Raw genomic sequence first — 71,119 nt, forward strand, 5'->3', positions numbered from 1 at the left:
CCCTCGTACCATTCATCAGTAAATCATCACCCTGATAGTCACTTTGTTTTTCAAAGCAGCCCATAGGAATCTTCAGTTGCTTACTACAATGAAGTGGAAATTTTACTGTTCAGAGATGAAATTTGAAAAGTAACTTAGATGCCTCATTTTATGACTTGTGTCTGTCAATTGATCCCAATTTTTTAAGTTTTACTCCTATTAAGTAGTCAAAGAAGAAGAAGACAGAAATAAAGAAAAGGAACATGCTGAGAAAATTAGGTTTCAAACATCTGCATAGCGTATTCTCTGAGCAAAAGCACCTTTAGCGTATTCAAAGTTAACAAAAAAATCGTTTCAATGTATAACTAAATAACGTTTTTGAAGAAAAGGAAAAAAAACTCATGTCCAAACTGGCCTTTGGACTTTTATGTTTTGACTTTTGAGAGATGAGGTGGACCAAAGGTGTTAGTTTCTAGGAAACATGACGGATCATCTATGTTCAGCATTATCATTAAGGATCAAAATACACCTACCACTACACTTACCGGACTATTCTGAAATTTTTTCTCCAAATTCTTCTAACAGATGGAGAAAGAGCTGTTGTTGAAGGGGATAGCGAAGATAGAATCAGTTACCTACCAAGAAACGTCCTAGATCGTATTCTTGAGCTCATACCACTTCAAGATGCAGCAAGAACTAGTATTTTGTCCAAAAACTGGAGATATATTTGGGCCACACTTCCAAATTTGGTGCTGGATTACCGCTTATGTCGTACGTTAATATTAGAGTCCGAATCCAACTTCAAAGAAGCAGTAGATGATATTCTGTTACTGCATATGGGGGACATAATGAAGTTTGTTCTTGACACTAGTGGAGCACGTTTGTCTTCATATGCAGTTATTGATAGATGGGTGCTTTATGTAACCAGAAATGGTGTCAAGAAACTAACTCTTCAAGTTTCAAATTTCGATACCTATACACTGCCTTCTTCTATTTTTAATTGTTCAACACTGACAAAGTTGACACTCTTCAAATGTGTCTTCAAACCACCAAATTCCTTTCTTGGTTTTCAGAATCTTATCACCCTTTATCTGCAGTGGACAACCTTTTTGCCAACCACAACCACATCATTTTGTGTTATTAAGGCCCCCCGTCTTGCAAAATTGACCTTGAACTCGTGTCATGGTACTCAGTACCTAAACATTGTTTCGCCAGGGTTGAAGTCCTTGTATGTTCGAGACAATCACTACTATCTCTTCCTAAATTGTTTCATCAATTGCAAGAATTTGAGAGTGTTTGAACTTGAACTTGACGACATGGTTAATAATCCAAAACATGATGAAAAATCAACTCCGGAGAAGCTTCTTGTTAACTTGCCTGCACTTGAGGTACTCCATTTGGATTCTTTCTTTGTTGAGGTAAGATATTGACTCCTTGTTTCACTTGAATATCTTATAGTGATGGTAATTTCATATGATTCTAATTATTGTATTTGCTCTAAAGCTTTTGAGTGCACAAGTTCCGAATGGGCTTTCTTTTACACTCAACTGCTTGTGGCATCTATCATTAGGCGTAGACTTCGGCAAAATGGGTCAGATATTTTACGCTCTACAGTTGATTAAGAGTTCCCCCAACTTGAGTAAACTTGACATTTGGGTAAGAAAAATATATTTGGTCATACACTAGATAAATAGATGTATTGATGATCTGATTCATTTTTGCTCTCGATATATGCAAACTTTGAAAAGGTAAAATAACTTGGTATTTCTTTATACCATTAGGTTGATTTTACAAGCAACAATGCCGAAGCAGTTTCGAAAAATCTGAACACACTAGCCTGCTTGGAACGACCTCTCGACAAGCTCAAGTATGTGGACATAAATGGTTTTGAGAGTTCAGAAGCTGAAATGCTTTTTGTAAAGTTATTGCTTTCTCGCACTCCATCTCTGCTAACTATGTGCATTGATCAGTATACAGACATAGACATTGATATTGCCTTAGAATTGAAGCGTTTTCACAGAGCCTCTCCCAGGGCAAAGCTATTCTATTGATGCATTATCTTTACTCAATGAGATTTGATGAATTGGCAAATTTTGTAAAAAGTGACGTTCTCTAATTAATATGTTCTTCACTTGATGTTTTGGAAGCTCAGTCTGCGTCGATGTGTTTGATATGATTAGCAGTCTTTTGCTATATTTGTCTGTATTCTGCTACTGATTAAAGTTGCACTGGCTATTGAAAAATAGTTTAGTTGATGGTTTAGCAGAAAGTGTTAAAATCTTGTTCACGGCATTGTATATATTATCAGTTAATACAGATTGTTGTGCTATACAACGTACCTGCTACGGCTGATAGTGGTCTACTATTCTTGAGTTTTTTAACAGAGAATATATTTTGCCAAAAGTGTGGTCTGTAGGCTCTTTTTTTTTTTTTCTGTTTTATTTCGTCTTTATCCTCAAAACAATTTAGAGTCAATCTTTCAATTAAAGGGAATGAACCACTTCAGTTTTTGCTTTTTTAATTTTGATACATTTAGAGGACGAGGAAAGATAGAGGGGAACAAGAGATGAGATTATTGGAGTTGAATTTCACGCATACTGTGTGAGAGATTATTAACTTGATCTAGTATCACGATCTTTATTTTTTAAATGCTTTTTAATGGATACATTAGAGGACGAGGAAAGATGAAGGAAATATTTATGGAAAAGAAAGTTGACATTGAGAAATAGTCACCAGCAAGCTAGAAACATCTATTGTCTAGTAACATGTAGAGGTGTCAAATTGACGGGTTGGTTATATTTGAACGAGTTAAAATAGATAGAATTAATAGATAAGTCGGGCTATAACCTGTCCAATATTTGCTTGGATCATATTTGGACGTGTCAATATATCTTAGCATAATAATATGTTATAAGCATCCAACTCAAAATTATATTTTTATTTGGTTGCTTGTTCTTTTATAATTTGTTAAATTACCATGTATCTTCAGTGTTAAGAGGTCAGTTACCATACATCCAGCATGCTCAGAGAGGAAAGAAGAGTGTGATCGGACAGGTATATCTCCAATTAATTGGAGACTTTCCTAAAGTGGCATAGAGGAGATTAATGTACCAGAATGCAGCAAGACCAAAAGCCAAATTTACTTTGTGGCTACAGGTTCAGGAAAGATCACTAACGTGGATAGAATCTTGAAATAGGGGATGCAATTAGATTCGAGTTGTGTGTTATGTAACCTGGTGCCAGAGACTAGAGACCATTTATTTGCTGTGTTCACTGACTAGAAGCATATGGTACAGATTAATCATGGATAGATACTCACCAGTGGACAGGGGCGGATCTACAGTAGCGGGTGTGGGTTCTCGAGAACCCACACCTGTCACTGTAGATCCTGTAATTATATGGGAAAATACAAGAAGAGTATAACAATTTTCAGATGAGGACCCACAACTAAATGAGTGGCTGGTTCGATGGCAAGGAAGGGACCCCTGAAAGTCCAGCAGACACAGGATCGAAACCTCCTGGCATCTCTTCTTTAAAATTCAATTCTGCTTTTCAAGCAGAATGCACTATTTGAAAATCCAGCGACCAAAGTGGCAAGAAGTGTAGCATGACCAAGTGGCAAGAAGTGTAGCATGCATCTGTAATATTTGAGCTCCAATCTCTACCAAGACAATATCTACTTATAATTTGAATAGAAGAAAAGAAATTATATAAAGTTAGAAGAGTTAGATCTGTAGATTTATTTGCCCATTTTTGATCCTCTGATTTCGTATAGGCAGGAAAAAAAAATACAGTCTCCTACAAATGTGTCTTGGCACACAGTTACATGTTAGATGGCTTTAAATTCAATAGTTTTACTAAAGGAGAAAACATTCTATTCTACCATCTAGGGATAAGCACACAGGACGTCAACATGCCTGCTTGGCATTTTAGGGGCATTTCAGTCGAAATGGAGCAACGTGATTGGTTAAAAATATATCTTACTGTAGTTGGAATATAGATGTTTGTTTGAGTTGATCAAATTGCCCCTTGCTTATCTCAACATACATCACCACATAATCCAAAAGCTTATCAGGATAACTAGATGGCGTATACCCGTGTTGCGCACGGACCCAACACTTTAGATTATAGTGTATTCAAAGTGTTTGGGTAGTGATCATATATATATATATATATATATATATATATATATATAAGTTTGCACTATTTTTATGAATATATATATTATGTTTAAAACATGATTAATATAACATTGTAGTTTGTGCTCCGTATCCAAAACTTTATTATATTAGTGTTTGTTACGAATTTAAAATTTGCAAAAATTTATTAATACTTTTTAAAAGAGAAAACTTGTTTAGAAGGAAACTATTTTCCTCTCTTTGAGATAAAACAATAGCAATATTTAAGCATCAGCTGATACTTTGAATTTTAATTCGATTAATTTAGAGGTGTAAAATATTCTATTGTTAATGTATGTAGATTGGACCTAACCAATACTTTTTTTTTTTTATCAAATATTGATTTGGATAATTGTAATTCAAATAATTAAATTAATTTTACATGTTTAAAACGAAATAAAATAGAAATTTGATTTTCTATTTGAACGAAGAACTATTATTTTTTAATTTTTGGTGAATATTCTTGGTTTAGCTCGTTTGACTGTTGTCTTTTGCACGATTTTTTTAAGGAAACGTCAATTAGAATTAGAATTTGACTAATTTACCTTATTTATTATTTGATCTCCATTTAATATTATGTTTTCTTTTACAACATTAATCTCTTTTCACATTTATTAGAGTAAGAATAAAAATGAAAAAGTAATTAAATTCTATCTTATTTTAAAATATAAATATTCTAAGTATATTTATTTTAGTAAACATAACAAATAAGTGACATGGCGGAATAGCAAATACAACAGTTAAATATCTAAATTAGATCTTAGGCTAATATAAGAAAAGAAAGGAAATTATATGGTTTGGCTACTTAACCTTTTGAAGAAAAACAATAATATTGGGTCCATATTTTTTGCCGTACAATAATTTTATTTGCTCCCACTAATGGGTTGATACACATGTGACAATGAATCCACCATTATTGACTTAATGAGGATACTTTGAAAATTACATGAATATTGTTTGATTTTTTAATATGGGGTGTACGTTTTTTTTTTTTGACATTGCTTGTTTTTTTAATATGGGGTCCGTTTTTTTTTTGATATTGCTTGATTTTTTAATATGGGATCCATCTTTTTTTTTTTTGCATGAGTTTGGAGGTGGTGGGGTTCACTTTTTTTCCTTTTAATTTTTTGTCTTGCTTTTTTTTTTTTAAGTAAGGGGTCCACTTTTTTTTTTTTTTTTTTTTTTTTTAAATTGAATTGTGACTGACGACGAAACTCTATAAAATTAGTAACTTCAGTATTTTATAGATTTTCGAGCTTTAAAGATACTTCCTCCGTCCCATAATAAGTGTTACCTTAGCTAAAAACACGCATTTTTCTTTATTGTTGCATGCCTGACAACTCTATGTAAATAACTTGTCTTTTTAGTGGCAAAAAAAGTTTTTGTACTTAACTATTCAATCCATTTTTTGGATTGATGGATTGACCCTTGTGGTCCGGTCCTTCTCCGGACCCCGCGCATATCAGGAGCTTAGTGCACCGGGTTGCCCTTTTTTTTTTTTTTTTTTTAAGGGGAGCCTTGGCGTAACTGGTAAAGTTGCTGCCATGTGACCAGGAGGTCACGGGTTCTGGCCGTGAAAACAGCCTCTTGCAGAAATGCAAGGTAAGGCTGCGTACGATAAACCCTTGTAGTCCGGCCCTTCCCCGGACCCCGCGCATAGCGGGAGTTTAGTGCACCGGGCTGGCCTTTTATTCAATCCATTTTTTATTAAAGCAAAGAATTAAAATATCCAAGTCAGTTAGCCTTCATCAGTATTTCATTTCACTTCCGTTATAAAAAAAATCCTTGGGATTAATTTCGTATAATGTAGCTTTAATGACTACTGGTAGGGATGTACATGGATCGGGTTGGTTTGGATTTTTTAAACACCAAACCAAACCAATTGCGTCGGGTTTTTAAATTTATACACCAAACCAAACCAATAAGATTCGGGGTTTTCAACCTCGGCTTTTCTCGGGTTATTCAATTTTCTTGGGTTTTTCAGATTTTTTCTTTCGGAATAGTCTTGATACAAAATATATAACTTTTACTTCAAATATTTTTTTAGTCCTAGTATGATACAACTATATAATTAAGGTGTTGCTTAAGAAAATATCACAAAATGTGAGAAGAGTAATGACATTGTATTAAAATATTAAAAAAAAAAACTAATAAAATCAGTTAAAATAAATATTGCTAATTAACAATCCATAAAGAAAATGACCATAATCTAAACATACTAAGTCATAGTAAAATAAGTACGGCTAATAAGTATTAATTATATGACAAAGAAAAAAACTTAAGTTATGTATTTTCACTCTCTAAATCAATTATGCAAAACTAACGAATAGACATCCAACATTATTGTCATTCCTACTGGCAAATTGAATTTCTTTTATTAGCATTAGTGTTGAGTTGGTTTTGATTTGGACTTTATTTGAGTTACTAACATCCATAGGATATAAAACTTATTGACATTCAAAATTCTAAGTTCAAGCTTGAATAATATGATAATAAATATAAAAAAAAACTACGAAAAAATTTAAAATATATTTATAAATTACATTACAAATAAATATTTTTATGTATAAAATATTTTAAAAATTGAATACATGTAATGTCGGGATAGTTTGGTTCGGTTTGACTTTTTTTTAGTTAAAACCAAACCAATTATGGTCAGGTTTTTTTTTTGTCAACACCAAACCAAGTCAAACCAAATCACTAGTCGGGTTTTTTTCTCGGCTTGACTTGGTTTATCGATTTGGTGCGGTTTGTCTGTTTACTTTGTACACCCGTAACTACTGGGTATATTCTTACACATACCGTAAATCATTTGTCTTCGGGTAATGTTTGATTTACTTTAACCACAATAGATGTAGATAAAAGATTGGAAACTACATAAAAATACAAATTTTATTTGTTCTCTTTATATATCCAAATAAAGAGTAATCTATTTATTTTGTTTCCTTATTTACTCAAGTAATCTTATAAGGGGGAGCCAACAATACAAAATAAATAAATAAAAATCTCCTACAACACTACAATAATGTATGATAATTAAGAATAATAGTATATTAAAAATTTCATTAAATAATCATCATACATCTCTCATTCAAAAACACCGTCTAAATGGACAAAAAAAAAAAAAAAAAAACAACCAACGAACTATTTTATGTTTAGTATGGGTATGTTTGTTTATGAGTTAAGTATCACACTAATTTGATAATAACATATTCTATGTTTCATATTTTTTCAAAAATTAAGATAATCCATTTGTTTACATAGAGTACAACATTGGGCCCGTGTACACTAGTATAAACTACAAACAGCACAACGGGCAATTCACATAATTGCCCTTCTTTTGGGTGGTCTTTAAATTTTGTCCCTCATATTTGAAATTTTTAAATTTTGTCCTTCGGCTAAAATTCATGTGTTCCAGGTTCGAACTCCACTCAGTCAAAAATTTTAAAAAAATTCGCAAGGCAGAGTTTAAATTTCGCTATACCCCCATCGGCATACACTTGTTAAGGAATTACCAAAGTTATGTCGGACCCGACATACCTTATGGGCAGACTTGACATAAGTATGTCGGGTCCGGCATAACTTTGGTAATTCCTTCACAAGTTTATGCCGGGTCCGGCATACTTATGGGCAAACTTTTAGTTAAACCTTAACTAAAAGTCTTTTCCTAGTTATGCCTTATGGGGCATACTTTTAGTTATGGCATAACTAAAAGTATGCCCCATAAGGCATAACTTTTCCTTAAGACATTGACTTTGTCTTATAAGACAAATTTTTAGTTATCCCTTAAGGAAAAGTTCCGCCTTATGGGGCATACTTTTAGTTATGCCTTATGGGGCATACTTTTAGTTGTGCCTTAACTAAAAGTCTGTTCCATAAGGCATAACTAGGAAAAGACTTTTAGTTAAGGCTTTAACTAAAAGTTTGCCCAGTAAAAGTTTGCTCATAAGTATGCCGGACCCGACATAAACTTGTTAAGGATTTGCCAAAGTTATGCCGGACCCGGCATACTTATGCCCAGTCTGCCCATAAGACATGAGTATGCCGGGTCCAGCATAACTTTGGTAATTCCTTAATAAGTGTATGACAGGTCCGGCATACACGCGACCCAAACCTCGCCTTGCAATTTTTTTTTTAATTTATGCTTGAGTGGGGGTTTGAACCTAGAACCTCATGATTTCTGCGTGAACGCTCAGGGTTGCAACGCGAAGGGCAAAAATTAAAGACCAACAATATAAGGGGCATAATTTAAAGACCACAAATATGAGGGGCAAAATTTAAAGACCCCCCAAAAGAAGGGCAATTCGCGCAAAAAAATGTTGCACAACTCACTAGTAACAATTAGGGTCTGTTTGGAAAGCCACCTGGTAATTGGAATTGGTGTAATTACTAGGGTAGTAATTACATAGCCTAGTAATTACACAATATTATAATTACAACGACATGTTGTTTGTCATAATGTAATTACAAGCGTGCTGTTTGGTTGCACAAGTGTAATTACACAGTTTGTTTAATTAAAAAATAAAATTTAAAATTAATACTCCCCCTGTTTCAATTTATGTGAGTCTTTTACTATTTGGGGAGTCTACGAGGTGTTTCTTTGATCACATTTTTTAAAAATTATTTGAATTATAAATTATCATGACTTATAGTACTTTTTATGTAGTTTCTAAATATATAAATTTTATTTTTACAAACTTGAAAAATCTATGTCAAAATTCAGGGTCAAAGTTATGAAGTTTGACCCGCATAGTCCGAAAACGTTCACATAAATTGAAACGGATAGAGTATTAAAAAATATGTGCCTTTACAATGATATTAAATTAGTTATTTAATAACACATTGTTTCTTGAAAATATATTAATTAATAATCATATATTTGTAACTAATATTGTAAAACATGATTGATATAAAATTTTCAAAATTAATAATATTTTAATTTTAATTAATTATAAAACTTAAAAGCAGTCTTTTTTGTGAGAACATCATGGATGGGATGTTTGACAAAAAATATTATAAATATAATGGCATAACATTATTCAAATGTTTGACAAAAAAATCTATCAACTGTAAGTGAAAAATAAACAACATGTAATGTGAAATAACAAGTCAATAGTGCTAAAGCAAATAAATTAAAATAGAAAATATAGCCTAAATTCAAAATCCAAAAGAAAAAGTTTAACATTATACTCTTATTTCAGATTCCAACATTACATAAGTTCCAACGTCACTTAAGTAAATATAATTCAAAAGAAAGGAAAAATAAAGTCTATAACCTCATTCATAACAAAATTTTACTTTAATAACGTCATTCATTATATGTCAAGTTTGTTAATGACTAATTCTTTCTAATATTAAGAGGTGTAGTTTCAAAATTAGGATAATAGCACAGTTATGCTAAATTAATAAAATAAAAAAATAAAAATAAAAATACGAGTAATTACATGAAACCACAAAAGTAAAGGTTGGGATTGAGAAGAAAGGAAATAAGAGATAAATAATTATAAAAAGAAAAAATATATTTTAAAAAATAAAAATAATTAAAAGTAAACATAAAAAATAATTTAAAATAATAGAAATAAAAAATAAATTAAAAAAGAAAATAAATTAAAATAAACAAAAAAGAAAGAAACTAAAAATTAACATTGGAATTACAGGGTGTAACTACACCCAATTCTCAGTCACCCCTTGAGAATTAGAGAATATAATTACACTCAATTCCCACCTAACTGTGTAATTATTAGTCAAACAAACAAACCAAACTGTGTAATTACCCCCAATTCCAATTACCTGGGTGACTTTCCAAACTGGCCCTTAATTTTTAGGAATTTCACTCAAATCGGAAATAATATATCTTGTTATTATTTGACGACGTCAAACCTAATTTCTTAAGCCAAAAATAAAGAACATTAAACCCAACACATTTGAACAAAAAAAAAAAAATCCCAACTTGAAGTATGTATGTCTGGAGTTTGCTTACACAAGTAATATACCTAACTTCAAATAAATTTTATAACTTCTTGCAACTTCAATCCCCTATGCCCGTCGTTGATTCTAAAATTGCTTAACAACTTACGAAAGTTTATAAACTTCTACTATTACTATACTATTTAAATGAGTCCCAAAATGGCTATTTGTGCACTTGACCCGATTCAAGGCCCAGCCCACACTAACCTCTTAAAGCTCGAATACTCCTCAGTTTTGCAACAAAAAATCACTCTTAACTTTCCTAATTAAACATGACTCAAGGTATGCAATATGCTCTTCATTTTTGTTCTGTATTTTGACTTGGTTGTTATCATTTCTTAGGTGCATGTCTTATTGTTGGAATCTTAAGGATGTAAAATGTAGTTAAGAGTCTATGCTTCATTTTTTCACTCTACCTCTTTACTATGATGAACTGGAAATTTTACTGTTCCGATATGAACTTTGATTCCTAATTTTATGACTTGTTTCTGTCAAATGATCTCAATTTTACTTTTATTAAAGTAAAGGAACACACTGAGAAGATTAGGGTTTGAAACATCTGCATAGTGTCGTTCTTTTTGTGTACAGTAGGGTGTGGCCTAGTGATCGATGAAGTGGGGGGAGAATTATGAGGTTAAAAAAATGCTACTTGATTTCTTACTTATGTGTTTAAGCTTTGGTGGGTAGAGTTACTGGATACCTGTGTTGGTGGGAGGTACTGTGTATCCTGTGGAATAGTTGATGTGCATGTAGGATGGCTCGGGCACCACTATTTTGATTTGTTTCTCCAAATTCTTCTGACAGATGGAGAAAGAGTTGCTGTTGAAGGGGATAGAGAAGATAGAATCAGTGATTTACCAAGAAATGTTATAGATCGTATCCTTGAGCTCTTACCGGTTCAAGACGCAGCACGAACTAGTATTTTGTCCAGAAAGTGGCGATATATTTGGGCCATGCTTCCAAGTTTAGTGCTGGATGTCTACCTCTATTTGGGGTTGAGAAGAAAGTCCCGGTCCAACTTCAAAGAAGCAGTAGACGATATTCTGTTAATGCATATGGGGAACATTGTGAAGTTTGTTCTTGACGCTTATGTTCTTGACGATAGTGAAGCATGTTTCTCTTCATATGACAAATCTGCAGTTATAGATAGATGGGTGCTTTATGTAACTAGAAATGGTGTCAAGGAGCTAGCTCTATGCATGTCAGATGATAATACCTACAGACTGCCTCCTTCTATATTTAATTGTTTAACCTTGACACAATTAATGCTCTCCTACTGTGTCTTCAAACCGCCTAATTCTTTGGTTGGCTTTCAGAATCTTATCACCCTTGCTCTGTCTAAGATAACCTTTGTGCCAACCACATCGTTTTGTGTTATCAAGGCCCCCCGTCTTGCCAGTTTGACCTTGATCGGGTGTCATGGTACTCAATACCTAAACATTGTTTCACCAGGGCTGGAGTCCTTGGACATTTATGACAGTTTCTACTATATCTTGCTAAATTGTTTCATGAATTGCAAGAATTTGAGAGTGGTCAGAGTTGGAATTGACGGAGTGGTTAGTTATCCAGAACATAATGAAAAATCAACTTTGGAGAAGCTTCTTGTCAGCGTGCCTGCACTTGAGGTACTCTGTTTGGATTCTTTTAATGTTAAGGTAAGATATTGATTACTTGTTTCACTTAAATATCTTGTAGTGATGGTAATATCATATGATTTTAATTATTGTATTTGTTCTAAAGCTTTTGAGTAAAGACATTGTTCCAAATGGGCTTCCTTTTACGCTCAACTGCTTGTGGCATCTAGTTTTAACTGTAGACTTTGACAAATTGGGTCCGATTTGTTGCGCTCTACAGTTGATTAAGAATTCCCCCAATTTGAGTAAGCTTGAGATTTGGGTAAGTAATGGAAAATTATGTTGTCTTCATCTGGTTCACGTTTGCACTTCATATTTGTGAACATCAGAATCATAAATGACTTGTTATTTCTTTATACCCTTATTAGGTCCATGTTATCAGCGACGAAGTCGAAGCAGTTTTGAAGTATCTGGACACACCATCCTGCTTGGAACGAACACTCGACAAGCTCGAGTATGTGGCCATCAGTGATTTTAAGAGTTCAAAAGTTGAACTATCTTTTGTAAAGCTATTGCTTTCTCGCACTCCGTCTCTGCGAAGGATGTGTATTGTTCAGCGGACAGACATAGACATTGATATTGCCTTAGAATTGATGCGTTTTCCCAGAGCTTCTCCCAGGGCAGAGCTATTTTATTCTCAACATAAGTTTCTGGCTCTTGATATGGATGTATGATTTGAGGGTAGAAAGGGAGATTAATGTTTATCTGTTGTCAATTAGTTTTGTTTAAAAAGGGATGCATTGGCATAGTTTATTAGAGTTTGGCGTTCCCTTAATTAATAGTATGTTCTTCACTAGATATTTTGAAAGCTAAGTCTCCGTCGATGTGTTTGATATGATTAGCAGTCTTTTGCCACACACTGTTTCCAGGTCATACGGAGCTGTTCTAGTTGACACCTCTCTAACAACTTAAATTGTTTAACCCTTTTTTTTAATTTATTTTTTTAGCTCAAGATCGATTTGGGATGTTAGCCTAAGATGAGTTGAAATGAATAGCATGGTCAATATGGATTCATCTAGCTGACTTCAATTTGTCTAGAATTGAGACGTAATTATTATTGTAGTAAAGAACGATTTGAGAGACGGAGTGAACTTTCTTCATTTTCAAGGCAACACTTTTGATGCTCCCAAATGTTTCATGTGTTTTATTTCAGGGATTCAAGATTTGTGTTTGGACGTGCAAATCTTTTACACTTTTTGTTTTCAACATTTTTTTTTTCCGGTTATGCTTGATGTACACTTCCAACCAAGCACACTCACCTCTGGTTCAATGTTTCATTGCGTTTTGCGTGTCTATTTTTTGGTCTAAATACAAGGAGTACTTATATGGAGCGATCTACAATCAATTTCGCAAAGGAGCTTATCTAGCGCCACATTTTAAGAAAAAAAAAAGTAATTAATTTGGTTAAAACGACACCTATTTTGGATCAATTTGATCTAATTAAAAGTTAAAGCGACACCGATTTTTAAAACGACACTGATTTTGAACTAGAGGAAGTAAATTATTGTGTAGTGACACTTAAGCAAAGTTTATTAATCTTAATAGTATTATAATTTCTCAATCAACCTACTCAATTTTCAATCATTATTATTTCTAATTTTATTAAAATAATATACAAATCAAATTATCCATTTTAATATGAGTCCGATTATATACTTTTTCTTTCACTGAATTATAAAAGACGCTATTTGTTTCAAAAATACTTTCAATTGTTTATATTTGAAACAACAACAGCAGCAACAGCAGCATCAACAACTTACTATTGTGTTACTAGTAAACAACAAAAGATTTTTGAACTGTATGTTCTTTAGCATGATGAAGTATGGTTTTGGAATCTCCATTCCTGCCAGCATCTTTTCTAATTGAGTATTATCTTTTCTTATCAGTTCCAACATTTCCATTTCTTCTTACTCTTTTCCTGTCTCTCTTTTCCTCTTTTTTCTGGTTGTTTTCACTCACTAGTGAAGGTGTAGTCATTTGGGTTTGTGTTGTCTCCACTTGGTCGATGAAATTAGGGCTCATCGGAGCTTGTGGGTCCCAGTGAGGAAAGAATGAGGGTGATTGTGCTGCATGAGATAGTTGCACGTTCACATGCATCTGGGTCGTGAGCGTTCCTCCTGTCATTTGAGCTTGTGTCCAAGCCATGAGCCAGAGAAGTTGGCCATACTTTGTCAGACCCCTGTTCATTCCGGTTGTTACTACCCTTGCTAAAAACTCTGGATCGTTAATGATAAGATTCAGTTATTGCCCTGTCACTCCCACTGTTAACGCAAGGTCCTAGTCCTGCAATACTACTTCTAGCCATGACACCGGTATCCGCTCCATTAGTGGTGGTTCGGTGACCAGAGTTATTGGTTGTAGTGGTGGGGTATTTTGTTGGGTGGGGTTGTTTGTGGTGTGCATGTTCAAATTTGTGCTCTCCACTGATGGTACCAAGGCTATCTGGATTTGTTTGGATCATAAATAGGGTCTTGGAGCCTTTTAATATTTCCAAGCTCCAATTCTTTAGTGCCCCCGCCTTCTTCTTGTTCCATTAAATAAACTGTAGCTGACATATTTTTGACTAGAGAATGACTGCTAGGAAAGGTGTTGTTTGGAGTGGATTTGGGTATTTGCAACGTATTATCATGGGGGAGGGGGTATTTTGGGTAATTCTTGGGTGGATTTAATGTCCTGGTTTTTAAATGATTGGGAATAAATGGAGGAATTCTTGTTTGCTAGGGTGTTAAACTGGATATTGGTATTTTTTGGTTTGTACACGGGGTCCACATTGGGGGTTGTGATTTTTTTTGATTTGTTTTTTTGGTGTTATATGTGGATCGGGTCAGAATCATATCTTGGGCTATTGTTTGGATAGCCCAGGTACGGACTAGATAGCATTGCAGGCCCCTTACTCCTTCCTTCGCATACGATGTCGTTTGGCTATTTTCCTTTTCCTTCCACGACGTTGTTTGGCTGTTTCCCTTTTCCTTCCACGGTGTCGTTTTGGCTTTCAATTCTCAAGGACCTAAAGGAGTTAGCAACGACCACGTGGCCTGGAGTTCTACTATTTTTTCGCCGTTGCCAGCGTTCTTAGAAGGAGATATACTGAATTTAGCAGAATGAGTTTGCAAGGACGTACCTTTGTCGTTGGCTGAGTGTCTATCCGCCTTTGTGCTTGGTGATTGACTTCTCTCCGCCGGTGTCGTATTCTTCTTTTTTGGAAATACCACCGTGGTCCACATGTTCTTTGTTTTAGGCGCCGTACTGGTGGTTTCCGAGCTTGGCTTAAGTGAAGGGTTTGTTTGGGGGACACGATTAAGGCACTTTTCCTTCATATGACCAAGTCTACCACACCCTTTGCAAAGGATTCCTTCACCCTCGTAGACAATTGTTTGAATTTGTTCACCAATGGTGGTAGAGGATTTCATCGGTGAGTTAATCGGAACTTGTACGCAAATTCGCGCATAACGACCTCTGAGGGTAGATGATGTGCAAGTATCTACCTTTAGGAGTTTCCCCTATTTTTACCCACTTTTTCTAGTATTCCAGTATCGTAAAATTCTGTGGGAAGCTGGGGTAGTCTGATCCAAATAGCTGTTGATTCGATGATAGCTTCGTTGGGCTACGAAGTTTGGTTCCAACTTTGGACTGTGAGGAAGTGGCTGGCTATGAACCATGGGCCTTCAAGGAGGATTTTCCAACAGGAATTGGTGTGGTGTTCCAACTTTGCAAAGGATTCCTTCACCCTCGTAGACAATTGTTTGAATTTGTTCACCAATGGTGGTACAGGATTTCATCGGTGAGTTAATCGGAACTTGTACGCAAATTCGCGCATAACGACCTCTGAGGGTAGATGATGTGCAAGTATCTACCTTTAGGAGTTTCCCCAATTTTTACCCACTTTTTCTAGTATTCCGGTATCGTAAAATTCCGTGGGAAGTTGGGGTAGTGTGATCCAAATAGCTGTTGATTCGATGATAGCTTCGTTGGGGTACGAAGTTTGGTTCCAACTTTGGACTGTGAGGAAGTGGCTGGCTATGAACCGTGGGCCTTCAAGGAGGATTTTCAACCATTATTATTTCTAATTTTATTAAAATAATATACAAATCAAATTATCCATTTTAATATGAGTCCGATTATATACTTTTTCTTTCACTGAATTATAAAAGACGCTATTTGTTTCAAAAATACTTTCAATTGTTTATATTTGAAACAACAACAGCAGCAACAGCAGCAGCAACAACAACTTACTATTGTGTTACTAGTAAACAACAAAAGATTTTTGAACTGTATGTTCTTTAGCATGATGAAGTATGGTTTTGGAATCTCCATTCCTGCCAGCATCTTTTCTAATTGAGTATTATCTTTTCTTATCAGTTCCAACATTTCCATTTCTTCTTACTCTTTTCCTGTCTCTCTTTTCCTCTTTTTCTGGTTGTTTTCTCTCACTAGTGAAGGTGTAGCCATTTGGGTTTGTGTTGTCTCCACTTGGTCGATGAAATTAGGGCTCATCGGAGCTTGTGGGTCCCAGTGAGGAAAGAATGAGGGTGATTGTGCTGCATGAGATAGTTGCACGTTCACATGCATCTGGGTCGTGAGCGTTCCTCCTGTCATTGGAGCTTGTGTCCAAGCCATGAGCCAGAGAAGTTGGCCATACTTTGTCAGACCCCTGGTCATTCCGGTTGTTACTACCCTTGCTAAGAACTCCGGATCGTTAATGATAAGATTTAGTTATTGCCCTCTCACTCCCACTGTTAACGCAAGGTCCTAGTCCTGCAATACTATTTCTAGCCATGACACCGGTATCCGCTCCATTAGTGGTGGTTCAGTGACCAGAGTTATTAGTTGTAATGGTGGGGTATTGTTGGCTGGGGTTGTTTGTGGTGTGCATGTTCGAATTAGTGCTCTCCACTGATGGTACCAAGGCTATCTGGATTTGTTTGGATCATAAATGGGGTCTTGGAGCCTTTTAATATTTCCAAGCTCCAATTCTTTAGTGCCCCCGCCTTCTTCTTGTACCATCAAATCTCCCATTAATGTTACAGTGCTTGAGGTAACTGTAGCTGACATATTTTTTACTAGAGAATGATTGCTAGGAAAGGTGTTGTTTGAAGTGGATTTGGGTATTTGCAATGTATTATCATAGGGGAGGGGTTATTTTGGGTAATTCTTGGGTGGATTTAATGTCCTGGTTTTTAAATGATTGGGAATAAATGGAGGAATTCTTGTTTGCTAGGGTGTTAAACTGGATATTGGTATTTTTTGGTTTGTACATGGGGTCCACATTGGGGGGTGTGACTTTTTTTTTTTTTTGATTTTTTTTTTTGGTGTTATATGTAGATCGGGTCAGAATCATATCTTGGGCTGTTGTTTGGATAGCCCAGGTACGGACTAGATAGCATTGTAGGCCCCTTACTCATTCATTCGCATACGGTGTTGTTTGGCTATTTCCTTTTCCTTCCACGGCGTTGTTTGGCTGTTTCCCTTTTCCTTCCACGATGTCGTTTTGGCTTTCGATTCTCAAGGACCTAAAGGAGTTAGCAACGACCACGTGGCCTGGAGCTCTACTATTTTTTCGCCGTTGCCAGCGTTTTTAGAAGGAGATATACGGAATTTAGCAGAATGAGTTTGCAAAGACGTACCTTTGTCGTTGCCTGAGTGCTTATCCACCTTTGTGCTTGGTGTTTGACTTCTCTCCGCCGTTGTCGTATTCTTCTTTTTTGGGAATACCACCGTGGTCCACTTGTTCTTTGTTTTAGTTGTCGTACTGGTGGTTTCCGAGCTTGGCTTAAGTGAAGGGTTTGTTTGGGGGACACGATTAAGGCACTTTTCCTTCATATGACCTAATCTACCACACCCTTTGCAAAGGATTCCTTCACCCTCGTAGACAATTGTTTGAATTTGTTCACCAATGGTGGTAGAGGATTTCATCGGTGAGTTAATCGGAACTTGTACGCAAATTTGCGCATAACGACCTCTGAGGGTAGATGATGTGCAAGTATCTACCTTTAGGAGTTTCCCCAATTTTTACCCACTTTTTCTAGTATTACGGTATCGTAAAATTTCGTGTGAAGCTGGGTAGTCTGATCCAAATAGCTGTTGATTCAATGATAGCCTCATTGGGGTACGAAGTTTGGTTCCAACTTTGGACTGTGAGGAAGTGGCTGGCTATGAACCATGGGTCTTCAAGGAGGATTTTCTTCATATCAGTTTCTTCTTCAAATTTTACTATGAAAAAGTCCATTCCTAGGTCAATTAAGATCAAATTTTCTGTTGGTGGCCACATTTCTAGGAGCTTTGCCAACAGGAATTAGTGTGGTGTTCTTTTGCCAAACAGTTTGATTATTAGGGCCTGTTTGGAAAGCTACCTGGTAATTGGAATTGGTGTAATTACTAGAGCCTAGCAATTACACAGTAGTGTAATTATAACGACCTGTTTGTTTATCATAACGTAATTACAGTGCAATTACAAGCATGTTGTTTGGTTGCACAAGTGTAATTACACAGTCAGTTTAATTTAAAAATAAAATTTAATTATAAAAAATTTAAAATTAATATTTGAAAAATATTGCCTTTATAAATGATATTAAAATAGTTATTTAATAGCACATTGTTTCTTGAAAATGTATTAATTAATAATCATATATTTGTAACTAATATTGTAACAAAAATAATTGATATATTTTTCAAATTAATATTTAATTTTAATTAATTATAAAATTTAAAAGAAGACTTTTTTTGTGAGAATGTCATAGATTGGATGTTTGACGAAAAAATAATATTAATAAATATAATGCCATAACATTATTCAAATGTTTGACACAAAAAATCCATCAAATGTAAGTGAAAAATAAACAACATGCAATGTGAAAGCAAATAACTTAAAATTGAAAATATAACCTAAATTCAAAATCCCAAAGAAAAAGTTCAACATAATACTCTTATATCAAATTCCAACATTACATAAGTAAGTTCCAACGTAACTTAAGTAAATAATTTAAAAGAAAGGAAAAATATAAATCTATAACCCCATTCACAATGAAATTCTACTTTAATAACGTCACCCGTTATATGTCAAGTTTGTTAATAACTCATTCTTTCCAATATTAAGAGGTGTAGTTTCAAATATTAGAATAATAACACGGTTATCCTAAATGAATAAAATAAAAAAATACGAGCAATTACATGGAATCACAAAAAGTAAAGATTGGGAATGAAAAGAAAGAAAATGAAAAATAAATAATATAAAAAGAAAAATACATTTTAAAAAATAAAAATAATAAAAAAGTAAAAATAAAAAAGAAATAGAAATAAAAAAATATTAAAAATCAAAAAAATTAAAATAATAGAAATAAAATAAATTAAAAATAAAAATAAAGTAAAGTAAAAAAATAAACAAACTAAAAAGTAACCCTGTAATTACAGGGTGTAATTACACCCAATTCTCAACTCCCCTTGAGAATTGGAGAGTGTAATTACACCCTGTCAATTACATCCAATTCTCACCTTACTGTGTAATTACTTGGTCAAACAAACAGGTCAAACTGTGTAATTAAACCCAATTCCAATTACCTGGGTGGCTTTCCAAACAGGCCCTTAGTGAAAACGCCATGGATGGTATAGCTTGGATTTTTCTTCCGCAGTGAGAAAAATTCCTTATTGTTCATCTGTGGCTGCTGTTACCATGGTTTCCTAGCTTTGGGGAGGGGGGGGGGGGGGGGTTGTATGATTGTGAGGTTTTTTTATTTTCCTCTATTACAATCCCACTGTAGCTCAGTTTAGTACGTTGAACTTCCTCCATGATTTCATCTTTTTCAGGTGGGTCTGGTGGTTTGGAGGGTGGAGCCGCGTTGGGGTGGTCCGATGAGGCCATATGATGGTTAGTGGAGTAGAGAGGAAATCATTATTTCCTCTCTCTAAAACAACTTACTAGAGTTACTACTTATGTATAACTCGAGTATACATATGTCCGTGTTATTCATTATTATAGAGAGTTTATTGCATAAATGATCACTCAACTATTAAAAGTACGTAAATAAAGTTATTTTTCTTTATTAGAAAATTACTTAATTTTGACGGATTTCACTTAAAAGGTCACTCAAATCGGAAATAATATATCTTGTTATTATTTGATGACGTGACACCTAATTTCTTAGGCCAAAAATGAAAAACATTAAACCCAACACATTTAACCAAAAAAAGAAAAAAAAACACCTATCCGATCCAATACCCAACTTGAAGTATGTATGTCTGAAGTTTGCTTACACAAGTAATATACCTAACTTCAAATAAATTTTATAACTTCGAACATGAATTTTTGCAACTTCAATCCACTATGCCCATGTTGATTCTAAAATGCTTAAACTTACAAAAGTTTATTAACTTCTACTATTATTACTTACTACTCCCTCCATTCCAATTTATATGATATAATTTGATTAGGCACGGAGTTTAAGAAAAAAAGAAAGACTTTTGAATTTTGTGGTCTAAAATAAACTAAAGGCATTTGTGTGGTGATAAATCATCTCGTTAAGCATAAAAGGTAAAGTTTAAAATTAAATTATTGTCAAATAAGAAAACATATTATTTTTTTCAGATTAAAAAGAAAAGTGTATCGTATAAATTGGAGAGACACAATATAATTTAGGATTTAAATGAGTTCCAAAATGGCTATTTGTGCACTTGACCCGATTCAAGGCCCAGCCCACACTTCCTCTTAAAGCTCGAAGACGCCTCAGTTTTGCAGCAAAAAATCACTTTAACTTTCCTAAGCAAACATGACTCAAGGTATGCAATATGCTCTTCATTTTTGTTGCTGTACTTTGACTTGGTTGTTATCATTTCTTAGTGCATGTATGCTTGTTGTAATCTTGAAGTTTTAGTAACTTAGATTCCTTATTTTATGACTTGTTTCTGTCAAATGATCAAAAGAAGCTCAATTTTACTTTTATTAAAGTAAAGGAACACACTGAGAAGATTAGGGTTTCAAACCTCTGCATAATGTCGTTCTTTTTGTGCACAGTAGGGTGTGGCCTAGTGATCGATGAAGTGGGGGGAGAGTTATGAGGTTAAAAAAATGCTACTTGATTTCTTACTTATGTGTTTAAGCTTTGGTGGGTAGAGTTACTGGATACCTGTGTTGGTGGGAGGTACTGTGTATCCTGTGGAATAGTTGATGTGCATGTAGGATGGCTCGGGCACCACTATTTTGATTTGTTTCTCCAAATTCTTCTGACAGATGGAGAAAGAGTTGCTGTTGAAGGGGATAGAGAAGATAGAATCAGTGATTTACCAAGAAATGTTATAGATCGTATCCTTGAGCTCTTACCGGTTGAAGACGCAGCACGAACTAGTATTTTGTCCAGAAAGTGGCGATATATTTGGGCCATGCTTCCAAGTTTAGTGCTGGGTTACCGCTTCTGTAAAAGTTTTAAATGGGAGGAGTCCCCATTCAACTTCAAAGAAGCAGTAGACAATATTCTGTTAATGCATATGGGGGACATTGTGAAGTTTGTTCTTGACACTAGAGCGCTTCGTTTGTCTTTATCTGCAGCTATTGATAGATGGATGTTTTATGTCACCAGAAATGGTGTCAAGGAGCTAACCCTCCGTGTTTCATCTTATCATACCTATACACTACCTTCATCTATTTTTAATTGTTCATCACTGACAAAGTTGACACTCTTCAAATGTGTCTTCAAACCACCGAATTCCTTTCTTGGTTTTCAGAATCTTATCACCCTTTGTCTGCAGGGGGCAACCTTTGTGCCAACCACATCGTTTTGTGTCATCAAGGCTCCCCGTCTTGCCAGTTTGACCTTGGACTCGTGTAATGGTACTCAATACCTAAACATAGTTTCACCAGGGCTGGAGTCCTTGTACGTTAGTAACAGTCAGTGGCAGTGCTATCCCTTGCTAAATTGTTTGATAAATTGCAAGAGTTTGACAGTGTTAAAACTTGAATGTCACGACGTGGTTAACAATCCAAAACCTAATGAGAAAACAACTTTGGAGAAGCTTCTTGTTAGCTTGCCTGCACTTGAGGTACTCGATTTGGATTCTTTTTTTGTTGAGGTAAGATACTGACTACTTGCTTCACTTGAATGTCTTATAGTGATGGTATATGAACCTAATTATTGTATTTGCTCCAAAGCTTTTGAGTGCAGACGTTGTCCCGAATGGGCTTCCTGTTACGCTCAACTGCTTGTGGCATCTATTGTTAAATCTAGACCTCGGCAAAATGGGTCTGACTTCTTACGTTCTACAGTTGATTAAGAATTCGCCCAATTTGAGTAAACTTGAGATTCGGGTAAGTAACGGAAAATTATGTGGTCTTGCACTTGATATGTGTATGATCTGGTTCACTTTTGCACTTCACATTTGTGACAATGAGAATCTGAAATGATCTGGTATCTCTTTATACCATTTTTTAGGTTGATGGTACCAGCGACGATGCCGAAACCGTTATGAAGTATCTGGACATGCCATCCTGCTTGGAACGACCACTCAACAACCTTGAGCATGTGGCCATCAATTTTTTTAAGAGTTCAAAAGCAGAACTGCTTTTTGTAAAGCTATTGCTTTCTTCCACTCCATATCTGCTAAGTATGTGCATTCGTCAGTGGGCAGACATAGACGTTGATATTGCCTTAGAATTGATGCGTTTTCGCAGAGCTTCTCCCAGGGCAGAGTTATTCTATTCTCAACAAAAGACTTAATGTTCTGCCAAAATTGTTTTCAAAAAAAAAAAAAAAAAAGAATCGATGTTAACTCAATATATGTGATTTCAGTGTAGGTGGGCAGATTAATGTTTATCTGTTGTTGATTAGTTTTGTTAAACAAGGGATGAATTGGCAAATTTTGTTAATATTTGGCGTTCCCTTATTTGTTACTTATATTTTTCACTAGATGTTTTTGAATTTCAGTCTGCGTCGATGTGTTTGATATGATTAGCAGTCTTTTGATATATTGCTCTGTATTCTACTTCTGATTGAGAAATAGCATTATCTAATGCTTTAGCAGAAAAGAGTTGTTTTGTTCACAGCATTGCATATATTTGCCATTTAAGATTCTTGTCACTGTTATACAGATTGTTGTGATGTACAACATACCTGCTAGTAGTCTAATCTTCTCTTTGTACCATGTCGACCCTATTTATTTAGCACTTCCCCTGTATCAAAGGTTAGTTTGATCAAATTTTCCACCTAAATCAGACTAGAATTTATTTTCTCTAATCTGGGCCAAGTAATTGTCGAAACAATATACAGTTTGCTGCTACTACGGGGCTGTGGAAGAGGTAGCTGACACCTCTCTAACAGCTTAAACTGATTAACTGTGTTTTTACTTTGGCTAGAACATCGATTTGGGATATTGGCTTGAGACGAGTTTAAGTGGAGTAACATGGTCAGTATTCATCTAGCCGACCTCAATTTATTTGGGACTGAGGTATGGTTATTATTATTGTGAACTTTCTTCATTTTCAAGAAAGATGGTCTTCGCGTGCATTTCCTTCAAGAAAACACCTTTGATGCCCCAAATGTTTCATGTGTTTATTTTAGGGATTTCAACTTTTGTAAGATACTCGATTCATTTACCTAGATAGGCCAAACGAGTATTACTCAGTATGCTTGTATTCTTGCCCTAAAAGCAGATTGGTACAAATTCTGTAGACTACACATGTTGAAGCTGATAGCCTCTATCCAAATTCTGGATTTGTATTTCTTTTCATGGTTATTCCCTTCTTGCATCCTCAATGTAGTGATTAAAATACTTAAGAAGGCATTGCTTATGACTTTACAAATGCATCTTCAAGTGCATGTTTAAATTTAGGCAAAATATGTTGCTATGATCATTCAAAAAGCAGCATTTTTTTGGAGGATCAGATGGAGTGCGACAACTTCTTTTAAGGATCCGAGCTACATAGCCTATTGATAATTAAATAAAACTAAATGAATAAATGGAATAATCACCAAGAAAATCCGAACACAAGCTAGAAAAGAAGAACAATCGTCAAATTGACAAAACCTCTAATGCTTGCATTAGAGTAGGCTGTCTACATCAAATCTTCTTGGGGTGCGGCCCTTCTCCGGACTCCGCTAACGCGAGATGCTTTGTGCACCGGACTGGGGAGGGTAGAGTGTATGCGGATCTTACTCCTACCTTGGAAGGTAGAGAGGTTGTTTCTGAAAGACCTTCGGCTTAAGAAAAAGTAGGCAAAAGGTCAGATAAGAATTAACGAAAGTAAAGAATCCATAGCACAATATTATAAATAAGCATCGTGAAGAAAAGTAACAATAACTGCAGGAAGATAAGAATTGACGAAAGTAAAGAAGTCATAGCATAATACTATAAATAAGCATTGTGAAGAAAAGTAACAATAACTACAGCAAGCTAATACGATAAACGAAATACAAGAGATAGCAATAGTGGCAGAGACTCGAAGGGCAGGAAACTAAACATAATACTACGCCTACTAGTATGAAAGGATACATGAGACAATACTCTATTACCTACTAACCTTCTACCTTAATTCGGTTCCTCCACAATCTCCTATCTAAGATTATGTCCTTGGTGGGCTGCAACTGCTCCATGTCCTGTCTAATCACTTCTCCCTAATACTTCTTCAGCCTACCTCTACTTCTCGTGAAACAATCCATAGCCAACCTCTCACACCTCCGCACTGGGGCCTGCGTGCATCTCTTCTGTACATGTCTGAACCATCTCAGTCTCGCTTCTCGCATCTTGTCCTCCACCGAAGCCACTCTCACCTTTTCCTGGATAACTTTATTTCTGATCTCATCGGTCCTAATATGCCACACATCCATCGCAGCATCCTCATTTTCGTAACCTTCATCTTTTGAACGTAAGCTTTCTTGACCGCCCAACATTCCGCCTAATACAACATAGTAGGTCTAACTATCACTCTGTAGAACTTATCTTTAAGTTTTGGTGGCACTTTCTTATCATACAAAACTCTGAAGGCGAGCTTCCATTTAATCCATCCTGCCTCAACACGATATGTGACATCATCGTCAATCTCTCAATTTCCTTGCATAATGGATCTAAGATATCTAAAACTTCCTCGCTTTGGGATGCCCTGTGCCTCAAGCCTCACTTCCACGCCCGCCTCACGTTCTACATCACTGAACTTGCACTCCAAGTATTCCGTCTTGATTCTGCTCAACCTAAACCCTTTGGACTCCAGAATCTATCTCTAAACCTCCAACTTAGAATTAACTATGTTGCGAGTCTCTTCGATCAAAACAATGTCGTCCGCAAATAAGAGTAACATTTAATTTGATTTGATTTAAAACTAACAATTTACAAGATCCAATGAAACCGACAATTATATATACGTAATTCATAATTTTATATGTTTCACCAAATGGTTCAAGTGGCACAATTTTGAGAATCCTTTTTTTTTTTCCGCTAGCTGCTTTTAAAACTTTGAAGTTCCTAGCTATGAACGTCTAGAGGTACTCTTATAGTATAATTGAGTTTCGCCTTCTTTTATGGCTTTTGAAGAACTATACATATTTTGCCTTAATTGTTGCTTTTAAGTAGTTTGATTTTACAATTTATGGTGTATTAAGTTAGGTTTTGTCCTGAATTTTCTGTCTTATTTGAATTCTACTATAATTGTGTTTTACTTCAAAAAAAATTCTTGGTAGAAAAGGACTCTAAATTATCTATCCTTTTTTTGAGGAGAAATTTTGGACTTCTATAAATAGAAGATATTTTCTTCTCATTCAATACACACAATAGCATCCATAATGTAGTCGCTTAGAGAGTTTTGTTGAGATGAAGATTTTTCTCCCAATAAATTTTATGTTTTCCTATTAGTTTTTCATATGTAAAGCAATTGATCAAACTATATTAGAATATTATGTCTCTTTTAGTATGTTTTTCTTTTATCGTTTCATTTATCGTCGTTCAAGATTTACAATTGTTAGCTTCCGCATGACGCCCTGTTATTTCGATCCCAACATATTAGGTTTTGTTTGGAAAAAAAAATAGTATTTGAAGTTTGAAGTTAAATAATTGTGTTTTAAAGTTGAAGCCATTGTTGTCTTGAAGAAATGCATTTTTTTTGCGCGGATTGTCCTTTTGGGGTGATCTTTAAATTTTGTCCCTCATAATTGTGATCTTTAAATTTTGGCTCTCATATTTGTGGTCTTTAAGTTTTGCCCTTCGCTTGGAAAGGTGGGCGAACACCTGAGGTTCTGGGTTCGAACCCCCGCTCAAGCATAAAATAAAAAAATAATTTCGCAAGGCAAGGTTAGGGGGCGTGTATATCGGATCCGACATACACTCCTTAAGGAAAAACTAAAGTTATGCCAGATTTGGCATAACTAAAAGTCTGTCCCATAAGGAAAAACTTTTCTTTAAGGCATAGTTTAGTTATGCCTTATAGGCAGACTTTTAGTTAAGACATAACCAAAAGTATGTCCCATAAGACAAAATTTTTCCTTAAGGCATAGACTTCGTCTTATAAGACAAACTTTTAGTTATGCCTTAAGGAAACGTTCCGCCTTATGAGACATACTTTTAGTTATGTCTTATGGGCACACTTTTAGTTAAGGCATAACTAAAAGTATGCACCATAAGACGAAACTTTTCCTTAAGGCATAGCTAAAAGTTTACCTTGAAAAGTAAAATAAAATAAAATATATGCTCAAGGCAAAGTCTGTCAGAGGGGGCAGAGCGAAATTCAAACTCTGCCTTCCGAATTTGTTTTAATTTTTGACTGAGCGGGGGTTTGAACCCAGAACCCATGAATTTTAGCCGAAGGGCAAAACTTAAAGACCAGCAATTTGAGGAGCAAAATTTAAAGACCATCCCAAAAGAAGGCGAATTGCCCGAAGAATTGCGTACGAACAAAAGGTTTCTATTGGGTTCGGTTTAACTCAAATGAGTCTTCTTATTTATGGATTAATAAATTAGTGCCACTTATTTAATTAAATTCACACGTGTGCCATCTCATAATTCTATTAAAAAGAAGGGCATATTTAACCCGAAAATTAACGTTAAGGGCAATTGAAGTTTAAAAGGTGGAAGGAGGGATATTTTTAACCCAAAAAATAACATTAAGGGCAATTGTGGTCCTATAGGTGAATTGAGCGAAAATATAAGACATTTTCAATACGTTAAGGACATTTTGACCCTTTTTCGAAGAAGAATTAGCTATAAGCAAGGAGGAAACCAGTCTTAAAGTAACGGGTCCAGCAAACCTTAAATTTATCTTACAATTTTAATTAATATTTATAAATAATTTATTTAAAATCTAGTAAGCAAAAAATATTGTGGTATTCCGTCTCTTACTATAAGTAAATATTTTTACAATATGAGATTTGTAATCATGAAAATATGATAAGTTATCTACTAAAATAAGTAAAAATGATTCGATGGTGTAAGAATTCCTTACACTAACCATGTTGTACATATGTTAAACTCTAATTTAAAATATAATATCCCCTCAATTTATGCGGCACTGTTTGACTGCGGTACTTAAGAATTAAATGATTATTTTTTAAACATATGGTTTAGGACAAGTTTTCTAGACATTTGTATTGCTTTAAATCATCTCAAAAATAAAATAAAAAATTTAAATTGAAATATTTCTGAATAAGAAGTGTATTTTTTTAGGACAAACTAAAAAAAAAGTGTTTTCACGTAAATTTAATGGAGAAAATATTTACTTTTTAAACTAAATAAAAAGGTTTATTTTATTATTTTACCAGTTAACTTGTTACTCTTATTTAGTACTCCCTCCATCCCATAATAAGTGTTACTTTAGCCAAAAATATATATATTAAGAAATTAATAAATATAATGTGAAATTTATTAAATTATCCCTATATAATAAAAATAAATTACTTTCACCTTTTGGTTAGAACATGCACAAGAAGTAATCTTTTTGACATTAAGAATTCAACAACAACAAATTACTATGTGACTTTTTTAATCATTATTTAGATATTACTTTATTATCTAAGCGTAGAATTGGAAAAAACTAATCTATTTATGTCTTAATTTTTTAAGATGAAACTTATTACGGGACAAAAAAATTTGGTTAACATCACACTTGAGGGAGTAACACTCAAGCCCACTTCTTTTCACTGAGAGCTAAAGAGCCTATTTTTAGCTCAAAAAATCAAATTCCACACATTGCAGAAAGAGATAGAAATAAATCAAGAACAGAAAGTCGCTTTGTTGATCAACATGACTCAAAGTATGTATTTCTCTCTTTTCCCTTATATTTTTCTTCATTTTCGATTATAAATTTTAAGCCCTAAGAAATAATTCATTCCCAATTTTGTTTCTGTCTTGGTTGTTATAATTTTTACTTTTTAGTGGATCTATGGTTGGAATTGTAAGATAATATGTAGCAAGATTCTTTTTAAGGTTATTTCCAGCATTTGAAGATACTTTAGGATGTAAGTGTAAATACCATTTTTTATTTTGAGTAGAAGCACCTTTTGTATGTTCATTTTACGTTTTTACTGTATATTCCGTTAGTTTTTGATTGAACATAAATAATTGTGATATTTGGAAGGAAAAAAAAGTAGAAAAAGGGTATTTGGAAGCTGAAATTGTATTTGGACATGCATTTAACTTGAAAAAAGTAGAAGTTTTGTGAGTGAAAAAAATTCACTTGAAAAACTTGTCACAAACTTTAAACTCAGCTTCCAAAATAATTTCAAAAAAATCAGTACTATATATAACCAAACCAATGCTGTTTTGAATTCTTTTTTTCGAAAAAAAGGAAAAAAGTTCATGTCCAAACGGGCCCCAGGTGTTTGAAGCGAACCAAAAATATTCACTTTCTTAAGTTAAGCAGTATGCATTAAGGATCAAAAAGTGGATGTTATGCTATTGATCGTGTTTTAACCCACCAAATCTCAACTGTGGAAGGCAAGGAGCTCAAACCCTGGCCCCACCAGCAGATGCAGCGCTAGGTAGGCTTCAGGGTTCCTCGACGAAAAATTACATTGTATATATATTAGATGTTGAACCCCTCAACTTCGTCTTCTATTTACTTATTCATATTTTTGAACCCCTAGGTGTATATCCTGGCTCTGCCACTGCCACCAGCCATCATTATACTTAAGGGATTATTCTGATTTTTTAAATCTAATTTCTTTTAACAGATGGAAAAAGAGTTGTTGTTGAAGGGGATAGAGAAGATAGAATCAGTGATTTACCAAGAAATGTTATAGATCATATCCTTGAGCTCTTGCCGGTTCAAGACGCAACAAGAACTAGCATTTTGTCCCGAAACTAGAGATATATTTGGGCCGTAATTCCACATTTGGTTTTGAATCACGACTTCTGTTGTGAGTTAACAGAGTCCCAATCCAACTTCAAAGAAGCAGTAGATGGTATTCTTTTACTGCATATGGGAGACATAATGAAGTTTGTTCTTGACGCTAGTGGAGCATGTTTGTCTTCATATGCAGTTATTGATAGATGGGTGCTTTATGTAACTAGAAATGGTGTGAAGGAGCTAATTCTCCACATTTCAGATTATGATACTTATAAACTGCCTTCTTCTATCTTTATTTGTTCAACCTTGACACATTTGAACCTCTCTGACTCTGTCTTCGAACCAGCCATATCTTTTCTTGGCTTTCAGAATCTTATCACCCTAAGTCTGTCATTTTCAACCTTTATACCAACCACATTGTCATGTTTGTCTTCATATGCAGTTATTGATAGATGGGTGCTTTATGTAACTAGAAATGGTGTGAAGGAGCTAATTCTCCACATTTCAGATTATGATACTTATAAACTGCCTTCTTCTATCTTTATTTGTTCAACCTTGACACATTTGAACCTCTCTGACTCTGTCTTCGAACCAGCCATATCTTTTCTTGGCTTTCAGAATCTTATCACCCTAAGTCTGTCATTTTCAACCTTTATGCCAACCACATTGTTTTGTGTCATCAAGCCCCCCCCCCCCCCCCCCCCCGCCCCCCGTCTTGCCGGTTTGACCTTGGACTCGTGTTATGGTACTCAATACCTAAACATTATTTCACCAGGGCTGGAGTCCTTGTACGTTAGTAACAGTCACTGCTATCCCTTGCTTAATTGTTTCATAAATTGCAAGAGTTTGAGAGTGTTAAAACTTGAATTTGATGACGAGGTTAATAATCCAAAACCTAATGAAAAATCAAACTTTGGAGAAGCTTCTTGTTAGCTTGCCTGAACTTGAGTTACTCGATTTGGATTCTTACTTTGTTGAGGTAAGATAATGACTACTTGCTTCACTTGAATTTCTTATAGTGATGGTAATTTAATGTGATTCTAATTATTGTATTTGCTCCAAAGCTTTTGAGTGTAGACGTTGTTCCGTATGGGCTTCCTGTTACGCTCAACTGCTTGTGGCATCTATTGTTAGATGTAGACTTCTTGGAAATGGGTCCGATTTCTTCCGCTCTACAATTGATTAAGAATTCACCCAATTTGAGTAAACTTGAGATTTCGATAAGTAATGGAAAATTATGTGGTCTTGCACTTGATATGTGTATGATCTGGTTCACTTTTGCACCTAATATTCGTGAACATGAGAATCTAAAATGACAGTAGTATTTCTTTATACCATTATTAGGTCTGTGCTACCGGCGACGATGCAGAAGCAGTTTGGAATTATCTAGACACGCCATCCTGCTTGGAACGACCACTTGACAAGCTCAAGCAAGTGACCATCAAGTTTTTTTGGAGTTCAAAAGCTGAACTGCTTTTTGTAAAGCTATTGCTTTCTCGCACTCCACCTCTGCTAAGTATGCACATTGATCAGTGTAAAGACATAGGTACTGATATTGCCTTAGAATTGAACTGTTTTCCCAGAGCTTCTCCCAGGGCAGAGCTATTCTATTCTCAACACTAGGATTTGGATGTTAACTCAGTTGATCTGTGACTCTGGGAAGATTGATGTTTATCTGTTGTCAATTAGTTTTGTTAAACAAGGGATGATTTGGTAAATTTTGTTAAAATTTGGCGTTCCCTTAATTAGTATGTTCTTCACTAGATGTGTCGGTGTGTTGGATATGATTAACAGTCTTTTGCTATATTGCTCTGTATTCTACTTCTTGATTAAAGCTGCTCTGGCTATTGAGAAATAGTTCATTTGATGGTTTAGCAGAAAGTGTTATTTTGTTCACAGCAATGTATATATTGCTTAAGAATCTTGTGACTGTTATTCAGTTTTTTTTTTTTTTGGTAACACTGCAAATATTACCATTGACTAACAAAAAAAAAAACAGAATTACAACATAAAGAGCACCTAAAATCACTCCCACTTTGTAGTGACCTTAAGCCTCCAGCAGAACCAGCAAACTAATTACACAAGTATTCTATACGTAATTCCTCTACATCTATGTAGTTTCTTATACAAGGTAAAGTTAATCTGTCAACTATTTCCTTCTTTATCTGTGTTACCACTCCGTCTGTATGTACATGTGAGCCTTCAAAAAATTTCCCATTCCGAGCCATCCAAGTATGGTAAATCATGGCCCCCCAAACTGCAGCAACAACTTCCTTCTGCATTTGCTTCCAATGCTTCCTTTTTATACTGGCAAAAACTTGCTTAACAGTGCCATGCTGAAGTTGAATGCCAACCTTTGTAACAAAGCCTCCCTAATAGTCTTGAACCAAACACTCTGCAAACAAGTGTTGTGAAGTCTCCAAAGTAGCAGAATTAAACAAATAGCAGTTTAAATCATCCACTGGAATGTGCAACTTTAGCAATGTTTCTTTTGTGAGCAATCTTCCTTTAACAGCCAATCACATAATAATCCTATGTTTAGGTTGTGCAACACTGCTTCAAATCAGTTCAGCAGCATCCATCTCCTTAAAGCCCCAACAATTGCCAAACAATTCCTAGTAATAGAGTACTTCCCTCCAGGTGTTAAAAGTATATCTCCCTTGTGCATACCATGCTCTCATGCCATCTTTTAGAGAATTGAGCTTTTTCCAATACCAGCTACAATCCTGTGGTGGCTTATTCAGATTGTTGTGGTCTAGTTTCCTTGAGTTTTTTAACAGAGAAGGCTAGGGGGTTGTGAGAAACATATGACACCAGATTGTTGTGTTCCTTTTGTTAATGTGTTCAATAATATACAAATCCAGTTGCCAATGCTGTAAAGGGTTCTTGAGCCAATAGCCACATTGGTTTGGGCTACTATGTGGCCCAACATTTAGCCTTGTCACTATTTAGAGTTTATCGTAATTTTTAAAAGTTGTGCAAATATAATCTTGAGGATAGATAAAATATTAGTCTATCTTCTAATGTTACAAAATTTTAGACTGTGATATGACGTTTTCTCAAAAAATTTTGAGTTTGCTTAAAGGGTCTTTAGACCGTGATCTAAAAGATTCATCAATTGTAACTTGTAAGAGAAAGAGGTCATTCAGTAAGTAATTGTTCCAAAAAGGGATAACCGGTGAAAATTTTCGAGTAATTCCTAGCTTCCCTCCCATGTCCCAAAGGCAGATCTGACTCATAAACTTTCTTTCACCTCTTGAGTGGAACTTCATTTAAAACTGAACGCATTAATTTTCATTTTCATGCAGAGGTTGCAGGATCCAAAATAGTTTCTAGTGATTTACATGTTTTTTTTTTCCCTTTCTAATGTAAACCAAGTTTGAAGTTTTATCCACATAGTGTAAAACCGATGCCACTTTTGCGTATGTTCACTGAATTTTATCTAATTATTATTCCTAGATTATTCCGACAAAATTGTAGAATTGAGTAGCTCACCCTTGTCTGATCGTGGCCCTTTGTCCCGGCAATTATAGCTTGTGTGTCGCCTAATGGAGGAACTGCATCGGAAAAAGTGAGATTCAATTGTAAGATATTTAATGAAACCATTATTGGAATTGGATAATCTCAAATATCAAGAATTTATTTTTATATATTATATGATTGATCCAATCTACAAGGATTGTGATTCGTGATTATTAATTATTTGATTATCTTTCTCAATTCAAATTAAAATTAACATTAGTAGTGAACTTTTGTTACTTTAATGTGACGAAATAATTGCATGACTTTATTATTATAGTAGATAAAGTGCAATAACCTTACATGTATATAACTCAACACAAAGAGAAGATTGATAACTTGCTCGAGTAAGATTTTTTTTTTAATAGTCGTATGATCAAAAAAATTCTTGGAGACCAACAACACCGTTTAAAAAGCACCTAAACGATTTTAAGCTAGTCATCAAATTGCGACAAACACAATGAGAACTTAATAAACAAGTTGAAGCTATTTTACGTATTCTAATTTATAAATAAAGATTACTTTGTTGCCAAAGCATATTCTGAAGATCAATCATTGGTAACACAGCCTCATATATACATTAACAATGATAATAAAAACCTCGAAGTTTGCAGCTAACATTAGGTTGATTGATTTCAAAGAACTGAATTTAAAAAGAAAATACAATTAAGGAACTAATTTAAAACTATATGTTAAATCTATATATAATATAAAGCTAGGAATAGACAATCCTATGTGGCACCTCTATATGGCCAAGGATTCTATTTATCTTTTTTCTCATTTTTTTTATTTTTTATATCATTTTAAATTATTCTATTTTAATTTACAAAGTCATCTACATAACTCACACCCCCTCATCTTCATAACTTCTACCTTTAATTAGTATTAGTAATTAATTTCATAATTCACAATTTAATGTACAAGTTATGACACCTAATTAAAATCACACCAACATGGTATTCATTCCAATAAATGGAGAGTATTGTGAATGGACGAGGAGATCAAAAGCACAAAATTGTATAACTGAGGAGGAGATCAAAAGCACAAAATAAAGAAAATGTTGATGCAGAAGGAATTGTTCCCATCTCAGGTACAATATTTATTTTAGCAAGTGAGTGAGTGTCTTGGTACTTTTATTATATGAATATTTTTTTAGAATGTTTTTTTTTTTCACCCTTAGATTATTATGTTATAGAACTTCTATTGTTGATCTTCTTTTTCAGTTTATTCGTGACACAAAATTGTTGAGAATGGTCATCATACCTTTTAGTTTAGTCTATATTATACACCTTAATATATGAAAATTAAAATATATAGACTTTGTTGCTTGGATGATTTTGATTGGCAAGCTAAATAATTCTAGCAAAATCTACTATCACCTATATCCATATATATTATAAAGCTAGGCAAAGGAGAGTGACCTGACTCTTTCCTTTTGCCAAAAAGCACAATTATTTTTTTTTTTTTTTTTTTTTAAATTCCCCATATTTTCTATTTATCATTATTGGCATGAATGTCCTAATTATTTTTATAAAAAAAATTGATGTTCTTGGGAAGATGATATGGCACCATTTATTGATCAGGATTTTGATTTTTCCATTTTCTTAGATTTTACACTTTTACCTTCAAAATTCTCAATTTAGGTGCTGTACAAAAAAAAAAAAAAAAAAAATGATCACGTTTGTCTCTTGCGCCAAGCCTCCGCTACTTCATCGAAAAAGACATTTGATACAAGGTATGTTGCTATTTTTGTTCTCCTTCGTGTTCTTTGTAATACTCTTTAGTTTATTTAGAAATTGCTAGAGTATTACTGATTTATGAACTTTATTTTCTCGATATTTGTGAAAAATAGCTATGGTAATAAATCCTTTCCCCTCTCTGGCCAAGAACAATTAATTTTCTTTCCTTCATTTTTTTTGGCATTTTTCTATTTCCCCCCGTTCATATATGTGCCATGTTAAAATAACTCAAAAGCCACTTCTTAACTCTCTTAATTATGATTAATTGCGCTATGTTTAAAAAATGTTAAATGAGAAAGACGTTTAGGAAAATGGATGATCAGAAGGTTCTCTTTCCCTATTTAAGGTGTTTACACACAATAACTTTCAAAATCAAAGTGAAACAGATAAATTAAACGTTACATGTTTTCTAACTCTTTGTCTTCTTGCAATTCGTTCATATTTAATTCCATATGAGAAGAGGTGAACACAAAATTGCATAACAACAACTACAAAATATTTGAAACTGGATTCTACATGGCAATTGACAAACATGAAGAAAGTAGATCGACTTCCTCATCTTTTAAATGTGTTCCATGCATTATTCATCTCCGCAAATCTAGAAGTTCAACTAAAAAGAACGTCATTTTTATACAATAGCTATATATTGTATCATATAGAATTCTGTGTGGTAGCATAAAATCATTTATGTGCTCCAATGTTCTAATTTTAATTACATATAATTAAGAGTCAATACCAAGCTTAACATCATTTGTTTGTGTGTAATTATAGAGAATACTACTTAGATTTCAGAATTATAGGAGGGTTACCGCTTTCAACTATTTTATCTGCTCTTTTATGAAGTTGTATTTTCCTTCTTGACTTGGCACAACCAATCCAAAAAGATCGTTAATTATTTGTATGCCTTTCTTTTTAATCGTTTTCAATAGCATTGCATCTTATAATACATAATTTGTTAATAAGGAAAAGAAGTTTCAGTCTAAGCAAAACAAATTATCTCATTTATCTTGACGTAATTTATAAAAGATCATTTTTAAATTTATTAAGATACCGCGCGAAGCGCGGTCAAATACACTAGTATAAATATAATTGAGGGGTGTGATGTGATGGATGAAGCCTTTCACCTTTAACAGGAGATTTCGCGTTCGAGCTTTAAAAACAGAAAGCGCTTCCCCTTTAACGGACCATACGTTGTTCAAATTCGAATTAGTCAGACCAATGAATTTCAGATATCAATCATACTGTTAAACTACATGTTTTTCATATTTTCTTTTGTTTATCCTATCTTTTATGTGTTCCGAGTATGTAATTGTATTTTCCAGCACATACATACTATTGTGGACTAGTATTGTCCACAAATATTGATCACACTCGTGAATTTTCAAGAAAAAACGTGTCATCACTGTTGAAAGTCAACATTACAAAGTCAAGTTGATATTGACAATGCATAGAGTTGATCAAAGTTTGATTAAATCTTCAACTTCTGAATTTTCAGTAAAGCGTGTGCTGACTTTAGTTGTGCAATTAACTTGTACAAAATCGTATTGACATCTTTAGTGAATGAATAATGTTGATCAAATCAATTAAAACTAGTGAATAGTGTTTTCTTTTCCTTCTTATCCAAGTGTGACTACATAAATGGATCAATTCATACTTCTTAATTAGCCTAAAGTCTACCTCCAACCCCCACGCACCCTTATTTTTCCTCTCTTTATCTCCTTCGTTCTATCAGGATATACCAAACTATCTATCAATCGACTTAAAAATAGCACGCACATCTTGACCTTCATTTATTTTCACCATCACAATATATCAAACTATCTATGAATCAATTTAAAGATAACACGCATAGATCTCCCCTCCACTTATTTTCGCCCTAATAAGAGGGTGAAGTAGCTAAAAGTACTTAATTCACGGCCTTGAATTACCATTCACTAATCAATTAGGACAACCAAACAGAAAAATTCGATTTTAACTTCGTAGAGCCAGTGCTCATGTTGCTCATAGAGTAGTTTTCTAATCTCTTCCCAGCGTACTAAAGGGTTTCTTTCCACACGAGTGCTTTGCTAGGACTCCAATCTCCTCCCAGCAACGTACACGGTACCCACCCCACTTGTGAGATTACACTGGTTATGTTATCATCAAAAAAAAAAAAAAGACTACCCCTTATTATGACAATATCCATCACATCTTTTACACGCTAATGTCTTTTTCCTTAAAAAAAATTGCTTGATTTTCATATTGCCTTGTGTATCTGATTCTAAATTTTGATGCCTCTAAAGTGGTACCTATGTTGTTTAAATTAAAATCTATTGTTTATTTAGTTTGTCTCTGCAGGCTATGGAATTTGCTGCTTCATTACTATTTTAGATGATTTTTGCTTTTTCATTAGCTGCTGATAATGTTGTAAAACACTTATACGCGTTCAGTATTCACATCAAATCATATTTAATTGAACAAGGATTAAGAAACAAATTGATGTGAGAAATTAAATAATTATGACAGTAGTATTAGTTTATACAAAGACACATGGTATGCATTCACCAAGCTAGCGTAAACAACGGATCTTTTTCCTGACAGCCTCCTGCTGTGGATGTTTCACTTATGGGCATAACTAGGCCGAAGTGCACATTTACCCTATTTTGAGATCACCATTTAAGTTATACATGTCGTGTGTAAAAATTTACAAATCTATCCACTTCGAAACAACTTTAGAAAGCAGACACAGATAAAGTTTAACCATTTTTACCTAAACTTCCGATGTGATTACTCCAGTCATTTTTGCTTGAAGTTTACCCATTTTTGCCTGAACTTCGTACAAAAATGCATGAACTTCAATCAGATGTAACTTCAAACATTTTTGTTGGAAGTTATGCTTTGTCAAGCCTAACTTCAAACATCGCATGTCTAAAGTTGTTCCGAAATGGATAGGTGTGCAATTTTTTTCTAAGTAGGTGCAAGTTAAATAACTGGGTCCAAATAAAGTACCTCGTGAATTTTTTACGCACTAGTATAACACCTATATTCCTTACAAAACTGGGCATATATAAACAAACAAATCCAAGAAGACCGTAAGTTTCTGGTCCATGATATTAAATGGTGCAGTAGGTAGCAATTTCATCAAACGACTTTGAATACAGAATATGGACTGCTGTTCAAATGTAAACAATATCATCTAGTTGAAAATTCATAAAAAATATATTTCTGGTCTCAAGAAAAGTAGAATCGATGACGTCTTAGCTATTATTCGAAGAATGCATGTTTTAGGTGCAGCGGACCTTTAGTCAACAAATTGAAAGCTTGTATTGGAGATACATCATAAACAAAATATGTTTAAAGACAATGGTGTAAAGTTCAGCTTGCCTGCACCTCAACTAATTTCAGAAAACACCAACTACCTTCCACCAGCATAGGTACCGGGCAGAAGGGAAGATCACCTAGTATTTACATTATAATAAGATTTTGTTGAATAAAACACTAGGAACCTCACTAAAGTCCAAGTCTTGATTAAGGGAATAATTATAAACCTAATGCAAGACGAATAAAAGCATCGCTTACCTATAAAAAAAACTAGTATATAAGAGTGACTTTGTTCCATCACCACAAACGCCATTCCCATAACAACTTTCTCACTATTCCTTACAGCTCATCACAATGGCATTTTTAGCTACCATTTCTGGCCATGAAAATCTGCTCCTTTCTAATACCCTAAACAATAACTTGACTTTCAGTAGAAAGCCCCTACCTAGCCATTCTTACAGTTTCCTTCGCAAGAAAAACCAGGCTAGCAATGTCGCGAACTCGTTCCAAACTTTCCAAGTCAAAGAACAAGAAATTTCATCCAAGACAGAGAAATTCATCTTGCCTAAGTTTGACTTTCAAGAATACATGGAAATGAAGGCAATCAAGGTAAACAAAGCACTAAATGATGCAATACCAATGCAAGAGCCTATAAAAGTTCATGAAGCCATGAGGTACTCACTTCTAGCTGGTGGAAAGCGCGTCCGGCCGATCCTCTGCATGGCTTCTTGTGAAGTTGTAGGAGGAGATGAATCCTTAGCTATTCCTGCAGCTCTTGCAGTTGAGATGATTCATACCATGTCACTGATCCACGACGATCTTCCCTGCATGGACAATGATGATCTACGTCGTGGCAAGCCCACGAACCACAAGGTTTTCGGGGAAAACACAGCAGTTCTTGCAGGTAGGGGCGTCAACTGGGCAGCTTGGGCGGGTACAAAAGTTACTTGGGCTTAAATGAGCTAAAAAAGCGGGATCATAACCCAACCCTCTCAATTCTTACTAAGTTTTAGTTTCTTTTTTTGTTCTTTTATAATTTTTTAGAACGTAAGAAAACTATTTATTTTCTTTATTTTGGCTATATATAACATATCAAATAGTAAATAAAATGACTTCTCAATTTTTTGGCAAAATTTCTCATGGATCAATTTGGGCTACATATCATCCCAACTTTTTGATGGGCTGAGCTAATAAATGGGCGCTTCGGCGGGTCATATTTTTATGGGCTAATTTTGTTACCTCCACTTGCAGGGGATGCACTTTTGTCTTTGGCCTTCGAACATGTAGCTACCAAGACTCGAAACGTAACACCCCAAAGAGTGGTTCAAGCCATTGGGGAACTGGGTTCAGCTGTTGGCTCGGTAGGGCTCGTGGCAGGGCAGATTGTGGACTTAGCTAGTGAGGGAAAACAAGTGAGCCTAAGTGAATTGGAGTATATTCATCATCATAAAACAGGGAAGCTTTTGGAGGCTGCTGTGGTTTGTGGGGCAATAATGGGGGGCGGAAAAGAAGTTGATGTGGAGAGGATGAGGAACTATGCTAGGTGCATTGGGTTGTTGTTTCAAGTGGTAGATGATATTCTTGATGTTACTAAGTCATCAGATGACTTGGGAAAGACAGCTGGTAAGGACTTAATGACTGATAAGGCTACATATCCTAAGTTGATGGGGCTAGAAAAGGCTCGGCAACTTGCCGGTGAGCTGGTGGCTAAGGCCATGGATGAGCTGAGCTACTTTGATACCGCCAAGGCGGCACCTCTTTATCATTTTGCTGACTATATTGCACATCGCCAGAATTGATAGGTTGAATAGTTCATGATGAAAACAATGTGTATATACCTTTAAAAAACCATCTGTGGAAGTAAAGATAAATGTGATAGAACTGAACTTTGTGTCATATTTCTACTTATGGGACCAGGTAAAAGAATACGAAACATGCCATATAATAGGGAGTCCCAAGTTCCCTAATAGGCAAGCCTGGTAACTAAGTAGGGAAATTTTCTTTTTGTGGGGATTTAGTGATCGCAAAGAGCATTGAAAGTTATCAGATTCAACAATATTTTCACAAGACAGAAGTTCAAACTCGCGAGGAGTGTGCATGACAAAGAAATGTCAAATCATATAGTACATGCTTTAATCAAAATATATATGCATTTTGCAGTGTCGTCGAATAAAAACTTTGTACCGGAATTTTTATCTTCCTCCCAATTAAATGACAAGATGCACTCTGCTGTTATCAACCTCATTGGGCTATTTTCTGAATATTTTTAATAACACTGGTGCCCGGCCAACTAGGGCACATTTTGGCTATTCCACTATGTACCTATTAGTGCAGGTGCTAGGTAACTCTAACCACCAAAAAAAACTCCACCTGAAACCCCCAAGAACTTGAACAATCACAAGTAGACTGACAAATCCATCTTTTTGTGGCTACTGGACATACAGATTCTTAATATAGATGCTACACCAAGTGGCCAACAAGTATGTTTTGTTAATTAACATTCCTGACCTGAAGACATAACAATTGTTGCATACACGAAAGCATCTGGAAGTATGCATTATATATATGTTCAGTCAAACAAAAGGACGAGTATGTGTCTTAATTAAAATATACATGGCAAAGAACAGTCACAGAGACGTCCAAATGCTAGCTTATTATACCTTAGCGACAAAAAACCTAATCCTCAAAAGTGTAAAAGATGATGATACAGTCTGTCTAACCCATGACTTTGGGTCGCCAACCTTCAATGACGTCCTCTTTTAGTGCCCGCGTGTTGACGAATGATTCCCTGGAGAATATACTCTAAGCACAAAACAAATCCAGGTATAAGAAACTATCCAGTTGACAACTGCCTCACCAGACCGATAAATGCAAGTATAAGTATTTTCTACCCAAAAAGAATTCCATTGACTCATCTTTGATCTTTCCTTATTTGTTCTATTTTATTCTTCTTTTTAAGAATAAAAAGCTGATACTGGTTGTAGTTGTTGAAGCATAAACTGAACAAGGATCTCTATGTACAGAATAATTATAAAAAAACAAACAAACAAATAAATGAATGAATAAATAAATAAAGATAACCCAAAAAAAGAAAACTGTATAAGCTTCGGCTACCTTCATGTATGATTTCACGTAGGGAAATGAATCTGGAACAGACCAATTCTTATAGTACCCCAAAGCTATTTCTAAATGATATAGCTTTGGTCCAAGCGACAAATCAGCAGCAGATACATCATTTCCGTTGATAAATGGTCCCTTCAGTCAAAAACAAAGAATAACACCGTCAACAGTAGCTATAAGCTGGAATGAATAAAATCTACAATTAACCTGTTTGAAAAAAGATATGCATGAGGTGAATTCACATTTGTGTAATTCAGCAAATTCACAATTCCCACAAACCAGGACTGGCAGCAGGACATACTCGTTTTCCTTTTTAGATTAAGAAAAAAGGGTCTTCTCTTTTTCCTCAATAACAAAGGCTTCAATAAAAGATGTTTTGGGTTTCACGTGAAAAGGAGACAAAAGTAAAGGCCAGGTAGTTGAAGGTTGTGGCCACTGACAAGTACTGTATCAATCAACTCAAGGTCAATTTGGCTTCTTATTCATCTCTCCCCTTCACTTTCTTTTTGTAATACCACTAATAGAGATTCTAGCAATGTTAGTGCAAGCTTGATTTTGATTTGGAGAAGATAAAATGGAAAAATTTTGAGGTAAGAAAAATGATACGTGTGTACCAGCACAATTTGTTCAGGCATCCTGGTTTATTAATTTTCCTGCATTTGGCCAAACTAGACCGAAGTAGGTCTAAGACCCGATCTAAATAACCGCAACAAATTGCAACTAAAACAAGAGGGGAAACCACATTTATCTAACTTCAGCAGCAGTTTTTTTGAAAGCGAAAAGGATAAAAAAGTGACAAGGTCCATGGGGTTTGAAGAAGTAAACAGTTCGCTTCTTAAAAATGAAGCACGTAAACTACAAAAAATTTAAAGTACTAACCATATTTAAATTTAGTACCATAATAGTCGAGTTTCAATTAGAATAACTAATTTCAACATCCATTATATAAAGATTTAATCCAACTCCTCAAAGTTGAGATTCAAAGAATTGAGTGTTTCTTACTTGTCAGAAGCGCATCACTTGGTGATTGACCAAAATGTTAAACAGGAAGAAGAGCATGCTTTACATTTAGATAATGCACGAAAAAGACTCATGTAATGTTTCCAAAATACTATTATTTCGACAGGACACACGACAATGCACATTTTCATCGGATCCAAGTAGTCATCAATTTCTGGATCTTGGAAAAGGCAATTAAACGTGGTCAAAACCAAGAACAGCACGAGTACAGAGTGCTGAAGGAAGTTGCATTTCAATTCTTCACTGGATATGCTGATAGGTAGATAATAACTTCTCTGTTTATTATCCAAAAGTGTTTCTTCCTTAATATTTCCAGCAAAAAACTAACTAGCTATTAAGAACAACCTCGATTGAGTTACTCTCTTATCATTTCTGTAAGCACCAAAAAACATTATATTATGCTTTTGACATGATGAATTTTTAAAGCTCGGCCACCTCTCTTATTCTCCAATAAAGGCCTGTCGCTCACTTGGATAGACTAAGAACGTAAAAATCGAAAGAAATTGATTGTTCAAAATGTAAGGGATGCTCTTCTAACCCTAAAATTCGAAAAGAGGAAAATATAAACACAAGCATCCTGCACATATACAGATCAAATTCAATCACTTACATTTTCTTTAAGGTAATCATTGAAAGCTGTCAACTCATCAAGTAAAGCCTGCTCTGTTCCATCACTGGGGTCTTTGCTTTTCACAAAAGCAACAAACTTTGGGAAGATATTTGATCCACTATAAGAATAAGAAAGATAATGAGAAAAAATTGTGCACTAAAATGCTAATTACTCCGGAATTAGATGCTTCACATGCAGACACAATAGTGAACTGGCAGCATAACTATGGAAGACACAATAGTGAACTAGCAGCATTAACTGTGGCAGACATAATAGCGAACTAGCAGCATAACTATGGGTACAAAGTGAAGCCAATCGCAGAAACAGACATCTTCGTTGATAACAGTGGAAGTGAAATTTCCAAATTGATTTTTCAAGTCTGTGACTGGCCAGCTTTTACTCTTTATTCAGGAAAACAATCATTTTATTAGGAGGAAATCAAAGGTCGGGTCGGGCCGTCGGGGTAATTCTCTGTCACAAGATCTAACGTATAATGGAACAAAAACACAAATGTCACCTAAGGGGTAAAAACATAAGAAAGATGATGACAGATTCAGAAAATATTCAACTCTTATTATTGATTTCATCGTCATATAACTGCAGGGGATGAACAGAAAAAGTTTAATTCTGAAAGGAGTTTCAAAGTCAGCTTGTCAAATCAGCTTCAGCAATATGAGACAATATATAAATGCATGCTTTATTTGGAAGAGAACACTGTACATCATTGATTACAACTGGGTGAACCTACATGGATGCCTTCTCAGGAGGTGTTGTCAGTGGAGGTTCAGGAAACTTCTCCTCCAGTGCCTGTGTGATGACATCTGAATCCGGAACCCATTTTTCATCAAGCTTAATAAGTGGAACTTTACCTTCAGGACTTATCTTCAAAAACCTAGATAAGTTGTTATTAAAACAATTTCATTTACTTAAAAAATTATCATCAAATGTGGTAAAAATTGACTTAGATGAACGAGTGAAAAACTAACCAGTCAGGCTTGTTTCTCAAATCAACATACTTCATTTCATATGGCAGGTGCTTTTCCTCCAAGGTAAGCAAAACCCTCTGTGTGAATGGGCCTGAATGAAAAAATAAAGCATTGTGACTCCAAAATCTCAACTCAAAATGTTGAACTTTACTAATGCCACTAGCCCATAAAAAAGTTGGTTAACTGATTCAAACTACAATTCCCGAATAAGCACTTCATGTACTACACCTGCCCGGTTAAACAAATTTTAACAGAAAATTGTAACTTTGAAGTTCTTATTTAACTTCCCTGTTCTACTTTTTTCAGGGTCAGTTCTACATAGGTCCAACAGACCTCCGCCTATGTGAGCTTCGTAAAGCATAACCATTCTCAAACCCAGATAAAGGAGGAGAATTGCATAGGTTAATGACTAGTAATAACGTGAAACAGAAAAATACAATTCAACCTCCAAATACCGGCTTGAACAAAAGCGAAATGGATACAGAATATTCAATTCCAGCCCCAACTAGTATGGGAGTAAGGCCTAACTGATTGAGTATGCATAGCTATACAAATGCCGCAGGGCTAGAGCTAGAAGCCCAGACAAGGGTTCGGTCGAACCAGTAGCTTTAGCTCAAACAGTGTATTTGTGTTAAGAAATTTATTTCAATATGTACAAATACTAAAGTTAGCACCCAATTATATACCACTAGAATTCGGCGCGCTAAAATCCAAAACCCGGAAAGTTGAAATCCTGGCTCCGCCTCTACAATGGAAATTGAAAGGTACCCACAATTTATCAGTAGCAAAATTGTTCTTAGGGATGAAAATATTCTCATAAACACTAAATTTTAGTGCTCCCACCATTTCAATTTGTCTTAGTTACTATTAGCACAGTCAAAGGATATCTTTTCTTTAGCATAATTGTTTCAAATACTTTCTAAATATTTGAATTATTAACTATTATGACTTATCATACATTTTATATAATTTCTAAATATGTATATTTTATTTCAAAAAAGATAGGAGATTCTGTGTCCAAATTCACACGTAACGTTAGTTAGTTTGACCCTCGTACTCCGAACCAAGCCACATGAATATAAAGGAGTATAATCATGAAATGCTTCTAAATGAACAAGCAAACTCCTAGAATATCATCACTAATAAAGACATCAATGACATAAAGCTAAGCAATAGAGGATTTTTTCATGCATACACGCCCCTAACAAGCTACCAAACGAGGTATTATTTATGCGTGATTTAATATATGAATAACTTGCCCCCTAACTAGCTACCAAACAATCCCTAAACTCAAATAATCTATCTTGGTTACTAAAACTAGTAGTCTCAAATTATTTGCCGTTTGAGAAGTCCGGGGAACAATTAATTACTTTTTTTCCATTTTACCCTTAGTATAATGTTGTCATTAATGGAGATGACACGTAAATAAAGTAAACATTTAATGGAGAAAGATTATAACTTAGACATAAATAAGGGCAAAGTTAGTCATATACCCCTACTAATTAATATTTCTTAAGGGACGTGTAAAACAAAAAAGCGACAAATAATTTGTGATGAAGGGAGTATAATTATCAAATGCTTCTCTGACTATAACCCAATAAATAAGCATTAAACAATGAACTACAATAATATCATCAGTAGAAACAATACAAATTTTCAAGATTGTTATAGAGATATACAGTCACCGAGTTTATTGGGTGTTGTGATTGATTGTTTGACACAAATTTCAAAAGGGGTGTCAACTGAAGACATTGATACAGTGAAAGCTCTTTTGGGTCCTCTAAACTTGATGGAATTATTGGTAAAAATGGTGGTTTGGAATGGAGGTCGTTGAATGCACGAAAGGTGTTTGATAGTTGTCGTAAGTGAAGCGGGCAATGGTGTTATCTTTACTGTCGACATTGTGGCAAGTGTTGTTGTTGCTGATGTAGCCTTCTAGGCTTATAATTTACTAAAATGTGACAGGGTTGGTGTGTTGATGAGTGGACGTGTGGCAATTAGCAATGGTAGGTAACAGTCCAAGATATAATCCCATAAAGTGGGGTCCGAAAAGAATATATTGTATGGAGAACTTACCCATACGTTGGGAGGCAGAGTGTTTATTGTCGATAGATCGTGTGTTTAGTAAGTTAATAACACATACTTCTTTTGTCTCGACTTATGTGACACCTTTTGCATTTCGAGATTCAAATAAATCTTTTTTTTATTGTAATTTTTTCATATCTCTTTTGAATATTTTAAATTGTTGCTTAATGTGACTTATATTATATTTTTAAGTAGTTTTTAAATATGTATTATGAATTATTCTAGAAAATTATAGATTTCATGCCCGAATTCACAGTCAAAGTTAAATGGTTTGACTCTCGAAATTCGAACCGTGTCACGTAAATTAGGATAGAGGGAGTACTATTTTGAAATTACTTATATATAATTTAGGCACATGATATGGGTGGGGTGGGAGGTAGGGGTGTGGGGTGGTAGAGATGCGGGGCTATGGGGTGGGACATGTTGGAGGGTGGAGGGTGGAGATGAGATAGATCAATGTGAAATGCTACATATAGACTTGTTTTCACTACTAACACTAGTAATCGAAGCCATTTTCCTTATTTTATTTTTTAAAAAGCTTGTCTTTCTAGAAAGAATATTTTTTAAAAATTTCGACCGACCAAACATGAAAAAGCTAATGTCCTTCATACCAAAATATGTCTATGCGGGCAAAGTAACATAGAAAATTATGCCTTGTCCAGTATGGTTTGTAGAAACTAAGTTATGTCGGATAATTTAATTTGTACAGAACTATGTCGGACAAGGCATATTTTTTATATAACTTTGTCCAAATAGATATAGTTTTTATGAAACTTTGCCTTGCAAAATTAGGTCATAGATCCGATTTTTTTTTCCCGATGTCAGGAGTATTTTCAGCCACTATTTTATTACTTAAATTGCCGAAGGATAAAATTAAAGGGGAAAAATTTAAAGAAGTAACATAGAAATTATGCCTTGTCCAATATGATTTTGTAGAAATGAGGTTATGTCGGATAACTTAATTTCTACAGAATTATGCCGGACAAGGCATATTTTTTATGTAACTTTGTCCGAATAGACATAGTTTTTAGGAAACCTTGCCTTGCGAAATTAGGTCATAGATCCGAATTTATTTTTTTGTTTTTTTCGATGTCAGGAGTATTTTCAGTCACTATTTTATTACTTAAAGTGTCGAAGGATAAAAATTAAAGACCCGCCATTTGAAGGACAAAATTTAAAGACCACCCCCAAGATAGGGGCATTCATGCGAATTGCCCTAATGAATATGCAACGATACTCAACTTGTCATGACATCCGCAGTACGAAGAATTTGCGTCAAATTTTAAAATGAATTTGTAAAGATATCTTGTGAAATTTTCGCTCAATGTCACTTTTGAGTAAATTGAAAATCTTATAAGAAAGTATGGGGCCACGGTCTAAAATGTATAGACATTCAATGACAGTTTAATAATTTATCAGTATCAAAAACTATATTTGCACAATTTTTCAAAATAAAATCTAAACGATGGCCTAAAAAGGGACATCTGTGTAAAGCCAGATATATTAGAATGTTGGGCTTCTCATATAAGAAATTGGGTTGCAATGCTGCCGAAAGGCCCATTGTTATTTTTGTGTCCCTATCCATACCGGCAAGAGAAATTGCATTTTTGTTCTTCAAACAGGCTGGTCTTTAATTTTTGACCTTCAAGTGGGCTGATCATTAATTTTTGTCTTAGCAATCGAACTTATGCCTAGTGGGGTTAAGTTCTTTAAGTCGAAGGACATAACTTGTGGGATATTATGACGTAAAAATATAAATTTATGCCCCGCGAAAAGTTGTTTGTACTGAGGAGCAAAAATTAAAGATCAGAACAAAATTAGGAACAAAAGTGCCAATTATATATGTTTTGATTTCTTAATCTGTCCAAATAGCCATTTTGGGCCTTCATTGGATCCATTTGGGTCATTCGCACTTTTGTCCCTATTTTGTACTGGTCCTTAATTTTTGTCCTTAAAAAATTGAACTTATGCCTATAGAGACATAAATTATACATCATAATACTCACAACTTATGTCAACTCCCTTAAAGAATTTATGTCTTATGAGGCATAAGTTCGATTTTGAAGGACAAAAATTAAAGACCAACCCATTTGAAGGACAAAAAGTAAAGACCGGTCCATTTGAAGGTTAAACCGTGCAATTACTTCGATCCATTTTCCATCTTTATTTTCTAATTTCTTTTCTCATTTTCCATCTTTATACTCTGCTGATTTCTATATCAATTTGCAAACAAATGAGCCAAATGAAATTATTCCTAAACGTATCAAGCTTAAGCACTAGATATAAATTTAACGCAGGCTGTATTAAATGTAGATTAGATTATGTTAACTAATTTATCAAGTACTTAGGAATTGGTTTTATTAATTTGAATTGGTCGTGATAAACATGTGATCATGAGTTTAGGATAATTTTGATGATTCATTGTATATGATAACTATTTCTAAGCTTGGAAACCTTAAAAGTAATCTCACTTTGAAAAAAAAATTTGGTTTTGTCCGTGAGTGTTGAGTAACAAGAACTTTTTAAACACTCTACTCAAGTAAGAAAAACTTTCCTTCATCACCGGTCACCACAATTAAATAGAATAAAATAAGATAAAGATGATATGCATTGATCTTATCCTATGATACTTAGGCCATAATTAAAGTTGTAAGTTCTTTGATTAGCATGCTAGGCAACTACTTAAACAACACATGCACATTTTAATAGGGTACTAATTATGGCCTAAGGCCATCTTTTCAGTCCAAAGTCAAACGTCAATAATTATGACAAGGCATATTATGAAGTTTGATGAGAAATTAGATCAGTAATTTTTTGACAATGAAGTTTGGAAAACAATTACGTACAGTAAAAGTTTTGACACTCGCTTGCGAAAACAATTACGTACAGTAAAAGTTTTGACACTCGCCTGCCAATTTTCATCCATTCATTTATCTTTTACCTATCAACATTGAAAGAATTTAGCAAATTTTTTGGTAAAAGCAAATGGTGGGTCCAAATTCAAAACTAATGGATCCAACACAGTAACTATATATAAGATGCAAATTTTAATTTGAACTCTTAAAGAAGGATAAAAGGAGTCAGGTTTATGCACGAAATATCTCACATTTATGTAGGGTTCGGAGAAAGATTGCGATCCAAGAAGGTGCAATGTGGATAATTTACCTTGATGCAAACATTAGGACCGACTCCAAAGCTCGAAAGCGTGATTTATAAATCACACTGAAATAATTTTACCATTGGTTCAAGGCTCCCTTGAGAATACATAAATTTTCTTTTTAGATTGTTAGTGAATAACCTTGTAAATGTTGTGTAGCAAAGATTAAAAAAATAACAACTACATGCATTCAAGTAAAAGTTAAGACGTCTTAACCATAGGCAGATGAAGTTCATTTAAATGGGTTCGATTGAATTCAAAATTTTTTGCTTAAATCATAGATAAATGTTATATTAGCTTTTGAACCCATAATTTTAGGTGTTCAGTAGATTCGATGGTAATAAGAACCTTAATTGTGTAATTTTGGCTATTAATTTCTTAATTTTGAGATAAAATCTTACATAAAAACTACATAAATATCTTAAATCACAACTTTATAGTTAAAACCAATATATAAAGTCGTTGCAAAATCGTAATTAAAAAAATAACTCCTTCAATAGTAAATTATGCCATTCGAAAGCAAATGGAAATACAAATATTCAATAAATATTTGCTCATTCTAGGTGTTTATACTTTATAGTTTATACCAATTACCAAACCAATTCAACTTATCATGGTTAGATAATTTTATAAAATGAACATATGAATTAGTTAACTATAGTTAAGTGCTAGAACTCTATATGCACACACATATTATACATCTATTGGTTTGACGTAAACACCCAAAGTGAGTAAATTTTTGCCAATTCACTAGCTTAGAAAATATTTGACCAATCTCAAATTTATGAATTGATCTGTGATTTCTTACCTATTTTAACTGGGCAAAATTCATCATACCAAGGTAAACTTTTTTGGAGGCAACAAGATATATCATGTAGATCTTGAAGAGTGTGTTAGGGGACCCAAATGTCCAAAATCACACAAGAAGAAGCATGTGAAAAAAATAAATTAATGTAGGGATATCCAAATGTTGTACCCAAAATAGTATTATAGAGCCCCACATTCCACATTATATTATACTATCCTTTTTTCTTTATTGCGCTTATGGCTAAATGTTGCCTGGACAACAGTAAACACTCCAATGTGTGCCCCCTTCCCACCCCTTTCTTTTTTGTTGGAGGGGACCCTCAAATTAAAAAGGCATATACACAAAGAAAGAAATGGAAATTAATGCTTTGCACGTTCTAACTCTTGAATCATCATTGATTTGGGTGGAACGGTAAGTATTTCTATTTTTAATTAGAGATTTTGAGTTCGTATCAAAATATAAAATTACCTTTTGATAGAGCATTTTACCCCAATATCGAACTTTCCATGCGAAACCATATTGATCAGAACTCAAATGAGTACGACAACGGGGACAGAAACCGAAAAAACAGTTAATCTCATGGGAGAATACATATTTCCTCCTCCCCTAAGTTTGACTCGGATAACCTCTTATTCTCTTAGGGGTCGTTTGGTTTAAGGTATAAGGTGGTTTATCCCAGCACTAATTTTTATATCATGTTTGGTATAAGGTATAAATTAGTGCTGGGATAAATTTATACCTTGTACCAAACATGGTATAAAAATTAGTGCTGGGATAACCCAGCTTATACCTTCTTAACCCACTTATACTGGGATTATTTTATACCATCTTTTAGATGGTATAAAATAATCCCAATAGATGGGATAAATTAGTCCCGGGATTATAATCCCGGGACTAATGAGTCCTTAAACCAAACGACCCCTTAGATTTTACGGGTTATCTTTTACCCTTATCTTGTTTAATGATGAATCTGCTACCACTGCCTCTTCAAGTCATGACATATGGCAGTAAAAGTGTAATATTACTCCTACTGCAATTTATGTAACATACGTTGTTTAAGTGAGATAGGAATTAAAGAAAAAAATAAAGAATTTTAGAACTTGTGATATCACATATGCCATGTGATTTATAGAAAAGTTCGTATTTTCTTAATGAATTAATAAAAAATAGTGTCACGCAAAATGAAATGGTAACTCCAACATTTTAGAAATTCACAAGAGGGGAAATAAGTTAAAAAGTAACAAATATTTCACAAGTGATCACTCAAATATGTGCCTCCTTCCCAACCCACCACCCCTTTTCTGTTTGTTGGAGGGGACCCTCGAAAGTCACATTACAGAGAAAGAAATGGAAATTAATGCCTTTTATGTCCAACTTTGATGTCTCAACAATTAATAATCTTATTGGAAAACATAGTGCACATGGGAAGAGCATGGTTCATTGTCCTTCTAGATTCCTATTGAGAGGGCATGTTGTACCTAAATAGTATAAATGGTGTAAATGAGGATCTATCTACTTTATTTCTCTTTCTCAAATTATGAAACTTCATTTTGTGGATGTAAATCCATGATACAAGCATAGTGAATTCAAAGTTACACTATAAGTAAAAAAGAAAAAGTGAATTTGATTATATTACCAAACTCCCTAAACTAAATAGAATTCTCCCTATCAGACAAGTTCAAATCATGTTATTGTTGTTCAAGCCCTTAACACGTATTGTTTGCTTTGGTTTAATAGACCTTACAAATTTGTCTCTTGAGCTATGTTGTCATCGAGTCCAAAGAAGTGTGTGCCATACGTACTTGTGTTATATCTCATAAAAACTCTTTACTTTTCTCTCACATTCCAATATGTGATTCGTCTAAGTATCATGTGCACATCTTTTTTCTAAAGCTTACCAATCTGGAAGTCTGACGGTACTTCCTTTTGACCCCTTTGTTGGCCCGCCCTGAGGGCATTACGATGGCATGAGAAAGAGAAATAAATCAGTCTAGAGCCTGTTTGGATGGGCTTATGCCTATAAGCTGCAAATAGCTTATAAACTAAAAAAAATAAAATTAGTAGTCTAACTTATTTTTTTTGGCTTATAAGCTGAAAACAACTTATAAGCTGCTTTAGATAAGTTAAGTCAAATGAGTCCAATTATTCTTTTAGCTTAATTTAAGCACAAAATGACTTTAAGCTGGCCAGCCAAACACTCAAAAAAGCTGAAAACAGCTTATAAGCAACTTATAAACAACTTATAAGCCAATCCAAACGGGCTCCTAGTCTCTCGTCCAGCCTTCACTTTCTTCAATAGCTAAGTTGAAGCATTCTTATTTTTGTAACCCGAAGCTGCGGTCTTTTAATAATTCTTGCATTTAAATAAAATTGCAAGAATATTTAATTGCTTAATTCAGTCAATTAGAAGGGTTAAGTTTCTTAAAAGAAAATTCCTTCGGATTATCCTTCCAAGAAAAAACCCTGAAAATAAAATCTTCTACAAACCTCAAGAAGCATCTTCTGTAACATGTACAATCATAAACTATAATTTTGTACAATATAATTCATGTTGCACTAGCTAACTAGTGAAACCAATTCAATAATCTTGCAAATTATAAATTTTATTTAATTCATGAGACTATTCGGCGAAAGTAATGAAAACAAAAAGTAGGAGAGATGAATTTAGGTATACAGAAAGCCAATCTTTTCCTATTAATTATTTTAATAGAAGAAAGGAGATTCCACTTTTGTTAGGTAAAACATTACTAGTTTTAGAAGTACCAAGTTAATCAAGCTCTTAACAAGATTGCAGATGTACTAATGTGAAAAAGGACTTCAATTGCGATTTGTTAACCACAAAAAACTACCCAATATGGTTATATGAACGAAGTACTGACCATTTCTCTGTCTTGATGACAAATGAAAAAAAAAATTATCTTCAAGGTTATTTTGCTATATTAAGCAAGTCACACGTCAATAATTAGTCATGATATTAATGTCAGACGAACTTAATGGTTTTCAACTACAAAAATGATACTTTCTCATTTTCAAAAAAAAAACTTGCCAGCTCCTGAAGTAAAAGGCTTATAAAATAGAGTATAATTTGAGTCAATATTTACTTGTAAGTAGATTATATGAAAGGGACCACTAATATAGATGAATCCAGGATTTAAATTTTATGAGTTTAATTTTTAAGGCTCTTAATATTGATCCCATTTTATTTTTAAAATTATGAGACCAGAAATATAATTTGTTGAATTATAGTGTTTTGCATACATGAATTTATGCTCCTCGTGCTGCATCTGCCGCTGACCAATAGAGATGGGGCTGGATGGATGAGACTCCTCCATCCCTAAATAATTAGATGGCTCGGGTCTAAGCTTGCAAATCAACTTTCGGTTAAAGGAGTGTCTCCTCTTAAATGGGCCCTAAGCGATGCCTCTGTTAAAGAACGTATCTTTTTAAATGGATCTTACACAATGCGAAATTTAATTAGTCTAATCGGTGAATTTTAGATACCAAATGATTATAAGAAGAAAAAAAAAACTAAAGCGAAGACTGCTGTCTATGCATGATTGATGAAGGACCATAACAAGCAGTATAAAGTTGACAATTGAGGAATAAGAATCAAATAAAAGAATTCATTCACGCGTGTGTGTGATTCTGTTCAGTTATCTAAAGTCCTTGAAAATAAGTACATTTCAGTTGACAAAGGTAGAATTAAATGGAGAAGAAGAAGAAGAAGAAATATCACTTAAAACTATATAATACTTGAATGTATTACTCCCTATTTGACTTTTTTAACTTCTTAATAGTAATAGTCAAGTGGATATATTGGGTCATTGCAAAACTGTTTTTTGTGACATGCACTCTATTAGGTAACCTTTCGCTATATTTTAAGATTTTTTTTTCTTTTTTTATTTCCGTTCGGTGTTCGGTAAAGGTGCAAATCTACTCATACAAAATATGTATACCGAATCAATGAATTTGCGTCTAAATATATGTAGTAATAAATCATTTAATTTGGCTAATTAATATATGTATTTTATTTCATTAAATTACTTAATCATGATAAATTAATTCAATTTTGTGCAAACATCTGATACGACTAAATATTTACCGTACAATAGCAATCAAACTTATCTGAATTGGTGGTGCGTAAGATCTATTAAAAGGAAGATTTGAAGAATGGTGCTCGATACACCTGAGTTTTTTATTCAAGTCTCAAACTTACATAGTAAAATAATCTCACATAATTTTTAATGAGTCGTGACATCAAGAACGTGCTTATTTTAGTCAACGTAAATAGTGATATATTACTGCTACAACACATTCGAATTTAAAGAAGAAAATAAATTGAACTATTCTCGAAGAATTATCATACTTTAAAATAATATAGTAAGAAACAGAAACTTGGAAAATAATTATTTATTTCACAACTCCCAATCAGCAAATGAAATTAAAGTTTTTTCCCAACACCAAATCACTCTCTAGCCTGCCTTTATTGCGGCCAAGTATAGATACACCTTGACATACAATTGAGTGGGGAAAAAAATATCTAACCCACCCCACAAAATAGCCACCCACCCCTCGCCCCTCCCACCCCAAAAAAAAAAAAAACTACAACAAACTATAGAATGGTTAAAAAGTAAAAAAAGACTAACTAATAAATAAAGGGGTTAAAAAGTAACAGACATGATTTTAGTCACTAATATATGTTTATTATTGTAGTCGACGTAAATAGTGATATTACTACGACAACATGTTCTAAATAAAGAAGAGAAGTAAGTTGTACTATTCTGTAAAAATTATGACACTTGCAAAATAAGAGAAAGAAACTTGGAAAATAATTATTTATTTCACAACTCCCAATCAGCCAAAATGAAATCGAAGTTTTTCCCCAACACCAAATCACTCTCTAGCCTTTCTTTATTGCGGCCAAGTATAGATACACCTTGACATACAGATGAGTGGGGAAACCCAAAAAAAAAAAAAAAAAAAAAAATCTAACCAACCCATAAAAGAAAAAAACTACAACAAAAATATAGAGTGGTTAAAAAGTTAAAAAAAGGGCTGACTTATAAATAAAGAGGGGTTAAAAAGTAAAAGACATGATTTGGTGTCCCTTCACCACCCCAACCCCACGCAACCGAGTTTCCTCAGTGGGTCGACTCACTATGACTCGTCACGCGCCGCCGTGAGTTGCCACGCTGACGTGGCAATTAACGGGCGCGTATGCCACCCAAGCATCAAACAACCGTCATTTTCTTCCACTCGATAGCCGTCACCGCCAGCAAATAACGCTAATAGCATACTCGCTTGTTTAAAAGCGTTCGACCCGAGATGTACCGGGTCGAACCCTGATGAGTTCAGACGAACTCGCCATTGACTCAGTGTCTCGTGTCGTTCGACTCGGTCTGAACCTTCACATGCCACAACATTACATATTTGTCTCCCTAAATACACCTCGGACATGACCAAATCTTGATTGTTAACAGGCTGAGTTAGAGTTACCGAACTTTCCAACGAGTCGAACATGGTTGAGTAATAATGCAAAGCCTCGTTAAACCTGTCCAGGAACACGCTCGCGTTGTGGTTTGCTTCCTGCTCGACGATCGTGACGATCTTGGGATTCATTTTCTTGACAAGATTCAACACTTTCTCAATCATCCCAGGTTTGGACAACAACCTATGCAGCTCGAACACGGAGTTTACAGCCACAGCCTCAGTTTCCCGAATATCGAGAATAGAAACATCTAGATCTGCTAATGAGTTGGCTACAAATCCACGAAATTCAAATTCGACCCCGATTGTTTCAGCTAATTGAGCTAATTTCCAACCAACTTGTTGTAACGCGTCGGTGTTATTAGGCTGTGGTGGGCCAATTCCGGTTAACCGGAATGCTGGTGGCCCACCAGGCCGTAAAGCTAAAGCTTGAATTAGTGCAGGCCATTGCATACCTTGTTTTAGACTGAAATCAACAACATGAACTTTACTGCAATTTGTAAAAGCTTCAAGAATCGCTTGATTTGCTGTAAAATGAGCGAATTTGAGATATGGGCACGTTTCATAAAAGTGCATCTGCAACACATCTGTGTAAGATGATTCAATTGAATAATCTTGTGGGTAGATTTTGTAAATCCTTCGAGCTAATGCTTCTGCAAAATAAGTTGCAACTTTTCTCATAGCACCAGACTGCGAAACGGCAAGTATTCCAATACGTCGAACGAGGGCATCAGCTACATTAAAATTCTCTTGTTGAACAGCTTCAGCACATGCCATTAAAGTATGTACAAGTCTAACACCAGTTTCTTGTGAATCAACAAGTACAACAGGCCTTGTTGATGAATCTGTGATTGAACTCGAAGAAGAGAAACTCGATCTCAACCGTTTATTAGTAGCACTATTACTAGTACTCTCTGATGATATTAAATCTGGTTCGTTGAGTTTGTGAATGTTGGTGTTGAAAACAGCACCACCTGGAATTGCTCTTAAATCATCATCAGATATGATTCTTGTTGCAGAAGTAGATCCATTTGACAAACTTAAGTTATTCTCCTCGAAATTAGTTGAAATCGAAGTGTGACTAAGCTCGGACAACATGCTTTGTACCCAACCAGAAAGATCTGAAGGGTTTTTATGAACTGTATCAGTTGAAAGATGAGTTATACCATCTTCCATATTTGTACCCATAGCCATTTCAAGCTGTTCAAGTTTGCTTGCAACTTCAGCCATATCTGAGGATTTAACTTTATAGCCTAAAACAGCTAAAAGTTCATCCATACCAGCATCTTGTTCTTCTTCTTCTTCTTTCCAAATCTTAGCTTTACCATGGATTTGGGAATTTTCTCTATCACGATCTCTCTTCATTTTTTCTTTTTCTTTTTTTGGGGGGGGGGGGGGGGGGTAGGTTTTTTTTTTTTTTTTTTTTTGAGATTATTGGGTTATTTTGACAAGTGCTGTAATTTGAGAAGCAAATGGTTTCAAGAAAGATGGATGATTTTTTCCATCAATGGGGAAGGAGTTTGAAGGGAAAAAAGTCTGATTTTTTGCTTGGTTTTTTGTATCAACTTTCAGATTTTTGGGGAGTGGTTTTCTTTAAAAAAACTTTTTTTTGGGTTTAGAAAAGAATATATTTTGGGGGTTTGTGATGAGAGAGTGAAGAAAGAAGTGCTCGTGAATAGGGGCGCGAGCTTCGAGAGAGGTACAGAGGGGAACTGGAGAAGATAAGGAAGAGAAAAGAGGCCAGCAATAATATGACCTTTTTTTTCACATTTTATACGCGGATATTTGATTGGAACGAAGTGCAAGAAATAAAGAATGATGTTTGGATCTTATGGTCGTAAAATAATGTAAAGAAATTTGTGTGGTTAAAAATTATTTTAATAGTAAAAAGATACTTTTTATGTTTATTTTTATTTGTCCACTATGATTTTTGTGCACCCGTTAAGAAATAGTAAATGAAGTGCATAAGTTATCATGATGCTTATATTAATTGGTGCATATTTTTAATGCATTTAAAAAATAATTTGAAATGTGTAATTAATATCATTGGTAAAACAAAAATAAATAAATTATTTTCTCTTGATATGCTAAAAGTGATTAGTAAAAGTGAAAATATATTTTTAAAAAACTGGACAAGTAAAAGTGAACAAATAGAGTAAATTAAAGTTGTTACTAAATATAGAAAAATATCGCTTCGAGTAAAAAATAAAAGAGTGTAATATAAATTTGTACCGGGAGCATTATATTTTATGAGATACTATATAAATTAGATGAAAAAGTGTTCGAATTCTTTTTACAAAAAAAAAAAAAAAGTTTTTTTGTGAAAAGCTTTTTAACAGCTTTCCCACTCAAATGTCTCAAATGGAGTTTGGTTCAAAAAGTTTAAGAAGAACTTTAACAAAGATCTTTATTTAATTTCTTAAAACACAGCTCATATCTTGTTAATTTATCTGATTAAACTTTTGAAATTTGTTTATTTTAGTTTTTGTTACAAAGATTTTTTTAAAAAACAATATGTTCGGATAGTAGTATTTTATGTTTGATTAATCAATCTAAAAAGTACTGTACTATATTATGTTTGACAAGCTTCCGGGAGAAGTGATATTTTTGAGCTTTTAATACTATTCAAAAAAAAATTGTCTTTCTAAAAGCTTAGTCAAGCACTTTATTCTCTAAAATAAGTATTTTTTAAAAATAAAAAAATAAATAATTTTGGCCCCTCAGAAGCTTGACCGAACCGACTATTCAATACATATGATATTCTTTCCTTCTTAATCTATTTGAAAAATAACTTTTACTTTCAATTTTACCTTTAGTAACATCTATATATTAGTTATAGTCGTGTCATAACATCTTTGAAATCACTAAGTTTATTAGTAATATTTATGACATGTGTTTAAAACTACTCCTTTTTTTTTATTGAAAAAGAAAATCACCCAATTTTTTCATAAAGTATAGATGACTCTCATGACTAGTGCTTGGGTAAAGTATAAGATGATGAACCAATAAGGAACGTCGTAATTGATAAGTAATTTTTCATTCTCAATCAAAAATCTCATATTCAAATACTATTGATTACAAAATCTTCCTACTAGAAAGCATTTTATCCCGTAAATTCGAATTAATTGAACCGCAATACAAGTACTCAATATCGAACAAAAGCAAAGAGAAAAATTATAAAATGATTAGCTAATGAAGGGGGCCACAAATTCTCTGGTGCTTATGACGTTATATTTTAATGGTGAACCCATGAATTGTGTCTTTCATGTGGAGGACCGGAGGTACATGAACCTTAGGGGCATCTATTTGTGTGATGTGGAGTCCTTTTTAAGTTCATTTGCGGTGTTGCCACGGCTTTTTGCTTCTTTTTATGTTGCTGACAGCCAATTTCCCCTTTTTTTTACGAGGAAAGGAAAATCATTCAACAAACTATGGTAAACTACTTTCATTTTACTAGGATGTAGCTCCTAAAATAGAGATTTTGAGTTTTGAATATAATTTTTTTTAGTAGGGAGAGATTTTCTCTAATGAGTCCTACTCTATGAGAATCCAAATTAGTTGGATTACAATACAGGTATCGTATCCCGAATGAGAAATAAAAATAAAAGTACGTTCATTTTTGAATTGAGGAACATATACGTTTGCCACCGAGTATTTGATCAAGTAAAATCGTTCAGTTCTTATAAAATCTATTGCCAAAACACTCTTAGAGTGGAGGAAAGAGATTAAGCGACCCGAAAAAGATTTTCCGTGAGATGAGAAATGAAATATTTTTTTTAATATAGAATTATAATCGCGTGATTTTCTGATAATGAGCAAGAAATATTCATCTTTTTGCTTAATTGAAAGAATTAAATTCATAATTCGTTAGATGTTCTTTATGAATGTCAACTGAATAATGTCAGTAAATTGATCCTGACCGTTCAATTATTTGATAACCATAAATATTCTTTCTAATAAACGATAAAGATGAGTCAGGCTCAATAAGATTCAATCAATCTTATTTTTTTATTGAAGACGGAAAACTGAACCAAGAATTTTCGTTTTGGCAAATGGACATCTATATCTGCACTAAACTCTATTTATGGTTCTTCACTATCCATCTTTATGATAAACAAGATATTCATTTATCGTCTTATGAGTACCAATTAAACATCGTCAGTAAATAAATTCTGACCGTTCAATCAATTAATAATTAGAGTCAATAATTTATAAATAATTCGTGTGAGTCATTTGATCAAATATTATATTTGTAAGGTAAAAAACTTCACCAAGAATTTCATGATAAATAAGTATTCGCATTTGCACGAAATTTTATCCACGATCCTTCAACTTCACATTTTAATTATCCAGACATATGAATATATTTTAAAAAAAAAAAAATTAACGCCCCTCAACCTACGTGTCTCTCAATCGCGTTAATGTGCATAACACGTCGGCTAGTACTAGTACTAGACCAAATAAAAAGAAAAATTGATAACAAAAGCAAAGAGGAAAATAGAAAGCCTAGGCCTGCGGCTGGGGCTTGGGAAGAGGGGCCGGTGAAGTTTTATTAAATAAAATAAAGAAAAAGAGAGTGAGGGCCATAGCCACCTGCAAGTTGCAAAACTCTAACACCTTGTTTGGATGGTTGTTACAGATGCCTTTATAATAATGTATTGTTATGTGGAGTAATGTAGAAGAATATAATATTTAGATACGATTTATCGTCTTTCGTCATTGCATAATGTTAAACATTAATAATTTGAAAGGATAAAATTATAAGAAAGATAAAGTACGGGAAAAACTAATATAAAAAAGATAAGAGTAATGAATAAAATACGAATATTTACAAAAACAAAAGGAGAAAAAAAGTAACGTAATGACACGATCAAACGAAATCGTTCTTTACATAAAATGAGACTTTTCGTCATTCCATAACCGTGAATTTAATAAGTAATAATCAAAACAAAAATTGTAATTGAACTAATAACACAATACTCCCTCCAATCCGAAATAAGTGAGTTTTTGTGGTGTGACACACATCGATTACATTACTTAAAGGGTCGTTTGACAATATTATCCATTTACTCTCTCCAAACTTTTCTTAAATGTAGAAATAATCATTGTTGAGATTTGAGAAACTCATTCGCGAGAAGAGCAACATAAAAAAAAATTAATTAATACTACATCCAGATAAAAAATAGTATCCATTTAGCCTTTTTTTTTTGGATAAAAAAAAATGTTCACTTATTAAATCAAGAAAAAATTAATTTTATTTTTTCAGATTTACCCTTATTAATTGCTATGTGATCAAATCTCAATATTTATTTAATTAGGAGCAGTTTAGTCAAATTACCTTTTTTTATTTACAAATTAGTATTTTTTTTAAAGGTGTGCAAATAACTAAGTGAACACTTTTTTTTTATTATGAGAGAGAGTATCTCTTTGGAGTTTAAAATTTTTATTCATTTTAGACGAAAAACATTATAGAAATTTATTTGTTTTGACACGGAAGGAGTAGGAAATAACCATTCAAACAGGCTACAAGGGGGGAGTGAATGAATTATTGGGAAAGGAAAACAGTGACTGCAGGTGGGACGACGCCGTACTGACACATCTAACACTAAATTGGTCCATTCAGCCATGTGATTGATTCTGCCATTTCCGATTCCTTCCCTTTCTTCTGGTCCCTCCTTCCCACGTTACTCTCCTCAATTTCATACTACTGGGGACTATTAAAAATAGTAAGAATAATCTCATTTTTCTATAATATCTTACAGTATTATTTTTTGTTGAACTAAATCAGATCGAAAATACCTTCAATATAACGTTATATTGTCTTAGAAAGAACTTTTCTTGTGTCGGAGTCTATCGAAAACGGTCCCTATACCTCTCATAAGGTAGGGATATTGATATTCGACAACGAAAATAAAGAAAGAGCAAAGAGTAACAATTGAGAATTGGAGCTAAAAAAAACGTACCTGGCAGCGGAAGATTGGTCCTTGGAATTTCTTCTTGAGGCGCCGATCAGGGCGGTGCGCCAGGCTTATTTTCGGTTGTTTTCTTCCCCAATTTGGATTTGGTTTTTTTAAAGCCAAGGCCTTTTAGTACCCTATAAATACATATTCTACACGGTTTTTACATAACTCTAGATAGCTTGAAACCCTTAGTTCAGAACTTTGGATTTAGAGAGAGCTTGGAGCCGCCATGGAGGTCGTAGTTATAGGGTTTTACCTTCTCTTCTCTGTAATACTTATTTTTACGTTTTTATTCGGATGATTTGTTGTTTTTCCTTCATGTCTATGTGGAACTAAACTCTTTAGTTCTAGGGTTTTGGCTCAAACATGAAAGTTGACGTTTGATTATCGTTTATATCTATTGATTTTCCATCATTGGGTTATTTATTTATTCTTGCATTTAATTGTTTAATTATTTGATCACTAATTAGACACTATCTGTGGTGTGTGAATTGAACTAGGGATAGGGAATTTGCATGCCTAATAAGAATAAATAGAGCTTGTTCGATTAATCGTTTCGCTAATGAGGATAGGAATATACCCTTTAGCCTTGCTTAGTTGAATACGGAGAAATAAATGCGTTCTTGTTACCTCTGACGATCATAGGAATATAGGCGTTATAGTAGCATCTACAGGCTTGTGATCAACTCAGAATATACTCATAAAGTTAACATTAACCCGTCAACTAGTAACCCACAGGTGGAACGATTTCAAGACTCACCTGGATTGTTAGTGGTCATAACCCTAGATCTATATCTTCTATGATAAAAATCTGCTCTGTCTTGGTTGAAATTGATTATTTGCTTTTCTTTTATTTTTAGTTAGTTTATATATATAACTTTGGATTCTATTTCTTGTTTAGATAATTAGAATTAGTTTAATTTAGTTGACGGTTAATCATAAGTCTCTGTGGGTACAATATATGGACTATAAATCCTATATTACTTGTACGACCGCGTATACTTGCGTGTGCGTTTGGGAGCAACAAGTTTTTGGTGCCGTTGCCGGGGACTTAGAAATTAATTGTTTATATAGATTAGACTTTTCTTTTTGTCTATTCAAGTTTATTTTTTGTTTAATATTCTGGTATTCTTCTTGACATGGCATCTTGGAACAAAAATTTATCGAATGTTGGGTATTCATGTTTTAATGATTTTTGTGTACTTTGTGGAGGATCTCACTTATGGGAAAATTGTTCTAAAATTTGAATCATACGAGATGTGTTATGTGACCCTTCTAGATCCTATGATTGGAACTTTTGTAAATGGTGTATATATATTGCAAACCTCTATATGCGTTTTTAACTATTACTACTTAGTACGTAGTGCTATAGCAGGAGTTATGTTCGCTCAAAATTTCTAATGGGACAAAAGTTTGTCAATGTATATAAAGTATGTTATAATTGCAATAGTGCTTATACGTAAGGTCACACTGCAGGGAATGTTCTTATTCTTTTTGTGGTTAATTTGATAAGATAGTTTCTCAACATAAGAGTACTGTTGCAGTGGTCTCCTCGAATATTAAGTAGACCGGTTTAACTAAACTTATTTAAATGGATAACTAATTACATGGACTCTTTAAAGCATCTTGACGAGAATTTATGAATTGTGAGCCTATTTGTGGATGGAATTGTAATTTATTAACATAGAATATTTAATCGTTAGATTTCGATCGTTCGGAAGCGTTCCGGAAGGATAAAGCTCAAGTTTGATTGTTCGTGGCTCTCGTTCGGCTTCGAGGTAGGTTATGTCTTACCTTTTTGGTTAGACTTCGATTAGCGAAAAATATGTATAGTTAGATACTGTCGGAGAAAGCATGTACGCTTTCGGGTACGGGTTGGGATGGACTAGGTTGGTATTGTTGACTGATTTGTTGGCTTGTAGCCTTATATGGTTGTGTTGTGACTTGATTGGAAGTGGTGATAAGGAAGAGAGTACACGAGGCCCGAGGTCCTTACCGGGATCGTGAGAGTACACGAGGCCCGAGGTTCTTACCGGGATCGTGAGAGTAAACGAGGCCCGAGGTCCTTGTTATACCCCATTTTAACCGGGTTGAAGCGGAGTACAACATATTGGAGATTCCTATTATGCTTTGTTTTAAGGAGTCGCCACCTAATTAATTTAACGGTGAATTAGGACACCTAGAGGTTAACTAAGGCAAAGTTAAAAACTAAACCTCCGTCAATAGCCCGCTTAACCAATGTGATTCTAGGTAAGGGTTCTATATTATCCTAAAGGGAAGGGGTTAGGCATCCTTTAGAATCCGTTAACTACGGTTATCCGGCCAAACTTAGGTTAATTAATTAAGATTAAATATAAGGTGCTTTAAATTTTAAGGGAAGAAAAAAGGGTTAAGAAATGTTGGTGAGTTTTTTTTTTTTTTTTTTTTAAATATAAGAATGTTGCTTAAGATAGGATTTAGAGAAAATCTAATAATTTGCATAAAAGAAGATTTTAAATGCCATTTAAAATAAAACTTACAAGAGTCGATAAGGCTTTAAATAAAAATGCTATTTAGAATGAGATTTGTAAAAAAAATATAATAATTTGCATAAAAGGAAACTTCAAATACCATCTAAAATAAATGTTGCGAAGACTTCAAATAATAATGCTATTTAAAATACGATTTGCACAAATATGATAATTTGCATGTAAGCATAAGAAGATGCAGGTTTGTGCAGTGTTTTGCTAAATATTTGAAACAAGCTAAACGATAATATATTAATTGACTTTGCATTCTAGAAGTGTAAACAAGATTATATTTTATTAACTACATTGGTCAAAAGTATGCATATTTCGGGATAAACTTCAAAAGATGTCTACAACATGTTCTTTAGTTCCTCTTTGCGTATTAATGACATTTTAAAATTGCCAGGGTAATAAGAATAAAATATGATTCCTTTAACTCAAATATGACCTTACTCTGTTGAGAGTTAATTATGCTAACAGTAGATATTATAGATACTATGAATAATTTAATATAAAAAGGGAAAAATGAAACTTATGAAACTAATTATTAGTTTTCCTTAAATTAACTACCCATTGCTAACAGCTAAACCCTACTAAATTCTCTTATAATTCACCTAAGCTGACAGATAAAATAAAACAAAGCGTTAGTTATACAAGGCTAATCAAACTGTATAGCGAAATAAGGTAGAGAGGAAGGAAAATCAAGTGGGTCGGCCCATTTTAAAGCCATTGCAATCCGTTACTGCTGTATGGGCTTTGGCCCAGTAGCTTTCTGCTTTGCTACTTTGCTGTGGACTGAGGACTGGGCAGAGAGAGAGCATTATGTTGTTGGGCTTTGGCCCAACACCGAATGCGGAAGGAGTGATGAGTCCGAGGGACTCGTATGCGATGTTCGTGCACAAAAAAAATGAAAAGGAAAAGGATTAGTATCTAATCAATGAATATGTAAAAAATACAAATTCAACAGGTCGGTAGGTTATGTATATAATGCGTGTACTTAAGTATATCTCGTATACACATTCATAAGGATATACAGAAGATTAATGTTTGGAGTATAAGTGTAGCCAAACAGATAGCAGGCATCAAGAATTAAGCTCTGACGATTAAATGAATGACCATTCATCAAGAATACATGTGAGATTTCAAACCCATTTTCATTCAGTATTTTGAATCGATTTACTCAAGGATGCATGCAATGACAACTGAGTTCAAGAAAGGACTATGGCAGATTTGAACATTCAAAGGTTTATGCATGAGTAGGAACACAGAATTAACTGGACAGAATTGAAACTAAATCAAAATTTGCATCACTAGCAGCTTTTAAATCACCCCAATCCCTCTTCAAATACAAATCAATAATATAATTACCATTATCAGTAAACAGATCCCTTCACCATTACCAACTCCCCTCAAATTCCCAACAGAAACAGCTTCAATAAACAACATTTTTCAAGTTTCTTGAATGTAAGTTCCCAACAAAATGACACAATCTCAACAGGCATAGCAGACAAGTATCACTCTTCTAATAATGCAATCATTTAAGATTATCAAGGATGACAATTTGAGGCAGATTTGAACAAGTGTATGTATGAAGTGGTATACTTAGCTGATTCATATGATTGTATGAAGTTTATTAAATGCAATTCGCGTGCGTATGAATTTGCAAGCACAGATGCGAAACTAACATCAAGATTTAAACAGCAGTGGTGCATAGACAGAGATTTGGACACTTCTATTCGACCAGATGGGCATCATATTTTAACCACACGCCATTAACAAAAGGATCAATCAAATATCGGCCCACAGCTCTTTAAATCGTGACCACAGTCTCCACTGAATAAACAAATTATGCCATTTTGAATGTGATCTTTGCACTAATTGCAACACTTAAACAGAACAAACTCAATAACTAGGCATAGCTTCATACCCCAACTGTAATGCTAAGCAAACAGATTCAAATGTAAATACAATTTCTTGCTAGCTGCCACAGTAAGCAAACAAACTAAAACAACTGAACACAGTCTCTTGCCATCAGCGACACTAAACTGAACACAGTCTCTTGCCATCAGCGACACTAAGCAAACAAACTAAGTGACTAAACACATATCAACTACTCATGTTTGCATAGGAATCGAGACTGAAGCAAGCAGGGGAAGGAAAAAGAAATTAACAGTAGTTAAGAATACCTCATAGTTAACCATATATAAAGTAACATGATTGATGAACTATTTAACATATGCTGTCATCTGAAAACACTTTATACATAATCATTCCTTTACGATAAAGTTCAATAACATGATACCCATATGCTGCAGGCATTTTGGCACAATATAGAGCAAGAACAGGCATGAGAGGGGGGGGGGGGGTACTGATTTCGCAAAGGGCAAACTATAAGCTGGCACTGATAGCATATGGGTATATAAGACCACTGTTTAATTTAGACGAGGACAAGTACTCAAATCACAGGAATTGGTAAACACAAAAGGATACCAGTGATGCCATTGAATGTGGGCTTATTTGATATGTTTAGAATTAAACCAACACCGCACTTAAGATGAAACAGAAATTCAGAGCCAAAGTGTTCATGTAAAACATCTCAAACATATGACAGCATCTCATATATCAGTAAAAATGAGTAGACATTCTTAGACATCACACACAGGTTAATCATCAAGAAAACAGGTGGACATGACTGCATTAGGACAACAATGACATACAAGGCCAATTCTAATTCAGATCATCATTTAATGGGGACACCAGACATATAAGGACAGATCAAACAGTTATACAGATCCCTTGTAGGTGACCTAGACCAGCACTAATGCATTCATGAATCACATAGGGACATCAGACTGAAACAACATTCGATATTATACTAAACTGCTAAGATATCTAAATAAGCATGCATACTTGTATCAAACAGGATTTCTACTAAATTTGTATGGGGAATAATCATAGACCTAACTAACATATGATATCATATAAAGATATAGTCAAGCAGAACCACAGATTAACTGATGCACAAGCAAACCGAAGTTGGACCCGTATGGCACAACCCCAATAGCTACTGAACTGATAGGTGAACAATCATTATTGAACATACAAGCTATATTTAAATTGCTATAAGCTGAATACGTATGGCTGATCAAGATAAGACATAAAATGAAACACTGCAGAACCACTAAAAGTAGGCACATCCACATAATTGGCAAACTAGAAAAAAACTAATGTATAGAACCAATAAAATGAAGACTAAATAATCAATATAAACCCAACTAGCACATGATTAACCCGAATTGGTGCAGAGCATAGAGCTAATCGGCTACAATACTGGAAGCAGGATTAACTTAAGCTTAACCGTGCATAATGCCACTAAAACAACACAAACAGGAACTAGATCGTGACAGATGAAACGAATCACATAAGTAGTTTAAGCACTCAAAACATTTGCTAAAATATAACTAATGGAAGGTGTATTACCTTCTTCGGGTGCAGCGAAGTGGGTGCGGGGTCTCAAATCTACACTCGAACACTTCGAATCTACTTCGAAACAAACCCGAATCTCTAATTTGTATATTCTCGAATCCAAACAGATACCAAGGGCAAAAATAAAATGAAAAACTGATTCAGATTTTGACTCGATATCAAGCACTGATGCAACTGCTGAACGTTAATTTTAGGGAATTTAGGCTCCTAAACTTGTATTTTTTGTTGAGGGGATTCTCGCGATTCAAAAAAAGGTCTCAGTGCTTGGGAAGTTTCATGAATAAAAAAAAAACCTTTGTAACAGATTTTTTGTGATTCCTAAAGCTTGATTCTTCCGGAAATTTTCAATCCCCCCTCCTGTCGATTTCGAAGCTCCTCTTTATAGGGGATTGCTAGGGTTTGCTTGGGTTGAAATAAAGAAATACGCGTGGGGAACAGCGGAATGGGGGTGGCAGAAGCGTGGGGGGACAAGGCTGAGTGGGGGTGGCAGAGGTCACGTGGGGGGAGATGAGGGAGAGGAGAAGCAGAAGAGAGAGAAGGGAGCGGGGAGGGGACGGCGGAGAGAAAAGGAAATGAAAGGAAACCCTAATGGGTTTCCTTTGTTTTGAACGACCCGGGTCGAGTCTGGGTAGTGTATTGGGTTGGGCTGGTCTGTTTTGAAATATTGGGCTGGTATTTGAAATGTGGATTGAGCATTAAAATGGGTTGGGCTGAATTAAAATGGGCTGGTAGATTAAAATGTGGACTGGTTTGTGAATTGATCCGAAAATAGTGTTTAAATAAAAGACCTATTTAAATAACTTGTGTTAAAATATTACTTAATATAAAATATGCAATTATTAGTGCTCAGATAAAAAATGGCGTCGTAATAGCCGTGCAATAATATTTCGAAAATTCACAATAAACAATATAATTTAATTATGCAAAGATAAACGTGATGCGTGTAAATAAAAGTGACGAATAGCGGTAATAACAATGTTAATAATAATAATAATAATAGTACTACTACTACTAATAATAATAATAATAATGATAATGGTAATAATAAGAATAATAATTAATAATAATAATAATAATAACAGTAATAAATTAATAATAATGATAATAATAATAAGAAGAATAATAATTAACAATAATGATAATAATGGTAGTAGAGACGGCAGTAAAGATAATGACAGGATAATGAAATGCCAGTATTAATAAAAGCTAATAATTATAGTAAAAAATGCAGATAATTATTTTTTTAAAGTTGCCAAAATATTAGAAGCGAAAAATAGGTATTTTGGAGAAAAGGTGGGACAAAATTGGGTGTCAACAGTCCTTACCGGGATCGTGAGAGTGGTACATGGACTTCGCGGGTCCCCCATGGGTCATAGCTGTTGGACGACGATCTACGTCGCCATAGCATGTGTGTACGGGCATTGCAATGCATTGTATTGTATTGTATTGCCTTGCGTTGCGTATTCATTCTTCATATCATTCTTTTATTCCTTGGATTCTGTATATGTCTTTCTATATTTAGACTGATATAGTGGATTGTGATTTCTACTTGTACTTGATTGCGAGCATGTCTATCTTTCAGTTCTTCGTGTGTATATGTTAGCTAATTGTTGTCGGCCTATGATATCTACCAGTACTTGTGTTTGTACTGACCCTACCTTGCTGCATTCTTTGTGAGTGCAGAGTACGAGATCGGTACCACTTCTGCACCTCGACATTGATCCCGAGGCTATTTGCGGAGTTTGCTAGGGTGAGCTTATTGGACAAGTCCGCCACCCCTGGGACTCCTTCTTTACTACTTGTCTTGCTTTGATTCTTAGACAGTATTTCTAGTTTTGAGACTCATGTATTATTCCGACTCGTTAATTAGTGGCTCTTGTACTATTTCTGACAATTTTCCTTGGGTGGTATTTAGAATTGGGAATTCCGCACTTGGTATTTATAAGATATGTTAGACTCTTCATTACTTTCGCTTTATTTAGTAATTATTGTTGTATAACTGATTAAGGGAAGGGTTCTCCTACCCAGGTGGGATATGGTAGGTGCCCGCACAACTTAGCGCATTTGGGTCGTGACAGGTGGTCAGTGGAATGAGTTTTCTAACGGTTGTTCTAGTCTCTCAAGTGATTTTAACAAAGTGGATGTTGTGAGTGTTACTTGGCTATTGGTTCGAGCTCACTGATTAGAGGTATGGAGGGATTATCTTGATGAAATTACAAGTGATATGACATACTTTATTGAAGAAAGAACAAAGCTCGGACAAGAGATAGACCAATTTGGCTCAGATATCCATGACCTGCGAGCTCAATTGAGTAAAAAGGTTGAGGTGCCTGATGCCCAACTACATATTATCTTGGATAGTGGCCAGCATGTGGAGCAGATAGAGGAATTCCAACCATTTGATCAGATCTTTGTTGATGATGTCATTGTTGGAGAGGTGTACAAAAGTGAGGATGTCAGAAATAACGCAGTTTTAGAGTTGGGGAATGTTGGTCCTCATTCTAAACATTTTTCTACATTATGTTTGGCTGGCGACATGGAAATCTAGCCTTCCAAGCCTTTGGAGAAGTGTATAGATGAGGAGTAAGAGCCTTACATCCTGAAATTTGCCACGCCGAAAAGACAAACAACATTCCTCATTTAAGGGCCAAGAAGTGCAAGATGCGACAGCTATTGCTTGTTCCTTTATTTTCACACCACCTCCTCAGGAGCGGAGTAAGAAATTTGATGCAAAATTGGGTGCACAATTCATATCCTCAAAGTGGAAGGAAAAGTACTGAAAGTTGGTTCACGTCGTGCCGCGACATTAAATCAAGCGCTTGTTGGGAGGCAACCCAGCTTATATTTTATTTTTATTTTAATTTATTTTATTTTTATAGTGTCACGTTTTCTTTTGTTTTTGTTTTGCAGATTAGAGAAAGTCTGAGTACTCGAATTTGAAAGCTAAGGAGCATGTTTAGGCTTAAGTGTGGGGTCGTCTCGACCCTTAATTGTTGAGGATTATGCTGCTAGCTAGGCCCTAGAGGGTCTCAGGGAGTATTTCTCACCTTTGTTTTAATTTTTTCTTTGCTATCTTGCATCGAGGACAATGCATATTTTTAAGTGTGGGGTGGGTACTTCTGATATTTGAGGTCAAGGATATGCTATAGGATTTTTTTTAATTTTCTTAGCCTTATATATATATATATATATATATATATATATATATTTAAAAAAAAACTAATAAAAATTCAAAAAGATTTCTTTTCTTTATTCACTCTTTTATTTTTCTTTTATATCTTCCTTTTCTCTTTTAGTGGCATAGATCATTCACCCCTTTCCCGAGAGGGGGCCTTTGAATTTCCTCTGGGCGGCGAGCCAACCTTATTTTCGGTTGTTTTCCTTCTCCGATTTGGATTTGGTTTTTTTTAAAGCCCATGCCTTTTAGTATCCTATAAATACATATTCTACACGATTTTTACATAACTTTGGATAGCTTGAAACCCTTGGTTCAGAACTTTGGATCTAGAGAGAGCTTGGAGCCGCCGTGGAGGCCGTAGTTACAGGGTTTTACCTTCTCTTCTCTGTAATACTTATTTTTACATTTTTATTCGGATGATTTGTTGTTTTTCCTCCATGTCTGTGTGGAGCTAAACTTTTAGTTCTAGGGTTTTGGCTCAAACATGAAAGTTAATGTTTGATTATCATTTATATCTATTGATTTTCCATCTTTGGGTTATTTATTTATTCTTGTGCTTAATTTTTTAATTATTTGATCACTAATTAGACACTATCTGTGGCGTGTGAATTGAACTAGGGATAGGGAATTTGCATGCGTAATAAGAATAAATAGAGTTTGTTCGATTAATAGTTTCGCTAATGAGGATAGGAATATACCCTTTAGACTTGCTTAGCTGAATACGGAGAAGTAAATGCGTTCTTGTTACCTCTGACGACCATAGGAATATAGGCGTTATAGTAGCATCTACAGGCTTGTGAGTAACTCGGAAGATACTCATAAAGTTAACATCAACCCGTCAACTAGTAACCCACAGGTGGAACGATTTCAAGACTCACCTGGATTGTTAGTGGTCAAAACCCTAGATCTATATCTTCTCTGATAAAAATCCGCTCTTTCTTGGTTGAAATTGATTATTTTCTTTTCTTTTATTTTTAGTTAGTTTATATATATAACTTTGCATTCTATTTCTTATTTAGATAATTAACATTAGTTTAATTTAGTTGACGGTTAATCATAAGTCTCTGTGGGTACGATATATGGACTATAAATCTTATATTACTTGTACGACCGCGTATACTTGCGTGTGCGTTTGGGAGCAACAAGTTTTT

General features: G+C 34.4%; 7 protein-coding genes across 17 annotated transcripts in view; 5 read left to right on the top strand and 2 right to left on the bottom strand.

Annotated features, from left to right (window-relative positions):
• The window catches only part of LOC132614040 (F-box/FBD/LRR-repeat protein At1g13570-like), an 8,713-nt gene extending 6,588 nt beyond the window's left edge, over positions 1–2,125 (top strand). For 2 of the 3 annotated variants that reach the window (XM_060328385.1, XM_060328386.1), the window contains exons 3-5: positions 565–1,397; positions 1,483–1,635; positions 1,761–2,125. In XM_060328385.1, coding sequence (XP_060184368.1) covers positions 565–1,397; positions 1,483–1,635; positions 1,761–2,030 — 1,256 coding nt within the window. In that variant the 3' untranslated portion in view covers positions 2,031–2,125. The remainder of the gene's footprint in view (positions 1–564; positions 1,398–1,482; positions 1,636–1,760) is intronic. The other variant, XM_060328387.1, reaches the window with a different exon arrangement.
• Positions 2,126–10,256: 8,131 nt separating this feature from the next.
• On the top strand, positions 10,257–12,615 carry LOC132614575 (F-box/FBD/LRR-repeat protein At1g13570-like). 3 transcript variants are annotated; one of them, XM_060329043.1, is made up of 4 exons: positions 10,258–10,406; positions 10,929–11,749; positions 11,865–12,020; positions 12,127–12,615. In XM_060329043.1, exons 1-4 carry the CDS (start codon positions 10,397–10,399, stop codon positions 12,430–12,432), a joined length of 1,293 nt encoding a protein of 430 aa, XP_060185026.1. In that variant the 5' UTR covers positions 10,258–10,396; the 3' UTR covers positions 12,433–12,615. The 3 variants fall into 3 exon arrangements, with proteins under 3 accessions (XP_060185027.1, XP_060185026.1, XP_060185025.1); XM_060329042.1 differs by having other exon boundaries at positions 10,259–10,406; positions 10,929–11,779; XM_060329044.1 differs by lacking the exon at positions 11,865–12,020 and having other exon boundaries at positions 10,257–10,406; positions 10,929–11,779.
• Positions 12,616–20,403: 7,788 nt separating this feature from the next.
• LOC132615546 (F-box/FBD/LRR-repeat protein At1g13570-like) lies at positions 20,404–22,619 on the top strand. 2 transcript variants are annotated; one of them, XM_060330148.1, is made up of 4 exons: positions 20,404–20,527; positions 20,979–21,814; positions 21,894–22,049; positions 22,174–22,619. In XM_060330148.1, the coding sequence occupies exons 1-4, from the start codon at positions 20,518–20,520 to the stop codon at positions 22,456–22,458; spliced, it is 1,287 nt and encodes a 428-aa protein (XP_060186131.1). In that variant the 5' UTR covers positions 20,404–20,517; the 3' UTR covers positions 22,459–22,619. The 2 variants fall into 2 exon arrangements, with proteins under 2 accessions (XP_060186131.1, XP_060186132.1); XM_060330149.1 differs by having other exon boundaries at positions 20,979–21,784.
• Positions 22,620–27,832: 5,213 nt separating this feature from the next.
• LOC132615818 (uncharacterized) lies at positions 27,833–30,939 on the top strand. 6 transcript variants are annotated; one of them, XR_009572854.1, is made up of 3 exons: positions 27,839–27,971; positions 28,891–29,121; positions 30,351–30,939. XR_009572854.1 is itself a non-coding variant. In XM_060330403.1 (2 exons), exons 1-2 carry the CDS (start codon positions 29,878–29,880, stop codon positions 30,627–30,629), a joined length of 387 nt encoding a protein of 128 aa, XP_060186386.1. In that variant the 5' UTR covers positions 29,769–29,877; the 3' UTR covers positions 30,630–30,939. The 6 variants fall into 6 exon arrangements, 1 of the variants encoding a protein (XP_060186386.1); XR_009572853.1 differs by lacking the exon at positions 28,891–29,121 and adding an exon at positions 30,071–30,161; XR_009572856.1 differs by lacking the exon at positions 27,839–27,971 and adding an exon at positions 27,982–28,698.
• Positions 30,940–37,740: 6,801 nt separating this feature from the next.
• LOC132613998 (geranylgeranyl pyrophosphate synthase 7, chloroplastic-like) lies at positions 37,741–40,327 on the top strand. The gene is made up of 2 exons (XM_060328330.1): positions 37,741–38,468; positions 38,816–40,327. Exons 1-2 carry the CDS (start codon positions 37,919–37,921, stop codon positions 39,361–39,363), a joined length of 1,098 nt encoding a protein of 365 aa, XP_060184313.1. The 5' UTR covers positions 37,741–37,918; the 3' UTR covers positions 39,364–40,327.
• LOC132613999 (glutathione S-transferase DHAR3, chloroplastic) lies at positions 40,035–45,308 on the bottom strand. Its single transcript, XM_060328331.1, has 6 exons — positions 44,980–45,308; positions 43,301–43,391; positions 43,063–43,206; positions 42,315–42,432; positions 40,679–40,819; positions 40,035–40,366 (listed from the first exon to the last, which is right to left on the bottom strand). Exons 1-6 carry the CDS (start codon positions 45,200–45,202, stop codon positions 40,280–40,282), a joined length of 804 nt encoding a protein of 267 aa, XP_060184314.1. The 5' UTR covers positions 45,203–45,308; the 3' UTR covers positions 40,035–40,279.
• An 8,863-nt stretch (positions 45,309–54,171) lies between these two features.
• Positions 54,172–56,606, bottom strand: LOC132613635 (DELLA protein GAI-like). Its single transcript, XM_060327744.1, has one exon. It carries the CDS (start codon positions 56,200–56,202, stop codon positions 54,508–54,510), a length of 1,695 nt encoding a protein of 564 aa, XP_060183727.1. The 5' UTR covers positions 56,203–56,606; the 3' UTR covers positions 54,172–54,507.
• Between the last annotated feature and the right edge of the window lie 14,513 nt (positions 56,607–71,119).

The sequence above is a fragment of the Lycium barbarum genome, chromosome 10 (assembly GCF_019175385.1).
Source record: "Lycium barbarum isolate Lr01 chromosome 10, ASM1917538v2, whole genome shotgun sequence".
NCBI classification, from domain to species: Eukaryota; Viridiplantae; Streptophyta; class Magnoliopsida; order Solanales; family Solanaceae; genus Lycium; species Lycium barbarum.

Excerpts from the sequence above, each read along its gene's own strand:
- LOC132614575 (XM_060329042.1), top strand. Across the intron at positions 11,780-11,864 it reads TGGATTCTTTTAATGTTAAG|CTTTTGAGTAAAGACATTGT; the intron begins GTAAGATATTGA and ends TTTGTTCTAAAG. Across the intron at positions 12,021-12,126 it reads TGAGTAAGCTTGAGATTTGG|GTCCATGTTATCAGCGACGA; the intron begins GTAAGTAATGGA and ends TACCCTTATTAG.
- LOC132615546 (XM_060330148.1), top strand. Across the intron at positions 21,815-21,893 it reads TGGATTCTTTTTTTGTTGAG|CTTTTGAGTGCAGACGTTGT; the intron begins GTAAGATACTGA and ends TTTGCTCCAAAG. Across the intron at positions 22,050-22,173 it reads TGAGTAAACTTGAGATTCGG|GTTGATGGTACCAGCGACGA; the intron begins GTAAGTAACGGA and ends ACCATTTTTTAG.
- LOC132615818 (XM_060330403.1), top strand. The coding sequence starts at position 29,878 with ATGACGAGGTTAATAATCCAAAACCTAATGAAAAATCAAACTTTGGAG. Across the intron at positions 29,986-30,350 it reads TGGATTCTTACTTTGTTGAG|GTCTGTGCTACCGGCGACGA; the intron begins GTAAGATAATGA and ends TACCATTATTAG.
- LOC132613998 (XM_060328330.1), top strand. The coding sequence starts at position 37,919 with ATGGCATTTTTAGCTACCATTTCTGGCCATGAAAATCTGCTCCTTTCT. Across the intron at positions 38,469-38,815 it reads AAACACAGCAGTTCTTGCAG|GGGATGCACTTTTGTCTTTG; the intron begins GTAGGGGCGTCA and ends CTCCACTTGCAG.
- LOC132613999 (XM_060328331.1), bottom strand. The coding sequence starts at position 45,202 with ATGTCGACAGTAAAGATAACACCATTGCCCGCTTCACTTACGACAACT. Across the intron at positions 42,433-43,062 it reads CCTCCTGAGAAGGCATCCAT|TGGATCAAATATCTTCCCAA; the intron begins GTAGGTTCACCC and ends TTATTCTTATAG. Across the intron at positions 40,820-42,314 it reads ATGATTACCTTAAAGAAAAT|GGACCATTTATCAACGGAAA; the intron begins GTAAGTGATTGA and ends TTTTGACTGAAG.
- LOC132613635 (XM_060327744.1), bottom strand. The coding sequence starts at position 56,202 with ATGAAGAGAGATCGTGATAGAGAAAATTCCCAAATCCATGGTAAAGCT.